General features: G+C 42.5%; 1 long non-coding RNA gene and 1 other non-coding gene across 2 annotated transcripts; one reads left to right on the forward strand and one right to left on the reverse strand.

The window, feature by feature from the left end:
• The first annotated feature begins 7,647 nt into the window (after positions 1–7,647).
• On the forward strand, positions 7,648–12,203 carry LOC122216841. The gene is made up of 4 exons (XR_006201151.1): positions 7,648–7,804; positions 10,063–10,105; positions 10,770–10,907; positions 12,043–12,203. It is a non-coding gene; the product is annotated as an uncharacterized LOC122216841 (long non-coding RNA).
• A 44,800-nt stretch (positions 12,204–57,003) lies between these two features.
• Positions 57,004–57,110, reverse strand: LOC122218734. The gene has a single exon (XR_006202067.1). It is a non-coding gene; the product is annotated as a U6 spliceosomal RNA (small nuclear RNA).
• Positions 57,111–72,089: the final 14,979 nt, after the last annotated feature.

A 72,089-nucleotide genomic window follows, 5' to 3' on the forward strand; every position in this document is an offset into this window, starting at 1 on the left:
AGAAGTGAGAAGTGACAATTCATAGCTAAAAGAAACAATAACCCTTAGACCTCTGAGTGCTTTCTACTTCTTCAGTAATCGACTGGAGGTCACATAGTGTTTGGGTATAGGAGTGCTATCCATCCCCTGAAGGTAGTATAGTCCCAGAGCACACAATGATAATTAACAAAATGATTGAGTCATTCAATTGGCTTACATTCAGAACAACACTGAATCTGTAAGAAAGGTTAGATATTAAAGCAAGATGAAAAACAGAGTGCATCTTTCTCTACCCAAAAGGTCCAAAAAAAAAAATCTTAAAACATTCAAAGAACGCATTAAAAAGAGAGAGAGAGAAAAAAATAAGAAGCCCAGCCAGAAAGCTTCAAACTTTGAGGAAATTCGTGAATGATTAAAAGCAGATGGGATCCTGTTAATTGAGGAAACCCTAATCCAAAACACATGCAGGAGAAGGCAGCTATGGAGTCCAGGAGAACTTCTGGCAGAATTTCCAGCGCAGAGTCAAGGGAAAAGGAGAGAAATAACTGAGTCGATAAGTAATTTGGCAACTGAACAACGGAGGAGGGTGGACCTCTCCTACTTCCCCTTCTCGTGCCGAGTGACAGCAGCCACAGAGTGTAGCCCCGGTGACTGCAGGGCCGGCCAGGCAGAGTGGAGGACCTGGGCCACCGCCCCTGGTGAGATCTGAGAAGCGCATCCGATGTCCAAGCTGTCAAATAGGCAGGCGCATACTTGGTTGTGGGACTCAGGGGAAAGGTAGGGACTGGAGAGGCCAGCCTGGACTCATGGGACCTGGATGGTATTTGAAGCCATGAGACTACACGAGATTACCTGGAGAAAGAATGCATAGAAGGAAGAGCTCCAGGACATCTCGACAGATGGAGGACAGGTTTTATCTACGTGACACTGAAACAATCAGTTAGTGGAATTAGTTCATGGTTGGGGAAAAAAGGGCATTGGAGGTTATGTAGAAGGGGGCTTTGCCTACCTAGAGCAGAACTGAGACACATTCTAGTCCGCCTGCCGAATCCAGGGCCATTAGGGTTCCTGGGAGATCTTTGAGGGGAGGCTGCCTTGCTTCTCTTTACATATCTGAGCTGCCACACAACAGGTGCTTGATCAGTGTCTATTTAATGAACACATTTTTACATTTATAAATAAACTTCCATAGCTTGGGGAGAATTTGGACCAAATTTCTCATTGTTGTTGAGCATTTTCTCCACCCACCTCATATGCTTGCTCTCCATTCTTCTCCCTTTGCAGGTCTACAAATGTCTACAAATATATCTTTTGGATTTAAAGACTTTTAAGTAAAAAGGGACATCCTTCCTTTTTACCTGTCCCAATATTAAATTGGCATTTTGTCATTTTATTTCTAGTTTTCCAGCTGGGACTAATTTCACTTTTCCATCAAGACCTTTATGCAGAAAATATTGAATGAGGAAATATTCCCTCCGCAGGGAATACCTCCAAGGACAGTAATGGAAGATGATTATCTGACAACAAGAGCAGTGACCACACGGTTCAGCTACTGTTTCCCAAATGAAGATTGGACCTTCATGATGATCTCTGAGTGTGATTTCATTAAAGGAACCAGCGGGTTCCTTGTACTGTTTAACTGGAACGGTAACAATACTCATATCCTCTTGGAATTCTAATGTCCATCTAGATCCCAGTGGAGCAGAGTACCTGTTCACTGATGTTCTCTAGAGTTGATAGGAGCACCCATCATTGCAAAGAGGAAGAGGGAAACAGACAAGGGATAGACGCGCAAGGAAAAAAGATGTGTTGTGCGATATTTCCATGGCCATAAATATAGCTCCACCTTATAATTTTTTATGACTTCAGAGATTCCCATTTTACAAATGTGTAACAACTTCCTTCACCCAATCTACATTCTTGGACGTCGATTTTTTTCCGCTCGTAAACATCTGTTGTGGACGGTTTTGAACCCCTGTCTGATTATTTCTTGAGATAAATTCTTAGAAGAGAGATTAGTAGATTACAGGATATTCACTGTAGAGGATTTTTGACATGTACTGCCAAAGTGCTCTTCCGAAATGTTGTACCAACAGATCCTCTCATTATCAGTGACCCCTTTTCCCACTCCATTGCTAACTTAGAGCATTAACGTTCTTTGAAATCTTTGTCAATTATTTGGGTGAAAAAACCAATTATTGTGGTTAAAATTTACTTTTCTTTGCTTACATTTTTTACATTTTTATTCAGGTCCAATTTATCAAGCTGTTAAAGATGCAACAAGAAAAATGCAACCTAGGACTGCTTCTTTTCTCCAGGGTATCTTGTATGGTGGTAGATTTTGTTCAACAGGCTCCAACCAAGGGTCTTAGGACCCACGCATCTGGGCAGTCACGCAGCAAGACACAGAAGAGACTGAGAAATCTGAGCCTGTGTGTCCCAACCCTTTGCTTCTTACCCTGAAACCGTGGTCTTTCACAAGACAGCAGAATAGTGTCTTAAGGCTGAGGAAATATACCTCTTTTAAACAGAGTTCACCTAATGATGAAAGACCTTTGCTATTGGAATGTATTGGAGAAAAACCAACTTTTTTCTTTGAGAAAACAACTTTTCTGCAGGGTAGCAGAAAGCAGAGTAACGAGAATGGGATATTGCCAACTTCACCACTTTATGAAAAGCAATGTCGACGGCAAGAAGCCCTCTGCTTTCTGGGCCAAAGATCAATCAAGAGCCTACTCTTCACATATCCCCTCTAACAATTTAGTAGGAAACTTTATAACGCTGACCTAATTAAAAGGTTTCTTTGGTAGTGCCTGCAGTTTGGGTTAGTGGTTTGTTCTCGCTCTCTCTGTTATTGATGCAAAGCCGTGCGAGCTTCGGTTTTCCCACTGTTATGCACCAGGCTTGCCTAGGTCAGTAACACACTGGGTTGCAGGCTTTTAGGGTTTTAGAGGACTACAAATGGTAGCCTATCATGGCCACAAGATCATAAAGTGGCATTTTGTCCCACAATGAAGGGCTTGGGTTTTCTCTGTAAAAACAAATTGTTGTATTGCAGATGGGCCATCTTTTCTTTAAAAAGGAGAAAAGACCTACTTCCAATTCAAGCAGGATATCACGTGTTGCAGAGGAGCGAATGCTTTTTGGAACAAATGGCTTGTACAGGGCAAAGGAAGCGGGCAAAATGCTGATGAAGTTCAGAAACAAACCTAGTGAAGGGTGGAAAAAGTCTGGCGTGGTATTCGAGCCATAACGAAGCACTTAGCTTATGACAAGAATGCACTTCAGCCACCCGTGTTCAATGGAGATGTGGACACCCCAGCCCAGAACTGGCCTCAGTGAATGCCCTCGTGTCTGGGCCTCCAACAACCCAGCAGGGACAGCCCCTCGGGGGAAAGGACAGAACCTGTGTCTTAGAGCCAGGAGGGACCTCAAAATGTGCCTAGTACAAACGCCTCGTAGGTTAATAGCCAGCCCAGAGGAGATCCACAGGACACCCAGCTGGACCTGAGATGCTGTCCCTCCACCCATGCCAGGTGCCGCTCAAGTCCCTCTCCTATCAGCTGCCCCTCTGTAGGAGAGGGAAGAATTCTCCATACATGCTAACATATATTTACAGATGGAACAGAGGATGTCTGGGATTCCCAAGGATGCGAAAACCTTGGCGGGGACACAGATGAAACCAAGTTGGCTATGGGTTGGTCATCATTCAAGCTGATAATGGCTACGTGGAGATTATTATACTGTTCTCCTTTCACCTGTGTTTTAAAATTTTCATAAGAGGGGCGTCTGGGTGGCTCCGTCTGTTAAGCATCCGACTTCAGCTCAGGTCATGATCTCGCGGCTCGTGAGTTCAAGCCCCGCGTCAGGCTCTGTGCTGACAGCTCAGAGCCGGGAGCCGGCCTCAGAATCTGTGTCTCCCTCTCTCTCTGCCCCTGCCCTGCTCATGCTCTGTCTCGGTCTCTCAAAAAATAAATAAATGTTAATAAATAAATAAAATTTTCATAAGAAAATGTTTCAAATTTTTTTTAATGTTTATTTTTGAGGGGGAGAGAGAGAGAGAGAGAGAGAGAGAGAGAGACAGAGCATGGGTGGGGGAGGGGCAGAGAGAGGGACACACAGAATCTGAAGCAGGCTCCAGGCTCTGAGCTGTCAGCACAGAGCCTGATGCGGGGCTTGAACCCATGAACTGTGAGATCATGACCTGAGCTGAAGTTGGACGCTTAATCAACCGAGCCACCAGGCACCCCAAGAAAATACTTTTTAAAAATCATGAGACAAGAAAGAAAGAAAGAAAGAGAAATCATCTCTAAAACTCAGGGTGTGAGGAGCTAGGAGGTTCCTGCAGAGCATTGGTCCGGTGTCCTGCACATGGCTTTTGTTCAAGAACTACGGACGACAGTGATAATGATCAGAAAAATGACATGTGGAAAAAAAAGTGGTACAGAGAAACTCAGTAGATGTGAGGGCAGTCCAAGACTTTATCCTCTAATAAAGTACTTCAGCTGATTCACACGTAGGTGGCCCAAGGACCACAGTTTGAGAAATTCTTCACTCATGACTTATGCGACATAGCCTGATTTCTAGCTTCCAATTGGGCTAATTTCCTTTATTCAAGCAAGGCCACTCTAACAGTAGGATGTGGGCAATTAACTCAATTTACCTCAATAGCCCAAAGGACCTGAAAAGTGTGATGAGAGGTAAGTGCTTCTAAATGCTACACACACAGTTATTCTACTCCCTGAAAATTTATTGGCAGAACAGCCTTCTGTAGTTCTTAAAAAGCCTTACATATCAGACTAAAGAAGAACCACTGGCTAGCAACCATTTTATTAGGAGATTTAGTGGGAAAACTGTTAATTATTAAGGGAAAAAATAGGAATATATTGAAAGTTCTTAGCATTCATGAAGGTATTTGATTTAAAGAATGTTTTATTTTATACCTTATCATTTGGGGTGCCTGGGTGGCTCAGTCGGTGAAGTGTCTGACGCTTGACTCTGGCTCCGGTCATGATCTCACGGTTCGTGGGATCGAGCCCTGCATCAGGCTCCATGCTGACAGTACAGAGCCTCCTTGGGATTCTCTCTCTCCCTCTCTCTGTGCCCCTCCCCTGCTTTCTCTCTCAAAATAAGTAAACATTAAAGAATAAAATAAAACTTATCATTTATTAGAACAAAATATTAATATGCTAGCATTTCTTTGGCAGGTCTAGGGAGCCAGGTCAGGTTCTGGGGAAAAGAGAAACCAACCGTATTCCTCTCTTATTTGCTTGATGCTGCATAAAGAAAAGCTTGAAGGAAGTAGTGAAAATAGTTAACTACAGATAGGGTAACCATATTATTTTTTGTCTAAATGGGATATTTTTGAGAGGGAAAGGAATCACCATTAATATTTATATCAACACAGTTGGTACAGTTTGGGACTGTCCTAGACAAACCAGTCTGCATGGTCACCCCACCTAGAATGGGTGGGGACGGGGCATGGGGAACAGAGTAAAAACTTCACAAAGTACTCCTTGTTATATTGCTTTGACTTTAGAATCATGCATATATATTACCTATTGGAAACAATGAGAAATAAAATTTAGAAAATATCTGTGAATACCACAGTCATGGTAAAATGGACTACTGGATTTTAATGGTCTGTATGGTGGAGAAGCATTTAATGATATATCAACTCCCTATTGGCAGTGTTTGAAGACAAGATTGGAGCATGCATGAATACAACCACATCCTCACGGGTGAATTTTCCAATGAAGAGTGGAAGATAGTCAGCCTTCATTTATTCAGCCATCCATTCGTCATCCATTCAGCTTTCCACAAATATTAATCAAGCACCTTTTACGTGCTAAGTGCTGAGGTAGGATAGATACTGACCTCCTTCCTCATGGAACTTTGCATCCAGAGGAGGCTACAGATAGTACACAGGTCATAAGAAAAGCATGACAAAGTTTGGTGGCCAGGAAAACAGCAATGCTGTGGGCACATGAGCTTCCCTGAGGACATCCCTGAACAGCTGAATGAGTGAAAGAATGAAGGAATGAAGACAGTAGCATAAAATGACCTCTTTTATCTTCCAAATCTGCAATTTGCTTGTTGTATGACACATGGAGCTACTAATATTTTGGAAGAACAAAAATGAATAAACTCAAATTATTCTGACTAGTTGACAAGAGGGTTTGATGATATAGAATATTCCAGAGTTCTGGGTACCAGTTCTTGCACTGGCTTGCTGTGAGACTCTAGGGAAGGTAATAAGACTGTCTAAACTTTAGAAAATATGCAGTAATGGTGTTTGGCAAATTGCTATCTGTGACACTTCTAGATCCATAATTCTCTGTCCAATATTTCTCTGTCTATATTTCACTCTACTTCAATAGCAGGCATTTAATTTTCCCCTCTCAGGACCTTTGCACATGCTATTCCCTCTGCTTGGAATGGCCTTGTTCTTCACACGGCCAGCTCCTCTTCATCTTTAGGTCTCAATTTCCCCTTTTCAAAGAGGCCTTCCCTGCTCTCTCTGGCACAGTTAAGTGCCCTTGTTATTTCCTGTTTCCTTCACAGTTCATATCATGCTGTGATAAGAAATTGTAAGTCTTATAAATTGTAAGTTTTGTAAAGCAGGAATGGTGTCTGTCTTGCATCCCTAGGGCCTAGCACCTGGGAAGTAGTAGGTTCTCAGGGAATATGTTGAATGAATTGGTAAAAACAAAAACAAGAAGAAAGTCCTTTCATTTGGTCATATTCTGAGAGGTGGCTTACACTGCCTCATCAGCTTGCCATTTCCAGCTTCAACGCAGCTGTGTCTTATCCAGACTCACTTGACACAGCAACCCTGTGTCACCGCACACATTTGGGGGTCATGGGTTTGCCTCCATTAGTGTTGCTGCAACACTTAAGTGATTGCAGACTGTGGTGCAGGTCTTGGAGGCAGTTAATCCTGGTTCCAAATCTGGATATTTCTGAGACGTAGCTCCCACAGGACACTAGCTTTTCTGTCTGCATATAATTTTTGCAAAACCGATAATTATTTATAGCAGTTTACACAACTGACATGTAATTCAGCTGGGACTAAAGTAGCAAAGTTGACAAGAAGCCTGCCAATTATGTATTATTTTGGGCCCCTCGGCATAAATCTGTTCTCGAAGAGAGACCGAAAATTATCTTCCCCTGGGCCTCTTCCTTTCCGTGACATTTTTTTTTTTTCCATTTCTGCTTTTACATTGAACTTAAGAAGCTACAGCTAGCTTAATTTAGTAGTTACCACTGAGGGCCTGTCGCCGTCCTCAACCACTGACTCATCTCTCCATTCATTTTATCAATGACATCAGCCCAGGCTAGAAATAAATGCCGAGGAAAAGCCAGCTGAGGAGAATGTACCTACAAAGTTTTTCACTGGGCTCTGAAAATGAATAGTTGTTTTGAAAATGTTTTCATGGTCACCAATGAATCTAATCCAATTCTCCCCTCTTGCCCTCCGCGGAGGCCTAGCTCTCTGAGAATGCCACAGAACGATGGAACGTGAGAGGGAAGATTCTAGAATCTAGACTGATTGTGAGGGCAGAGCCAGTCTTCTTTCCTAACGAATTGGGTATAGTTTGTGAGAGAAAGGGAAGAGTCAGGAATGGCTCGACGAGGCGGGGCCTGAGCAAGTACAGGGGTGGGGTTCCTGGCAACTAAAATGTGAAAAAGTGGGATTTGAGGGGGAAGATCAAGAGCTCAGCTTGAAACAAGTTTGAGATGCTTGTTAGACACCCAAGTGGAGAGGCCAGAGTGCCTGCCGTAGGACAACCCCGCCTTCGTCAGCATGTCACTACCACCAGGGGTATCCTTGCTCCTTTCAAAAGAATCATGGTGTTTGCCTCCCTTTCTCCCACTTATTCCTGCCTCCAGGAGTTCTTTGGCATTTTTCCTCATTCTCAGAGTGTCCTCTCAACTCACTTCTTCCTGTCTGAATTCAAGCCACCCTTCAGTTTCCATTTTTCATTCAACAAACATTTACCCTGAGCCAGCTGGGTAAGGTCCCCATGCCTCGTGGGAGCCTTTCCCTTCATCCGCACTGCCTCCTCTGATCTCAACCACACGCTGAGCCCCTGCTGCCTGGAGCCCTCCTTCTGACTTCCAGTCATATACAGCCCTGGTTGTCATTTAACAACTTGGGGTGAATATCCTGCCGTCTGCATTGAGTGCTTGGTGCACGATCAATGACTGCTTGTGGGGCTGTATTCACAAGTCTGGTTGAGTCGTTTGGTCTGCAGAGCCTCTCTCTCTGGATGCACCTCCAGACCCAACCCAAACTGCCCCTACCTACGGGTCTCCCTGGAACAAGAAGTAGGAGAGGAAAGAGAAGAGGGAAGAGAGGGTCTAAGTTGTCAATATTGGACTCTTGGCTTTCATCTAATGGACTACAAGCCCTTGACTCTTCTCCAGCACGTAGCCCTACCCACCCTGAGCCAAGTTAATTAGCACTTCTGTGAGAAGGAGGCTGCATGGTGTCCCATAAACAGCATGGGCTTTGCTCTCAAGCTGACTTGGGCTTGAATTCTGGCTCAACTACCTGCTAGCTGGCAACATTAAGCAAACCACTTAGCTTCTGTCACCCTCATCTTACTCACTTCTGTAATAACATACCTTCAAGGCTTTTGTGAGAATTAGTATATATATAGATATATAGATATGTAGATCTATCTATCTATCTATCTATCTACCTATCTATCGAGAGAACTGCCCAGAAAATAAGTGCCATCTTCCCTGAAAGGGCCCACCGGCACCTTCTCTGATTCCTGTGCTGGACCATGCCAATTCTAATAGGATCAGTTCTTTGCCTGCTGGTTTTGGCCAATTCCAGAGGGCAACGTATTACCTAACGACTTTCAGAAGTGAGTCCAGCTTGAGGTACATGCCCTACAAGGGTGGACAGTTGATGTGTCCCCAGGAGAACTAGGGATGAGAGAGAGTGCTTATGGAGAAATTAGAAGTTATGGGGATTCCATGTAAACATTCATTTTCTTCTCTTGGATCTTGACAACTTCCCTCACTCCTAATTTGTTTGGTTTTTAAAATTTTTTCTTAATGTTTATTTTTGAGAGAGAGAGACAGACAGACAGACAGACAAAGTGCAAGTGGGAGAGGGGCATAGAGAGAGGGAGACACAGAATCTGAGGTAGGCTCCAGGCTCTGAGCCATCAGCACAGAGGCTGACACAGGGCTCAAACCCATGAACCACGAGATCATGCCCTGAGTTGATGTCGGACGCTTAACCAACTGAGCCACCCAGGAGTCCCTCCTCACTCCTAGTTTGATATGACTTGATCCCAATAATTTTAGGGGCATGGATAGTGACAGGAATTTTAGCCTTTCCCTACTGCTCTAAGAGCGTGAGTGTGATTGGACATAGGTGAAGTGTTGCTGGAAGGACTGGCCACCAAGCTTCTGCAACAGTAAAGTGAGTCACAAGGCTCAGTCTACAAAGGCCAAATCAGAGGACTCTCTCCACAACTCAGACAAGAATATCTGAATAGCTGAGAAAGAAGGAAGGGACTGTGGACTTAAACTATAGGGGAACCATTCTCTGCAACTTCTTCAATGCACTCACAGAGGCATGATTCCATTTAACATTTATCCCTCTCTGGGGTGTAGAGTCCCCCAGGTCATAGAGGAGGACATTGCTCAGAGCAACTACAAGGATAGAGTCTTGCTCAGAACCCAGGTCTTCTGATCCCAAGACCAGTATTCTTTCCCCTCCTCTATCCTGCTAGACATAGGTCTCAATTCCTCTCTTCCCGCACAATGAGTGAGCATACCTGAAAATCATCTCACTGATTAAATCCCACATTTTATGCCCTGCTTGACTTTTTAAGAGGACGACAGACTACATTTTTTAAGTGCCCACTTTCCTATGATTTGTGCAGCACTTGAAGTTTGGCCATGGAAGAATCTTTGTGAGGGCTATGACTTTCCTTTGCTTGAGTTGGCCAATATGCAGCCACCAAATCCGAGTAAATACAACTGCTTTCTTCAAACAAGCAGGAGCAAATCAGAACCTCATTTCTTTACCCTTTCTTTCATTTGTTTTTTTTTCAGGTACAACGGTGAAAAGTCTCCTGCTCTGCAGAACTGCTAACAGGTACATATTTAATAGGAAAGGGCACTGGGCTGGAAGTCAAGGCAACATTCTGCCTGGTCAGCAGCCCTCACCTTTGTCCCTGCACCATCCCCTATAAACACCCCAGATCTGCAGGCTCAACTCAGTCTGACATCTAAGGCCAGTCCTGTCCACATCTCAGTGGGTTGAGCCCAACACTGACATCCTTTTCTGGCCCCTGCCTTGAATGCTCTTGCTTTACTCTCTAAAATGAACCTCATCTTTCACCTGATTATTGAGTTCCTCCACTATTACTTAAACTTGAATATCCATGTTTATCTCTTGCCAACCATATCAGTCGCTGTGGGGCTGAGTTTCTGAGTTTCTAGTGCCAGAGGCTGTCCCAGAGATAGACACCTGTTCCTGAAAATGGTCCAGTTCCTGGGACCTGCTCCCTGCCACCAGGGCACCACTTGCCTGCAGGATCTCTCAACATCATTTCCTCCCAGCTTGTCCTTGGGTTCCAACAGCTGTTGGTTACACCACCTCTTTCTGTAGCCACAACCTTCACAGACCTCATTGTTTCCCAGACTGTACCTGCTTTTAGCAAAGGTCTCTCAACGTGTTCTGTTCAGGTGTCTGTCCCATTTAGGTAGGTATGCTTAGTCCCAGGTTCTGATCCTCATGGTTTGTCCCATCTGACCAGTAACCAGGTCATGCAAGCCACATCCAAGACAGAGGCGTACAGAGAAATGTTTCCAGTCTTGGCTCTTCTACTAATTAGCTGAGTGGCCCCAGGCAAGTCAAGTGACCTCCCTGAGCCTCCTCTCTTAACCTCAGAATGGTAAATACTAAAGGTGCTAAATGTATGGGGGAGGGGGGTGTGGAACTTTGGTAGATCATCTGGAATTTGAGCACTGTGTGAGCTCCACATTTATACAGTTGGTTTATACAATGAATAAGATGGAACACCACTGTTCTCAATATACAAACTGACACACCAGTGATGGTTAACTTTATATGTCAACTTGACTAGGCTTAGCGATGCTCCGATGGCAGGTTTCTGGGTGTGTCTACAAGTGTGACTCCAGATGACATTAGCATTTGAGTGGGCAGATTCGGTAAAGAAGATTGCCCTCAGTAATGGGCATCATCCAATCTGCTGGGAGCTCTAATGGAACAAAAAGGTGGAAGAACGGCAGATAGGCTCTATTCCTCTCTCTCCCTCTCTCTCTCCCTCTCTCTCTCCCTCTCTCTCTCTCTCTCTCTCTCACGCACGTGCGCTCTCTTGTTGAGCTGGGAACATCCATCTTCTCCTGCCCTCAGACATTGGTGTTCTTGGTTCTTGGGCCTTTGGACTCAGACTGAGATTTACTCAAATGGCCCCCAGTTCTCAGGCCAACTTTTTGGCCTCCATAACCACACAAGCCAATTCCTATAACAAATCTGTCTCTGTCTCTCTGTGTGGCTCTGTCTATCTCTGAGAGTGTTCTACATATGCTTGCAATTCTGGTGTGTCTAGAACAAAGCAAAGAAGCTTGGTTGCCATAGGCTGCCAGCCAAGACAATCTCCAGGGAGTCTGAGGCCCAAGAGAAGCGATACAGCTATGTGGGGTGGGTTCTCATTACTCTCTGCCCCTGACCCGGTCTTGCCTCGGACTCATTTTCAACAAGGTGCTCCAGGCAGCCAAAATCAATTGATCGCAAGATAAAACTTATTTTTCTCCTTCCCTGGAGCAAATCCCACTGTGTATAACCATTGCCCAAAATATATTAACTCACATCAAGTTCCATGCACACTAGAGATACTGTGGAAGAGGGGGCTGGCACTGAAGGACAAGGAACTGACTGACAGTGGCCTGGGGAGAGAATAAGAGGTACTCTTGCCTTTTGTTCAGCTCTCTCCCCAGGGTTGTGTGCTTCTAGGAGCTTCGAGCCTTTTCAGGCTTGACTGACATGTCCCTCTGTTACTTGCACAGCCACATACTGTGTTCTGGATGAAAAGGACAAGTCCCCGACACAACTGTGGTTGAACAAAACTCTATCCTGGACGCATTTCAGAGCAAGGAGAGGCGATTCCTCATGAGTGCATCTAAATGACCTATTCTGGGCATTCCCAAAATAAAGTCTTTTGAATTGATTTCACTCCTTATACCTGGATAATTTTATAAATTTTATAGACCAGAAGGAGACATAATTTCTTATCTTAAAAACTAACAAAGTATGTTTGTTTATAAATATGTATATCAGTTTCTTTAACCAGCTATCATATTTGTTATTTGTTCTCTGAATCGAAAAAGCTGAGTTTATTTTTCAAAATAAACAACAGCAACAACATAATCCTGCCCATGCCACCAGGGAGCTTGTGGAGGGCTTGGCAGATGGAGGTGCTGGCAGAGTGGGGAGGGCTTCCTGCCTGCTTGCTCACATTAAGTCCTTAGGTCTGTCCTGCCTTAGATGACGTGTGCTAGAAAGAAAACATTCCCATCATTCATAACAATCTTGTAAGTTAGTTTAGACAAGTGTTATTTTGCAAATGAGGAAATTAGGGCCCAGGGAGGTTAAAGGGCCTGTCCAAGATCTCATGATTGGTTATGATTGGAAACAGAGTGCTATCCCCTGACTTTTTCTGCAGTTTTCACTGGGACCCATAGCCATGACAGCTCTGCTCTGATATGGCTTGTGACTCTTTTCCCCTTTCCATCTCCAGAGATACGTTTCCACGCATGGAACATCAATACACACAAGTGAAACTTCTTGATCACCAGCCAGCCTCAAATGAAACTGTTGTCCTCACTAAGTGATTCTCTAAGGAAACAGATACAGGGCCACAGTCACAGATAATGCAGGAGGGACATAAGGAGAGTGTTGGAAGAGGTCACTGAGAGAACGTGACCACTGGTTGATGGATGAGCTGAACCTAGGTAATCAGAGGCCTGTCACCCCCTCCCCTGGCATGTTCTGCTTGCCTTCCTCATGCCAGAAACTTCCCCAAGAACATAGCCTTGATGTGGTCTTGAAACCATCTGGATGGTAGTGTTGACTGAACCCACTTAAGGCCTCTCTAGAAACTTTTAAGATCTGGTAGCTGGGTGTGGAGATCTACTCTTCCTGTGGCCACCCAAGATAGGCCACGTAAATAAGTTCCCTTGCTTATTAAATCTACCACCTGCCAATCAGGAGTGTTCCACCCCTTTCTCTGGTCTTTCCTTTTCCTGAATGCACGGGGGCTAGTTTGTGAAGAGGCACAATTTGCAACTTTATTTGGATGCCCACAGTGATCACTCTGGAAGTTTTCTTACGTGCTGCTCCATGCCGAGCCACATGAACAAATCAATGAATGTTTGTCCATCTCTGGGTCCCGGTCGGTAAGATGGGCCAAGAATAAGAACACTCACCTCACAGGGTCATCATGAGGGGGAATTGAGACCATTGTTGTGTAAACACTGGATTTCTATAACAATGTCGCCATTATTATCATCAGGGAGGTGGAGTGTGGAATATGGAAATAACAGATGGTTTCTGCTTCCTCTTTGAGAGATTGCAATCGAGGAGGGATATACACTATGTTCACAAGTCAACTGCATTCCTGAAGAACTACATCATTCAAAACTCACGTAATCCAAGGATGATTTTTTTATAATCACAAAATGGGCCAGGAGATAGGTTCTCATCTCTAATAGTAGCATAATTTTGCTTTAATGATGCTCTTTTAAAAAGCCCTAGCAATATCCCTTTTATTTTGTGGTCTTTCCCTAAAATTAACAGCACCAAGGGTCACGGCCACTGCCAGGCCTTCTGCATCTATCGCATCTGACTTGATTTCATAGTAAGTCACAGCACGTTTTCAGGATTGCTACTTTATAGAAGTTTAGATGGTACTATCATAGGCTAGAAAAGATATCAAACTATGGGAGCAATGCATGTTAAAATAACAGCACTGGTGTCAACAAAATCACTCACAAAAGCCTCTGCCCGAGATTCACACCATGGTTTCCCATGATAATGACCAAGGCCTATGCGGGTTTCTGTTTACGGCTAATGTAAGCGGCCACCAGACAAGGGACTAAATGTGGTTTAAATTTCACTGAGTTGGTGCTCTGGCTCTGTTATGCCATTCCAGACGAATCATACAAATTTGGAGGAACTTTGCACTATTTTAAATGTTGGTATTTTATTGCTATTTTACATAGCATTATTCAAAATTTACATAATTCAAGTATACATGAAATGGGAGTGCATGGTTTGAATAAGGGCAAATAACATTTAAGGGGCCTCTAAGCCCTGAGAATAAAGGTGGGAATGACTTGATGTAGAGGGAGGCCATTCCCTTAATTGGGGAATACTTTTTGAAGAATGAACATTTTGAATACATTGAATAAAAATACATTTTGAACATGTCTGAATAGAAAATAATTTGGAATGTGTTGAATAGAAGACATAGCCTAATTACTATAATATGCCAATTCTTTTTGTACCACTGGAAATTGCCCAGTTTCAGAATCAATAGTTGTTTTTCTGATGGCTGCACTTTTGAAGGAAGCTGGGATCCTTCCTATTTTCAAAGCCTTTGTATCCCTCAGCAGCATGATAAGCACCCAGGGGCAGGGAAGGAAGCCACCCTCAAAGGTTAAGTTCTGCCCAAAATTCCTGGAATGGTGGTGGGGACAGGGGCAGAATTTCCAAACTCTACTTTGCCAAACACAGGGCACGGATCATACAATATTTCTCAATAACCAAAAGTAACCACCAATATCTACTTGAAAGAAGCTTAAGTGGGAGTTCTATCTTTGGTTGCCAAAGGATACATTAAGTCCTTTTTGGTGTTTGTTTGAATAACAGAATAGATAGTTTAGGTTGCTTAGGAGAACACAATGCATATTTTTATCCTGAATGAATTTTTATCCACAATGAATTTTTGTCCTGAATTACCCTTGCTTTAAAACAATAACAAACAAGGGCGCCTGGGTGGCTCAGTCGGTTAAGCGTCCGACTTCAGCTCAGGTCATGATCTCGCGGTTCGTGAGTTCGAGCACCATGTGGGGCTCTGGGCTGATAGCCTAGAGCCTGCTTCCGATTCTGTGTCTCTTTCTCTCTCTGCCCCTCCTCCGTTCATGCTCTGTCTCTCTGTCTCAAAAATTTATTTTTTTAAAAAAAATTATTTTTAAAAAATAAAAAATAAAAAAATAATAAAAATAAAACAGTAACAAACAGTAACCAAACTTCCTTCTTTGCTTGAGTTAGCACACTAATCGGTTAATCAACAACTATTTATTAAGTTCCTGCAATGGGAACTTTGACTTCCCTGTTTAATAACACTTGATGAATTCTCATATCCTGTGAAAGAATAACCCTATCGTCTTAAAACCTGCTTATTTTTCCATTTCATCTTTGGACTAGCCAAAGGTGTTTGGGATTATTGTGCATTTTTGCTCCCCCCCCCACGAAGAAATGGATTATTCAATCCTATGTTTCTTTCCAGTTCTAAATTCTACAACCTTAGGTCAAGAAAGGAAAACTACGTTTCCATGTTATAGAAGACAAACCCACGCGTTAAGATCACCTACCTACCTAGTGCAGTAGTTCCCAAATCTGGATGTGCATCAAAACCACATGGGGGGCATAGAGACATGTAATCAAATGGTAGTCAGTGTACCTCAACCCAAAGAATTTCACTTGGGAACTACTGACCTCATTTTACAGGCAAGGGAATTGAAGGCACACGCTTTGCTGCAGAGCTAAGCCAACAACCACAAGCCTCCTCCCAGCTTGCAGCCCTGTTTCAGATCCGCTCAAGCCTCTATTACATTCAATAACCTCCAGGATTAAAGAGATAAGTATCTCTCGAAGAAATCTTAAATGGATTTTTAGACATATCAATTTTATTTCTTTCCCTTAGATCTCCTCTCTCTAGGAATATACGGGGTCTCAAGTTCCTTGAGGGCAAGAACCTTTCTTAAAAGTGACTGAGCGCACATAATCCTATACTGGGTGCAACTGAAAACAAACCACAAATACTCCATTTCACCCCATTAGTTCAAATTGATCATTGTCAAATCAATCATTCAGCATTCACTGAAGGCTCACTAGGTGCATGGCTCTATGCTAGGCTCTCGGCGGATAGAGGATTCAATTAAAAAATTTTTAAAAAGTGGTCCAAAGAAACTTGCAGTCTAATTGAAGAGAGGGCACCAAAACACAGAGAAAGGTAATTAAACCAATTTATGGAATAAGTTCTCCTCTAGGGTGTGTTAGGGCCGGTTGACTGCTGTAACACACAAAACCCCCACTTGTGTAATATAAATTTCTGGTATGTGGGCAGCTTTCCTTCAGCAGGTGATGCAAGAACATGGTATGAGCTATCTGTTGGTAGAGATTTAAAATAGAATCTTAAAGCAAGATTGCTTTATGGTCCTCTCACTGAATCACATTATAAGGTGAGTCTTCTGCTTGGCATTCTCTTCAAGCATTTGGGGACTCAGGGCTGAGTGTCCCATCCAACCTTCATAACTCGCAGGACCTCACCACAGGGTTCTGGGCATGAACTTCCTCTTGGGTCTTCTCATCCTCTACTTTTATTTTCCCTTTACTCTGATGCCTTGCCTTTTTCCTTCCCTTCCCTTCCCTTCCCTTCCCTTCCCTTCCCTTCCCTTCCCCCTCCCTCTCTTTTCTTTTCTTTCTTTTCTTTTCTTTTCTTTTCTTTTCTTTTCTTTTCTTTCTTTTTTTTAGAGAGAGAGTGCAAGTAGGGGAGAGGGACAAAGGGAGAGAGACAGAACCTTAAGCAGGCCCCATGCTCAATGTGGAGCCCAACATGGGGCTCGATCGTTCAACCCTGGGATCATGACCTGAACCAAAATCAAGAGTTGGATGCTCAACTGGCTAAGCCACCCTTCTTTCTTTCTTCTTCTTTTTTAAAAATCTTACTGGGATGCCTGGGTGGCTCAGTTGGTTAAGCATCTGATTTCAGCTCAGGTCATGATCTCACAGTTTGTCAGGCGCTGTGCTGATGGCTCAGAGCATGGAGCCTGCTTCAGTCTCCCTTTCTCTCTGCCCACCCCCCTCTAAAAAAATAAACACTTTAAAAATTTAAATAAAATAAAATAAATAAAATCCTACTAATGTATACATTTTGGAAAGTTAAATATATAAATTTATTAAGTGAAACCAAACCCAAAAATATAACTGCTGTTATGTCCCTTCAAAGCCTTTTCTGAGGAAGTACAAATGCATAAATAAATACATGGAAATAAAATACACTGCCATTACACTAGAATAAGAAATAAAAGGCATCAAAATTGGCAAGGAAGAAGTAAAACTTTCACTATTTTTAGATGACTTGATACTCTATATAGAATACCCTAAAGACTCCACCAAAAACTTACTAGAATTGATAAGTGAATTCAGTAAGGTCGCAGGACACAAAATCCATGTACAGAAATCTGTTGCATTCCTGTACAATAATGAAGGGGCAGAAAGTGAAATTAAGAAAACAATCCCATTTACAATTGTACCAACAAGAATAAAATACCTAAGAATAAACTTAACCAAAAAGGTGAAAGACTTATACTCTGAAAGCTATAAAATGTTGATCAAAGACATTGAAGATGACACAAAGAAATGGAAAGATATCCCATGCTCATGGATTGGAATAACAAATATTTTTAAAATGTCCATACTACCCAAAGCAACCTACAGATTTAATGCAATCTCTATCAAAATACCAACAGCATTTTTTAGAGAATTATAACAAATAATATTAAAATTTGTATGGAACTCCCAAAGACCCTGAATAGCCAAAGTAACCTTGGAAAAGAAGAACAAAACTGGAGGTATCACATTCCCAGATTTCAGGATATACTGCAAAGCTGTAGAAATCAAAACAGTAATCAAAAGTAGACACATAGGGATGCCTGGCTGGCTCAGTCAGTAGAGCCTGCAACTCCTCATCTCAGGCTTGTGAGTTCAAGCCCCATGTTAGGTATGGAGCCTAGTTAAAAAAAAAAAAAAAAAGAAAAAGACACATAGGTCAGTAGAACAGACTAGAAAATAAACCCATGATTATATGGTCAATTAATCTATGACAAGGGAGGCAAGAATATGCAATAAGAAAAAGACAGTCTCTTCAACAAATGGTGTTGGGGAAATTGGACAGCTACAGGCAAAAGAATGAAATTGGATCGCTTTCTTACACCACACACAAAAGTAAACTCAAAATGGATTAAAGATCTGTGAGACCTGAAACCATAAAAATCCTAGAATAGAGCACAGGGAGTAACTTCTTTGACACTGGCTGTAGCAACTTTATTCTAGATAGGTCTCCTCAGGCAAGAGAAACAAAAGCAAAACTAAACTACTGGGACTTCATCAAAATTAAAAGCTTCTGCACAGCAAAGGAAACCATCAGCAAAACAAAAAGGCAACTTACTGAATGGGAGAAGATATTTGCAAATGAGGTATTTGCTAAGGGGCTAGTATCCAAAATATGTAAGTAACTTATATAACTTAACACCAAAAAACCTGCAGACGATCCAATTAAAAAACGGGCAGAAGACACGAACAGACATTTCCCCCAAGAAGACATCCAGATGGCCAATAGGTACATGAAAAGATGTTCCACATCACTCATCATCAGGGAGATGCAAATCAAAACCACGATGAGATACCACCTTACGCCTGTCAGGATGGCTAAAATAAAAAACACAAGAAACAACTAGGGTTGGCAAAGATGTAGAGAAAAAGGAACCCTCTTGCATTGTTGGTAGGAATGCACACTAGTGCAGCCACTGTGGAAAACAGGATGGAAAACAGTTCCTCAAAAAATTAAAAATAGAATCACCATATAACCCAGTAATTCCACTACTGGTATTTACACAAAGAATACATAAACACTAACTTGAAAAGATACACACACACACACACAGACACACACACACACACACACACACACACACAATGGAATATTACTCAGCCATAAAAAAGAATGAAACCTTGCCATTCACAATGTGGATGGAGCTAGAGGGTTTAACGCTAAGTGAAATAAGTCAGAGAGACAAAAACCATATGATTTCACTCATGTGTGGAATTTAAGAAACAAAACAAACAAAATACAAAGAGACAAACAACAACACCAGACTCTTAGAGAACAAATTGGTGGTTACCAGAGAGTCGGTGGGGGGTGGGGGGGGGAGAATGGGTGAAATAGGTGAAGGGGGATTAAGAGTACACTTATTGTGATGAGTACAGAGTAATCACCATATTGTACACCTGAACCTAATATAACACTGTAAGTTATACTGGAATTAACATTTTTTTAAAAAGGAGAAAATGTGCTGCCATTGAATTCAAAGAGAAGAATACAGCAACTTCGCCAGCCTCTTTGCTGTGTGATGTTTTTTAATCCAAAAGAACCAGTAGGTCAACACAGAATGTTAGGTTCTCTTGCTAGACTGTGTACTGATAGGCTCCTTCCCATGTGTGCAGCCCGTGGAACCAGAGGGGACAGAGGTCTTGAAAGGGCTCTCCTTTGTGGCCAAGCAATGGGATCCAGTCTTACCAACAGAACAGCTTTTAACCCAAACAAACAACAATGAAAGTCTTTTTGTGTGGGGGATAGGGAGAGAGAGAGCGATAATTGAGGAAAGCTTTTTTTTTTTTTTTTAAGGAGAGCTCATTTTTAAAGATCATGTAATAATAGAAAATTTTTTCACCGCGAGTTTATGTACAGCCATTCTTACCAATGTCATAACTAGATGCCATCCTCCCTGCTTCCTGGCAGTAGGCTGGGCAGAGGGTTTAGGGAGCAGGTATTTTCTGAGGATTCTTTTTGGTTCTTCCACAGCCCCCCCATGATCCTGACATAAGCTACCACTCAAGGCCAAGTGTAAGAATGTGACACTGGGTAATTCCTCTGGTCAGATAGGTTAGTGCTGGACAGGCCACATGAGAAAACAGAATATATATGTACTATGTACATGTATATATTATATATGCACACACACAGATGTGTATTCAGCTTTCACACACACATATGGGTGCTTTTTCTGATTCCGAAATATATGCTTATTGTAAACTTAAAAGTTAATGAAAAATTTAGAAGAAGAAAAAAAATCATTCCTAACCCCCATTGCCCAGAGTCAAACTACTTTTTTTTTTTTCAAGTTTATTTTGAGAGGCAGGGAGAAAAAGTGAGCGTGAGCGGGGGAGAGGCAGAGAGAGAGAATCCCAAGCAGGCGCACGCTGTCAGTGTGCTGAGACTGATGCGGGACTCGAACTCATGAACCCTGAGAACATAAACTGAGCCAAAATCAAGAGTCAGCCACTTAACCAACTGAGCCACCCAGGCACCCCTCAAACTACATTTTTATACATCTCTATCCTTTCTTTTTTAAGTTTATTTATTTATTTTGACAGAGAGAGGAAGAGAGAGAGAGAGCGCATGAGCAGGAGCTGGGCAGAGAGAGAGAGAGAGAGAGAGAGAGAGAGAGAGAGAGAGAGAGAGAGAGAGAAAGACTCCCAAGCAGGCTCAGCATTGCCAGTCTGGAGCCCGATGTGGGGCCCGAACTCATGAACCATGAGATCATGACCTGAGCTGAAACCAAGACCCAGATGTTTAACTGACTGAGCCACCCAGACACCCCTACATCTCTATCCTTCATGTATATGTATATGTGTGTGATTTATATCTCACATAACTGGGTTTATACTATATATCCTGTTTTCTAGTCTGCTTTTTGGATTCAACATTATATCATGAGATTTTGTCCATCCCACTGAAAAATCTTTACGGATATTATCAGTAAAAGCTGATATGAATGGACCATGATTTCCCCAATCATTTCCTATTACTGAACGTTTCAGTTGTTCCCTGTTCGGGTAGAGCAGAAGGGAGAGTCATGTTTCGAATGTGTCGGTTGCCAAGCTTCTGCAGCGTAACCTAAAAGAAAGCATGTGGCTGGATGCCCTGCTCTGATCCCCTTGGGGAGCTTCGAGGGATGGGTCTGCCTTCAAATACTGTGAGTCAGTGGCTCTGTGTTTGGTTGGAACCTGATTTTCAAGAATGTTGTTTCTTACCGTCTCTAGATAGGGCTATGCTGTTTTGCTGGAGCAGGAGGCTCCCTCATTCCACATGTCTTGTGTTTAGGAAGAGTGTACATCCTCATTTACCTGAACGGTCCCAGTGGATGCCAGTTATCCCTGTGCAATTGGTAACAGCATCCCTTCTCACGCTTAAAAGTGTTTGCGTTTGGAAAACGCATGATAGGATCCGACACCCCACCTGCTTTGCTCCTCTAACTTCCTGCCCTGGAGGCATGTGAGATGGCAATGTGCTCCCGTCCACTGTGGGAACATGGTTTCCATAGAGACTAGGAAGGGCAGCAGGGCCTCTTGGGTCTCCCTAAAACTGTACCCCAAGGACGTTATGCCCATGGGGCACATAGACTTTCCATCTTCCACACATCAGATAGCATGTGATAGAAGCATCTCTACTAAAGTTGATGTGGAAACTGATCTGGATCTTATATTTTTTGCATATTGCATGGGATTATATTAAGTCCGGAGTACAAATATGTATCTATTTTATTTGTGTTTTCCTAACACAGCATGATGTGCACAATGGCTATTAGATTAATGCTATGGGGTCACCGTCTTTAACATTGACATCGAAAAACCTGAATACAACTTGTGATGGTTCGATGCAGAAAATGTTCCTGCCGGACAGAGCTAACAGAAGGGACAGTTGAACCAGATTGTTGACAATGGCTGCATTTTGAATGTAAGCACGGAAGTGGAATATTTTGTTATTTTTTGCCTGAATAATCTCAACCTGGCATTCACTTTTTAAAAAACAGAAATAGTTCTATTTTTAGCTGATATGAAAGTATCACCAATAACTCCGTCCTCCAAAATAAGCACGGTAAACATTTTGGTTCGTATCTTTCCAGACTATATACTATAAATGCAATTACCAAACAGATGTGAGACGGGAACCCCTCCCCCCCCACCTCTTCTGGGGGCTGGGGAGGGGCAGCATTCTCTCTTTCCAACAAGTAGTTGGAAAGCCGGCCACACTTTCTCTCTTGCCGGATGTTCCCTATGCCCGTGTTGCAGTGTGGGACCCTGAGCTACGGTCCCCTCCAGCTGGAGTCTGGGAGGAGGTGCTGGGTGGGGGTAGAGGGCTAGGACAAGCCTCCTTTCCCCCTGCCGCCTGACCTTTTCCATTTCCACTAGAGTGGCAAAAAGGAATTACAGTGACTTGCCCACCAATGTTCACAGCGGCATTATTCACAACAGACAAAAGGTGGAAACAGCCCTAGTGTCCATCAACAGAGGAATGAAGAAACAAAATGTGGTCTGTACCTTCAGTGGAATACTACTGATCCTTAATAAGAATGAAGTGCTGATACATGCTAGACCATGGAGGAACCTTGAAGACATTATGCTAAGCGAAAGAAGCCAGACCCAAGAGGACAAATACTATACGATTCTATTTATATGAGGTACCTGAAATCGGCAAATTCGCCGAGACAGACAGTAGAATAGAGGCCCCCAGGGGTGAGGGAAGGGGGAGTCGGGAGTTATTGTTTAGCAGGTACGGAATTTCTGCTTGGGATAGTGAAATAGTTCTGGAAATGGATAGTGGTGATGATGGCACAATATTGTGAATGTACTTCAAGCCACTAAATTCTGGGGGGCGCCTGGGTGGCTCAGTCGGTTGAGCGTCCGACTTCGGCTCAGGTCATGATCTCACGGTTTGTGAGTTCGAGCCCCGAGTCGGGCTCTGTGCTGACAGCTCGGAGCCTGGAGCCTGCTTCAGATTCTGTGTCTCCCTCTCTCTCTGCCCCTTCCCTGCTCATACTCTGTCTCTCTCTGTCTCTCAAGAATGAATAAACATTAAAAAAAAAATTTTTTTTTAAAAAAAGCCACTAAATTCTGCACTTAAAGGGAGTAACATGGCATATTTTATGTTATATCTATTTCACTCTAAAAATTTACTTGAGAAAAGAGAATTACAATGTAAGACAGTAAGTGTTAAGGTCCTACCTAAAGACAGGCTTCCTTGTGGCCCTCAGGACTTCATCTACTGTGGGGAGGCACCTGCTAGCCCTCCAAACCAGGCCCATCTCTTCCATCACTACACTTTGCCTTATCCTCAGAGAAGCTGCCCAAAGGATATTGCTTCTTTCTGTGGCTAAAGTTTGAATTAGCTGATTTTGATAAAAATTAAACACACTTCTGCTCTCTGCCCCATCTGCCCCTTTGTCCATCCAAATAAACAAAAACAGAACATAATATTAGCAGTAAGGCACATGACAGGTCAAACCCAGACTCACCAACCAGGAGGAAGGCCTCCATCAACCCCTGACCATTTCTATCACCCAAATCACTGCCACCAGAATGCTGCCTTCATAGGCTCGGCCCGACAGAATTTGTCCTTTACATTTACCTCGCTGGGTTATCAGGTCATTTCTTTGGGAAAATGAAGTTGTGTTTCTGTTCCTATGTGGGTTTGAACAAACAGCCCAAGGGGAGAAATAAATTATCCTCAAAGGAGGGAAATTGTACATCCTCTGTCAAGCACCTTGAGGACAGACTGCCTTCTGTGGACAACCTGTAACTCCCAATAAGTAGTAAGACACATAAGGAGCAATCAAGTGGACAGATTCCTGCCAACAGGCCACACATGTTTGCTGCCCTTTGGTCTTATCATAGTGTCACAAAGCATGACTTGCCTCCACCCAGGTAAGGAACAGGCTTAACATAGTTAAAGAATCTTCTGGGAACCAACAGTGGCCATGATTGGCAAGAGGAAAGAGCACAGCGGGCCTGATTCCTTCCCAGAATTTCTCATCAACCAAGCTGTGGCTTCCTTGGTGTGTGTAGCTGGCATAAGACCCTGCCCACAGCAGGTCTGGCTAAACTACAGACAGTTTCTAGGAAGCCCCGGGAACAGTCATCGTGTTGATTTCTCAGATCCCCAGGCCAATGCCAACGTGGGGCCTCTCCTCTCTGGCTTCTGACACTAGAATGACAGCCAGGGCCCGGAGGCTGGCCAGAGGAATAGGCAGTGAATGCAGGTGATATAAGCCCATTCACACTGAGCCCATTTGGCAAGCACGTCAGGGTCCATTCCATCCCACCTTTGGGGCGCCTGGGTGGCTCAGTCGGTTAAGCGTCCGACTTCGGCTCAGGTCATGATCTCACAGTTCATGAGTTCGAGCCCCACGTCGGGCTCTGTGCTGACAGCTCAGAGCCTGGAGCCTGCTTCAGATTCTGTGTCTCCCTCTCTCTCTGCCCCTCCCCCGCTCATGCTCTGTCTCTCTCTCTCTCCTTCAAAAATAAGTAAAAGCATTAAAAAAAAAAAAAAAGACCCCCCCACCTTTGATTTGGGCTTAAGAGAGAGCATGGTTTTCATCTGTGTTTCAGCATTGTATCTTTCATAATGACTGGGTTCCCAGATGCTGGTGTCCCAGTGAAGTTGCCCTAATGTCTTAAAAATGTCTTCCTCACTCTAGAGAAGATGAAGACTGTGGTTATAGGAACAGGAAATGTATCAAATGGAAGAGCTACCAGGCATATCCCTGAGAACTGAACAGTGGCATTTCATGGACTAGGTCAATAGTGGCTATAGAACTTAGTCGGTTTCATTTCTTAGAACTGTGCATATGTGTGTGCACGTGTGTGTATACATGCATGTGCGCATGCGTGAGTGTGTAAGGTGCAGCCTGCAAAGATGACTTCTTTCTGCCCCGAGTACCTCAGCTTATCAGTTTACTCGGGGCCACAAGACTATAAGTAGATGGACAGGTGGCAAATTGGATTAAGGGGATGCCTGAGCGATGTTTGTCATTTGAGCAGGAGGCAGATTTCGTGTTTGCTAAACTCTCTTCCAGGGCAGTCTTAGGTAATGGGGGTGTAGGAGTATACCTAGAAGGGCTGAAGGAGAAGTTCTACAGAGAGAGACTGAGCACCGCTGCCATGGGGAATGGAAAGCTGGGAGGAGAGGGTAGGTTTAAGAAGACTTTTGAGGGGCTTTAGTGATTTATGCCCAGAAACTCATATGCCCAGAAACTTCCATGAGAAGCCCACGTGTGTTACACAGTAACAAGGACAGAAACAAGGAGATAGGGGCTATCTCTGACACAGGGAGTCAGGAAAGACTCCACTCAAGAAGCAAATTCCAACTTTATCTCGAAGGATGGGAGGGAATTTTCTAGAAAGAAAGAGATGGGTGGGGAAGTAGGTCTCAAAAGCAAGCCCATGGACAGATGCTGGTGATTCATTTTTCACTGTGTCTCAGGGGAAACGAGAAAAATAAGGGCAAGGTTGTAAGTCTTTCAGAAAGCTAGATTTATGGAATTTGAAGGAACTTTGGTAGGAGACGATGTCCTTTCTACCTTGGGAGTATTGTCAATTTTCTTTCTTTTATGAAATCAAGGTGCTAATAGTTGGTATTATCATAAGACATAGTCTCTCTTGCTTGGCCCAATACAAACAACACACACATTTCCCACATTAAAAAAAAATGAACTGAAATCCCAAGGCCTGACTGAGGGCAGTGCATTCTAGGCTAAGGGAGCAGAGGACGCGAAGACCATCCTGCCAGGACAGGCCAGGGTATATGTGGAGAACAGAGAGGAACCGTGTGTGATGAGGATGGGGATAGAGCAGTGGTGTAGGGTTAGATGGGGGAGGGTCTTTCATAGGGAGCTCAGAATTTATCCTTGAGGAAACAGGAACCAGCAGGGGTTTATAAGTTGAAGAGGGAGCTGATTAATTTTCTAGAGAGAGGGGCAGGGAGAGAGAGAGAAAGAGAGAGAGAGAGAGAGAGAGAGAGAGAGAGAGAATCCCAAGCAGGCTCCACGCTCAGTGTGGAGCCCAATGCACCAATGCAGGGCTCAATCCCATGACCCTGGGATCATGACCTGAGCTGAAATCAAGAGTTTGATGCTCAACTGACTGAGCCACCTAGGCGTCCCTAAATTTGATTTTTTTTTAGGAGGGTTAATTTGGGTTCCAGTAAAACAGATAAACTGAGGAAAAGAGAGATGAGACAAGAAGACCAATGAGGTAATATTCCACGGATAAGATGAGGAGATTTTGACCAGTAGCAGTAGGAATGCGGAAACAGAACAAGATACCAGAGACTGTTCTAAGATAGCATTGGCCTCAAAGACCTTTGGTGGAAGGCTGTAAGGAATCCTTTAGGGAACTATCAACTAACAGAAACAACCAGCAAATTCAAGCTTACCTCCACAAGCTCCTTAACAATTGTATCCACCTCATCATGTCACTGGGAGAGGTCAGTGAATGATAAGCTGTTACTTGGAACACAGAGGGAGAAACTGGATTTTAGTTTAGTCTTATCAAAAAGCCTCAGCCAGCCCTTGAGGAGCTCTGAAGCCGGGAGAACCTTTCAGAGTTGTCCTGAGTTGGGGTAGAGTGACTAGGTCTTTATACCCTGAGATGGATCAGTTGCTGGATATGGGCTGCCGCTGGGAAGGCAGTATGCCTCACGCAAAGTGGCTTACTTCAGCCAAAAGCAACTCCTGGAGAAGGGCTGAAAATGGCAGCTGTCTGCAGGCGAACACCCAGCAGCGGGAGAAGTGAGTCCTCCACTCTGAAATGGAGAACTAGATAGGACCACAGAGCATCCACCATGATCCAGCCACCAAAGCTCATTTTACATATGCATGGAAAACATAGTAGAAGTGATCAGTGCATGATAATTTCAAGTATTTAGGTCACTTCCTCACTTTCAAAGCAGAAACAAAAATAAATACAGAATCAGAGAATACAGAATCCTAGAAGCTGGGAGGCATTTTAGGGTTTATCTCCTCCGATTGCACTCTTTACCCATGAAGCAAATTAAACAACAGAGAGGTTTAATGACTGACCCAGGTCACGGCATGAGTCTAGATTTAAACTCAGGTCACTGAACGTCAGTGGCCCTGCCACCATATCACAATAAACCACATTATAACAGGAATGGCGAGTAGATTTCATCTTTTATGCCAACGCTAGTGAATTGGTAGTGTCTGCTGAGATGAATATGTTGGGAAGGATGTTCAAACTAGAGCCTCAGTAGAATAATCTTCCCAGAGACCTATTCTGGGACTCCTCTTATGGGTCCATGACCTAGAGACGAACACAAAAATGACAAGCAAGTTAAAAATGAGATTTATAAAGGAAAATAGACTATTATCCTACAAGAGAAAATGCCAGACTTGGTTTATTTAGAGCTTTAAGGTATCTAGCTGGATTTCTTTATTTCCTCAGATGATGCTTCCTTGAGTTATATTTCCTCTTTCCTCATTTGCAAAGTGAGGGCGTTGGGCCATGTAATAATGGAGGCTTCTTTCAGCTATCCCTCAAGGGCATCCAGAAATCTCTGTTGAGGAGGTGAATGTTCTTGGGACAACTGAGAAGGCTGATGGCATTTCCAGCTCATCCTACATGACTGCATGAAGGTGAACCAGAGCATATATCCTCATTCCTCATAGTGATCAGAGGCTAGGGCTCCAGAGTCAAAGCTCATAGGAATTAAACTTTAAAAAAATTTATTTTTTAATTGTAGTAAAATAGGCATACCGTGTAAGTTAGCATTTTAACCATTTTTAAGTGTACAATTCAGTGGCCAGAAGAACATTCGCAATGTTGCTCAACTGTGTCCCGAATGGTTTCATCAGCCCATGCTGGAACTCTGTGTGCATTAAATATTGACCCCCCCCCCATCCTTCCTCCCCCTCATCTCCAGTAACCTCTGTTCTACTTTCTGTGCCCATGAATTTGCCTATTCTAGGCACCTTATTTAAGTGGAATCACATAATATTTGTACTTTTGTGCCTGGCTTATTTCACTTAGGATAATGTTTTCAAGGTTCACCTACATTGTAGCATGTATAAGTTCATTCCTCTTTCAAGCTGAATACCGTCCTATTGTACGTCTATGCCACATTTTCTTTATTTTGTTTGGTGTAAATAATGCTGCTGGGGGCATAATACTTTTGCACCTAGTTCATGCCTAAAACCTTAGAATCCTGACATCACTGGAGATCATCTATTGCTCATGTTAGAGATGAAGAAACAAAGGCCCAGAAAGACCAACCCTTCACTCACGACAGCCTGAAGAGGAGGCACAGACACCACAAGACAGAAAACTTGAATTCACTGCTTGGCAGAATCACGGTAAAATCAGTGTACCACTTTTTACAGTCTTTGTTCAGTGTATTTGTGGGAGATGAGGGAGGTACGATCTTAAAATAATGTCTTACTTTATTAGATATCCACTTCTTAAACCAAGCGGTCCAGTTATCTATTGTTTTATAATAAACCACGCTAAATTTAGCAGCGCACTGTTTTGTGATGCTCACAAATTCTTTGGGTCTGGAATTTAGACAGACTGGGGATTGTCTCTCTCTGCTCCACAATAGCTCGTGTCTCAGCTGGAGAGACTCACGTAGCCAGGAGCAGCTTGAACAGCTGGCCGCTAGAATCATCTGGAGATATCTGTACTCATATGCCCAAGGTCTGAGCTGGAATGCCTCAAAGGCCGGCTCAGTTAGACTGTTGATTAAGTGCATCTACATCTGACCCCTCCATGTGTATTGAGCCTCCTCACCGCATGATGGGATCAGGGCAATTGTACATCTTACGTGGTAGCTCAAGGCTCTAAAAATGAGTATTCCAGTCAACAAGGCAGAAACAGCATGACTTCTTATGAGCTAGCCTTGGCAGTCACATATCACTTTCACTGTTCCCGGCTGGTCACTCACAAGCCTGCTCATTTTCAAGGAAGGGGCACAAACCCCACCTTTCATGGGGAAAGTGTCAAAGAATGTGTGGTCTTGATTTAAAACCATTGCACCTGGTGAATGTTGCCCCCTTCAAAGTGGACACCAACTGAATTCTGTCTCCTTCAAAGTGGTCCCATTGAGATACCTTCTAATATCCCAATGCTGCCATCTTTGCTTATGGCTTTCTAAGGTGCCCTTTTGGAAACCCATCCAGACTCCACTGAGCATCCTTTTGACTTACTGGTCGTGGTGAATCTTCAAAGGTAGATTCGATTTGGGGGAAACACAGGGATGGAGGTGGATGGATAACTGAACATTTATCAAACATTTTAGTGGCCTACAAGTATGTGCTGGGCACACATCAGTACGTAGTTCGATTTTTAGTTAAAAACAAACTAACAGACTTGAAGTCTGACAAAAAAACCCTAAACAGATTGACTGTCTTTTATGTCTAGCAATTGCTTGTGAAGGTCCAAAGGAACACATTTAGCACCATTTATATTTGGGGCAATAGTTTCCTTCTATCCCCCACATCTTCCAAGGAAAAGCCATGGATAGGTAAATTCTGGTGTGTTTACTAAAAATATCATCTCCATGATTTTTTAAATCATATTTTCAAGGAGGTAACAGGTTCATTGGACAAGATCCATGACTCCATATGCTTTCTTCTAAATTCACCCAAGTGGTGGAGCTGTGTAAGGGAAAGAAGGAATACATATTCTACTTACACACATGGCACCAGATCAGTTTTGGTCTTATGCTGATGGCTCTGTGAGCTTATTGAACATGGCCTTGGGCCTTCATGTTTTAGATATGAATGTTGTCAAGGAAGTCTTAAGCATAGAAAGCAGTATTTCTACAGACCTTGGCTCTGGTGTCCTTGCCTCCTGTCTATTTGGAGCTTTGTCCTAGAGGGTTGTTAAGTTGCCAAGGCAACCAGCGGTCCTCTGTGAAATGTTCCCAGCGTTTCCCATGAATACACAGACAGTTTGTGTCTGTAGTATATCATCTGACTTTTTTACATAGCCCAGAGTAGAAACTTAATGGTGCTCAGGTTGGAGAAGGTAATTTCTACCTCACAAACTAAGTGATAGCTTTGAGTCCAGCTTTGTAGGCTGAGCACAGAGGGATAGTAAACCCCACACTTCCTCCCACGAAAGTGACTGAAATGTTTGTGTTTTTCAAGAGAGCCCAAACTGTCTCATATTTTGTATATAACTTGCCCAAAGACCCAGCTCTGTGAGAGGCCTTTTTAATTTGGGAGTCTCTTCAACTACACCCACTAGGACCCCTATTTCTTTCTCTCTCTTAAAGGTCATAGAGTGGCCCAATTAGAGTTCTGAGTATTAGTCCCAAATAAAATAGGGGTCACCAAAAACAAATAAGTGGAAGAGTCAAGATGTACGCTTTTCTAAGATGGTGATCTGACCAGCATGTTAGCCTGGGCCCTTGATCTGTCATGGTGCCTCTAGAAAAATGTGTATCACTGTGATAAGAGTATTGGGCTAAGAATTAGAGTCCTGGTCTTCCCTTATGGCATGGCATTCTCATCTGAACCTCAAGGCACACCATCAACAGGATGGGAGTCATAACATTGACTTCACAAGATGGCTTTCAAAGTCCTTTATAATAATTGATGCATTCTACAGGTATTTTTTAAAACTTTACAGGCAGAGGAGCACCTGGGTGGCTCAGTCAGTTAAGCGTCCGACTTCAGCTCAGGTCATGATCTCACGGTTCATGGGTTCAAGCCCCACATCAGGCTCTGTGCTGACAGCTCAGAGCCTGGAGCCTACTTCAGATTCTGTGTCTCCCTCTCTCTCTGCCCCTCCCTGGCTCACACTCTGTCTCTGTGTCTCTCTCAAAAATAAATAAACATTAAAAAATAATAATAAATAAAACTTTATAGGTGAAGGAATAGGTGAAGTAGGTGATGGGGGTTAAGGAGTATACCTATCGTGATGAACACTGGGTAATGTATGGAATTGTTGAATCACTACATTGTACGCCTGAAACTAATGTAACACTATATGTTAACTATACTGGAATTAAAATAAAATAAAATAAAGTTAAATTAAAATCTTTTAAGATTATTCATTTTAAGGACAGTATTAACCAAATGTTTCAAGTAAAAAAAACCAAAAATCCTAAAAATTATTTTTACAACTTAAGCCTTTAAAGGAACAAGATGGCTTTGATTCTTGTAGGTCTTGAACAACCTATCATCTGAATATCAGAATCGGAATATCAGAATCAGAAACTTAAATACAGAGACTGATGGGGCACCTGGGTGGCTCAGTCGGTTGAGCGGCCAACTTCAGCTCAGGTCATGATCTCACTGCCCGTGAGTTCGAGGCCCGCATCGGGCTCTGTGCTGACAGCTCGGAGCCTGGAGCCTGTTTCGGATTCTGTGTCTCCCTCTCTCTGACCCTCCCCTGTTCATGCTCTGTCTCTCCCTGTCTCAAAAATAAATAAAACGTTAAAAAATAAATAAATACAGAGACTGATTCATAGGAATTAATTGTATCTGAGGTTTACTTATTATGTGGGGCAACCCAGGAATTGGTTCAGACTTTATCCTGGAAAAAGTAAACCAGGTTACATACACCTTTAAACATTGGACACAGAGCACAAACAGAGGCAAGGCATATGTGCAAAGAAGATTGGTTAAATAATCTGATGTCTGTTTATTTTGAGTCAGGTGGATCTATAACGGTCTGGAATGTCTCAAGCAAATTACTTTCTTTATTTAAAAAAAAAAGCCTTGGGGTGCCTGGGTGGCTCAGTCGGTTGAGCGTCTGACTTCGGCTCAGGTCATGATCTCGCGGTCTGTGAGTTCGAGCCCCGTGTCGGGCTCTGTGCTGACGGCTCAGAGCCTGGAGCCTGCTTCGGATTCTGTGTCTCCCTCTCTCTCTGACCCTCCCCCGCTCATGCTCTGTCTCTCTCTCTCGGTCAAAAATAAATAAAACATTAAAAAATATTTTTAAAAATTAAAAAAAAAAGCCTTATGTAAGAAAACAAATAAAACCAGCCTATTTAAGCCCACCTGGGAAATACAAATACCTTCTTAAGTCAAAAGAATCATATCTGTTCCATAAATATAGAATAGAAAGTTAAATTAAAAACATTTTTAAATTAAATTTACTTATTATGCAATGTTACCATGTACATTTGCCCTGGAGGGTGAGGTGAGGTGAGGTGAATAGGTCATTTGACCTGAGTTCAAGTTTTGAACTTTGATCCCCAGGGGGGATCAGTTGTGTGCACTTTGGCCAGTTACTTAACCCTTCAGAGCTTTAGATCCTCTTATTCCTAAAAAATAGCTTTAACTGTAGTTATATGAGACTGTAATTACAAGGATTCTAGACACCAATTCACCACTAGCAAATTTCAGGACCTTAGGCCAGCCATTTAACCTTTTGGTACTTTAGTTTCTCGATCTGTGCCGTAGGGTAATAACGCCTATACTACCCATATTGTACAAGGATGCTAGTAAATATAATTACGCAGGAGATACGAAGTAGTAGACAGGCTCTGATGCTCAAGGGAGCATTAACGCTGCCAGCCTAACACACAGCATGAGACCACTTGCTCTCCCACAGTCCCAGAGGCCCAGGTCGCAATTGCCCCTCCCCCTTTTCTCAACACCTCTATCCTATCCTCACTCCCAGCTGTTCACATTGCCTCCTATTTCACCGAGAATATCCAGGTGGTCAGAAAATAACTTCTGCCACCAGAGCTACCCCTCTAGCATTTGCACCCACATGCTCTGTTGCTGTGCACGCTCTTACCTACAACCAGTTTCTGGGTTCATTGATTTTTTTTTCCCCCAGAGTGTTCATTTTCTATTTTGATGTCTCCTCTAATTTGAAACATTTCTTCTTTCTACTTAGTTTGGGTTTATTTGCTCTTCTTTAAGGTAGAAGCTTACACCCACATCTTACATTTTTATGAAATTTATGAAATTTATTGTCAAATTGGTTTCCATATAACACCCAGTGCTCATCCCAAAAGGTGCCCTCCTCAATACCCATCACCCACCCTCCCCTCCCTACCACCCCCATCAACCCTCAGTTTGTTCTCAGTTTTTAAGAGTCTCTTATGCTTTGGCTCTCTCCCACTCTAACCTCTTTTTTTTTAGACCTTTCTTCATTCCTAATATAAGCATTAAATGATACACTTCCTTCTAAATACTACTTTATCTACATGTCACAAATTTAAATACGAATATGTAGTGCTTTGATTATCATTCAGCTCAAAATATTAAAAAAATTGTCCTTGTAATTCCTTTTCTCTTTTTGGCCCTTAAGTTATTTAAAATGAGTTGTTTGATTTCCAAATATTTAGGGATGTCCTATATATCTTTTCATTGCCAATTTCTAATTTCAATCCAGAGATCTGGTCAGTATAATTTCAATTCTTTTAAACTTCTTGAGACTTGTTTTATGGCCCAGATTACGGTCTACCTAGTAAAATTCCATGCACACTTGAATATATTTTCTGCTGTTGCTTGGGAAGAGTAGTTTATAAATGTCAATTAAGACAAGTTGGTTAATAGAGTTTTTCAAATCTTCTATGGCCTTACTGAAAGGAGTGTTGAAGTTTCTGACCAGAACTGAGGATTTGTTTTTTTTATCTTTTCGATTCTATCAGGTTTTGCTTCATATGTTTTGAAACTCTATTATTAGAAGCCTACACATTTAGGATTATGTATTGTCTTCTTGATAAACTAGCTTATCTATCAGTATGAGATACTTGTCCTAAGGTTATCAGGAGAGGGGTGTTGAAGTTTCTGACTATTACTGAGGATTCGTTTCTTTATGTTTCAGTTTCATCAGAGTTTGCTTCATCTATTTTGAAATGCTGTTATTAGATATCTTCACACTTAAGATTATGTAGTATCTTCTTGAGTCTTAGTTATCATGAGGAGATATTTCTCTTTGTCTTTGGCAATATTCTTTATCCTGAAGTCTACTTTCTAGGATATTTATATAGCCATTTTAGTTTCTCTATGATTAGCACTTTCTTACCCTTTTGTACCCTTTTACTTTTAACCTATCTACATCTGTATTTTAAAAAATGCATTTTTTTTTTTTTGAGAGAGTGCAAGTGGAGGAGGGGCAGAGTGAGAGTGAGAGAGAGAATCTTAAGCAGGCTCCATGCCCAGCATGGAGCCCAATGTGAGACTTGATCCTGTTACTGTGAACTCATGACCTGAGCCAAAATCGAGAGTCAGGCACTCAACCAACTGAGCCACCCAGACACCCCTAAAATGCATTTCTTATAGATAACAGATAGCTTGATCTTGCTCTTTTTTTTTTAATCTCTGTCTTTTTATTGGAGTGCTCAGACCATTTACATTTACTGTAATTATCAGTATGATTGAGTTTGAATCTATCATCTTGATATTTGTTTTCTATTTGTTTCATCTGATTTTTGTTTTCCTTCTTCCAGATTAATTTTGTACTTTTACTATTTTATCTACTTTATTGGCAATTCATTATACCTACTTGGGTTTTTTAAATTGTTCTAGGGTTTACAATAGTATGATACCACTTTATATATAATGAAGGAAATTTATAATAATGTATTTCCATTTTCCCTTTCCCATCCTTTGTCAGGCATTTTATTTCTACATATGTTATAAATCTAGTAATACATTATTATTCTGTTTTAAGCAATTATACTTTAATAAAAGTTTTAAAACTAGAAGAAAGTCTTTTATAATTTCTTACATGTTTACCATTTCTCGCGCTCTTTTTTTAAAAATGTTTTTTTAATGTTTATTTATCTTTGAGAGAGAGAGACAGCATGAGCAGGGGAGGGGCAGACAGAGAAGAAGACACAGAATCCAAAGTAGGCTCTAGGCTCCAAGCTGACAGTGGAGAGGCTGACATGGGGCTTGAACCCATGAACCATGAGATCCTGATCTGAGCTGAAGTTGGATGGTTGACTGACTGAGACACCCAGGTGCTCCTCTGGTATGCTTTTTTCCTTTCTACAGCACCAGTTTTCATATGTTATCCCTTTCCTTTAGCCTAAAGGATACCTTTTAATATTTATTGCAGTATAAGCCTTCTGTCAACAAATCTCCTCAGCTTTTCCTTATCTGTTTCTGTTTTATTTTATTTTTTTTAATGTTTATTTATTTTTGAGACAGAGAGAGACAGAGCATGAGCAGGGAAGGGGCAGAGAGAGAGGGAGACACAAAATGTGAAGCAGGCTCCAGGCTCTGAGCTGTCAGCACAGAGCCCGACGCAGGGCTCGAACTCACAGACTGTGAGATCATGATCTGAGCCGAAGTCAGATGCTTAACCGACTGAGCCACCCAGGCACCCCTGTCTGTTTGTGTTTTAACTTTGCCTGGTCTTTGAATATTTTCTCTGGATATAGAATTCAAAGTTGACAAGCTTTTCTTTCAGCACCTTTAAAAAAAAATTTTTTTAACATTTATTCATTTTTTTTCAATATATGAAATTTATTGTCAAATTGGTTTCCATATAACACCCAGTGCTCATCCCAAAAGGTGTCCTCCTCAATACCCATCACCCACCCTCCCCTCCCTCCCACCCCTCATCAACCCTCAGTTTGTTCTCAGTTTTTAACAGTCTCTTATGCTTTGGCTCTCTCCCACTTTAACCTCTTTTTTTTTTTTTTCCTTCCCCTCCCCCATGGGTTTCTGTTAAGTTTCTCAGGATCCACATAAGAGTGAAACCATATGATATCTGTCTTTCTCTGTATGGCTTATTTCACTTAGCATCACACTCTCCAGTTCCATCCAGGTTGCTGCAAATGGCCAGATTTCATTCTTTCTCATTGCCAAGTAGTATTCCATTGGATATATAAACCACAATTTCTTTATCCATTCATCAGTTGATGGACATTTAGGCTCTTTCCACAATTTGGCTATTGTTGAGAGTGCTGCTATAAACATTGGGGTACAAGTGCCCCTATGCATCAGTACTCCTGTATCCCTTGGGTAAATTCCTAGCAGTGCTACTGCTGGGTCATAGGGTAGGTCTATTTTTAATTTTCTGAGGAACCTCCACACTGCTTTCCAGAGCGGCTGCACCAGTTTGCATTCCCGCCAACAGTGCAAGAGGGTTCCCGTTTCTCCACAACCTCTCCAGCATCTATAGTCTCCTGATTTGTTCATTTTGGCCACTCTGACTGGCGTGAGGTGATATCTGAGTGTGGTTTTGATGTGTATTTCCCTGATGAGGAGCGACGTTGAACATCTTTTCATGTGCCTGTTGGCCATCCGGATGTCTTCTTTAGAGAAGTGTCTATTCATGTTTTCTGCCCATTTCTTCACTGGATTATTTGTTTTTCAGGTGTGGAGTTTGGTGAGCTCTTTATAGATTTTGGATACTAGCCCTTTGTCCGATAGGTCATTTGCAAATATCTTTTCCCATTCCGTTGGTTGCCTTTTAGTTTTGTTGGTTGTTTCCTTTGCTGTGCAGAAGCTTTTTATCTTCATAAGGTCCCAGTAATTCACTTTTGCTTTTAATTCCCTTGCCTTTGGGGATGTGTTGAGTAAGAGATTGCTACGGCTGAGGTCAGAGAGGTCTTTTCCTGCTTTCTCCTCTAGGGTTTGGATGGTTTCCTGTCTCACATTCAGGTCCTTTATCCATTTTGAGTTTGTTTTTGTGAATGGTGTGAGAAAGTGGTCTAGTTTCAACCTTCTGCATGTTGCTGTCCAGTTCTCCCAGCACCATTTGTTAAAGAGACTGTCTTTTCTCCATTGGATATTCTTTCCTGCTTTGTCAAAGATGAGTTGGCCATACGTTTGTGGGTCTAGTTCTGGGGTTTCTATTCTATTCCATTGGTCTATGTGTCTGTTTTTGTGCCAATACCATGCTGTCTTGATGATGACAGCTTTGTAGTAGAGGCTAAAGTCTGGGATTGTGATGCCTCCTGCTTTGGTCTTCTTCTTCAAAATTACTTTGGCTATTCGGGGCCTTTTGTGGTTCCATATGAATTTTAGGATTGCTTGTTCTAGTTGCGAGAAGAATGCTGGTGCAATTTTGATTGGGATTGCATTGAATGTGTAGATAGCTTTGGGTAGTATTGACATTTTGACAATATTTATTCTTCCAATCCATGAGCAGGGAATGTCTTTCCATTTCTTTATATCTTCTTCAATTACCTTCATAAGCTTTCTATAGTTTTCAGCATACAGATATTTTACATCTTTGGTTAGATTTATTCCTAGGTATTTTATGCTTCTTGGTCCAATTGTGAATGGGATCAGTTTCTTTATTTGTCTTTCTGGTGCTTCATTGTTAGTGTATAAGAATGCAACTGATTTCTGTACATTGATTTTGTATCCTGCAACTTTGCTGAATTCATGTATCAGTTCTAGCAGACTTTTGGTGGAGTCTATCGGATTTTCCATGTATAATATCATGTCATCTGCAAAAAGCGAAAGTTTGACTTCATCTTTGCCAATTTTGATGCCTTTGATTTCCTTTTGTTGTCTGATTGCTGATGCTAGAACTTCCAACACTATGTTAAACAACAGCGATGAGAGTGGGCATCCCTGTCGTGTTCCTGATCTCAGGGAAAAAGCTCTCAGTTTTTCCCCATTGAGGATGATGTTAGCTGTGGGCTTTTCATAAATGGCTTTTATGATCTTTAGGTATGTTCCTTCTATCCCGACTTTCTCAAGGGTTTTTATTAAGAAAGGGTGCTGGATTTTGTCAAAGGCCTTTTCTGCATCGATTGACAGGATCATATGGTTCTTCTCTTTTTTTTTATTAATGTGATGTATCACGTTGATTGATTTGCGAATGTTGAACCAGCCCTGCATCCCAGGAATGAATCCCACTTGATCATGGTGAATAATTCTTTTTATATGCTGTTGAATTCGATTTGCTAAGAATTCTTCTTATTGAGAATTTTTGCATCCATATTCATCAGGGATTTTGGCCTGTAGTTCTCTTTTTTTTACTGGGTCTCTGGTTTAGGAATCAAAGTAATACTGGCTTCATAGAATGAGTCTGGAAGTTTTCCTTCCCTTTCTATTTCTTGGAATAGCTTGAGAAGGATAGGTATTGTCTCTGCTTTAAACGTCTGGTAGAACTCCCCTGGGAAGCCATCTGGTCCTGGACTCTTATTTGTTGGGAGATTTTTGATAACCGATTCAATTTCTTCGCTGGTTATGGGTCTGTTCAAGCTTTCTATTTCCTCTTGATTGAGTTTTGGAAGAGTGTGGGTGTTTAGGAACTTGTCCATTTCTTCCAGGTTGTCCAATTTGTTGGCATATAATTTTTCATAGTATTCCCTGATAATTGTTTGTATCTCTGAGGGATTGGTTGTAATCATTCCATTTTCATTCATGATTTTATCTATTTGGGTCATCTCCCTTTTCTTTTTGAGAAGCCTGGCTAGAGGTTTGTCAATTTTGTTTATTTTTTCAAAAAACCAACTCTTGGTTTCGTTGATCTGCTCTACAGTTTTTTTAGATTCTATATTGTTTATTTCTGCTCTGATCTTTATTATTTCTCTTCTTCTGCTGGGTTTAGGCTGCCTTTGCTGTTCTGCTTCTATTTCCTTTAGGTGTGCTGTTAGATTTTGTATTTGGGATTTTTCTTGTTTCTTGAGATAGGCCTGGATTGCAATGTATTTTCCTCTCAGGACTGCCTTCGCTGCATCCCAAAGCGTTTGGATTGTTGTATTTTCATTTTCGTTTGTTTCCATATATGTTTTAATTTCTTCTCTAATTGCCTGGTTGACCCACTCATTCGTTAGTAGGGTGTTCTTTAACCTCCATGCTTTTGGAGGTTTTCCAGACTTTTTCCTGTGGTTGATTTCAAGCTTCATAGCATTGTGGTCTGAAAGTATGCATGGTATAATTTCAATTCTTGTAAACTTATGAAGGGCTGCTTTGTGACCCAGTATATGATCTATCTTGGAGAACGTTCCATGTGCACTCGAGAAGAAAGTATATTCTGTTGCTTTGGGATGCAGAGTTCTAAATGTATCTGTCAAGTCCATCTGATCCAATGTGTCATTCAGGGCCCTTGTTTCTTTATTGACTGTGTGTCTAGATGATCTATCCATTTCTGTAAGTGGGGTGTTAAAGTCCCCTGCAATTACCACATTCTTATCAATAAGGTTGCTTATGTTTATGAGTAATTGTTTTATATATTTGGGGGCTCCGGTATTCGGTGCATAAACATTTATAATTGTTAGCTCTTCCTGATGGATAGACCCTGTAATTATTGTATAATGCCCTTCTTCATCTCTTGTTACCACCTTTAATTTAAAGTCTAGTTTGTCTGATATTTCTTTTGGCTTCCCGTAGCATGATAAATAGTTCTCCATCCCCTCACTCTCAATCTAAAGGTGTCCTTAGATCTAAAATGAGTCTCTTGTAGACAGCAAATAGATGGGTCTTGTTTTTTTATCCATTGTTACCCTATGTCTTTTGGTTGGCGCATTTAATCCATTTACATTCAGTGTTATTATAGAAAGATACGGGTTTAGAGTCATTGTGATGTCTGTATGTTTTATGCTTGTAGTGATGTCTCTGGTACTTTGTCTCACAGGATCCCCCTTAGGATCTCTTGTAGGGCTGGTTTAGTGGTGACAAATTCCTTCAGTTTTTGTTTGTTTGGGAAGACCTTTATCTCTCCTTCTATTCTAAATGACAGACTTGCTGGATAAAGGATTCTCGGCTGCATATTTTTTCTGTTTAGCACACTGAAGATATCGTGCCAATCCTTTCTGGCCTGCCAAATTTCAAAAGAGAGATCAGTCACGAGTCTTATAGGTCTCCCTTTATATGTGAGGGCACGTTTATCCCTTGCTGCTTTCAGAATTTTCTCTTTATCCTTGTATTTTGCCAGTTTCACTATGATATGTCGTGCAGAAGATCGATTCAAGTTACGTCTGAAGGGAGTTCTCTGTGCCTCTTGGATTTCAATGCCTTTTTCCTTCCCCAGGTCAGGGAAGTTCTCAGCTATTATTTCTTCAAGTACCCCTTCAGCACCTTTCCCTCTCTCTTCCTCCTCTGGGATACCAATTATGCGTATATTATTTCTTTTTAGTGTATCACTTAGTTCTCTAATTTTCCCCTCATACTCCTGGATTTTTTTTATCTCTCTTTCTCTCAGCTTCCTCTTTTTCCATAACTTTATCTTCTAGTTCACCTATTCTCTCCTCGGCCTCTTCAATCCGAGCTGTCGTCGTTTCCATTTTGTTTTGCATTTCGTTTAAAGCGTTTTTCAGCTCCTCGTGACTGTTCTTAGTCCCTTGATCTCTGTAGCAAGAGATTCTCTGCTGTCCTCTATACTGTTTTTCAAGCCCAGCGATTAATTTTATGACTATTATTCTAAATTCACTTTCTATTATTTCAATCCTTTTTGATCAGTTCATTAGCTGTTGTTATTTCCTGGAGATTCTTCTGAGGGGAATTCTTCCGTTTGGTCATTTTGGATAAGTCCCTGGAGTGGTGAGAACCTGCAGGGCACTTCCCCTGTGCTGTGGTGTATAACTGGAGTTAGTGGGCGGGGCCGCAGTCCGACCCGATGTCTGCCCCCAGCCCACTGCTGGGGCCCCAGTCAGACTGGTGTGTGCCTTCTCTTCCCCTCTCCTACGGGCGGGATTCACTGTGGGGTGGTGTGGCCCGTCTGGGCTACTCGCACACTGCCAGGCTTGTGTTGCTGGGGATCTGGCGTATTAGCTGGGGTGGGTAGGCAAGGTGCACGGGGGGTGGAGGGGCAGGCTTAGCTCGCTTCTCCTTAGGTAATCCACTTCAGGAGGAGCCCTGTGGCAGCGGGAGGGAGTCAGATCCGCTGCCAGAGGGTTGGCTCCGCAGAAGCACAGAGTTGGGTGTTTGCGCGGAGGGAGCAAGTTCCCTGGCAGGAACTGGTTCCCTTTGGGATTTTGGCTGGGGGGATGGGCGAGGGAGATGGCACTGGCGAGCGCCTTTGTTCCCCACCAAACTGAGCTCTGTCGTCCGGGGGCTCAACAGCTCTCCCTCCCTTTGTCCTCCAGCCTTCCCGCTTTCCGAGCAGAGCTGTTAACTTATGACCTCCCAGACGCTAAGTCACGCTTGCTGTCGGAACACAGTCCGTCCGGCCCCTCCACTTTTGCCCGCCAGACTCGGGGGCTCTGCTTGGCCGGCGGGCCGCCCCTCCACCCCGGCTCCCTCCCGCCAGTCTGTGGAGCGCGCACCGCCTCGCAGCCCTTCCTACCCTCTTCCGTGGGCCTCTCGTCTGCGCTTGGCTCCGGAGACTCCATTCTGCTAATCCTCTGGCGGTTTTCTGGGTTCTTTAGGCAGGTGTAGGTGGAATCTAAGTGATCGGCAGGACGCACGGTGAGCCCAGCGTCCTCCTACGCCGCCATCTTCCCTGATTCTCTCATTTATTCATTTTTGAGAGACAGAGCACGAACAGGGGAGGGGCAGAGAGAGAGGGAGACACAGAATCCAAAGCAGGCTCCAGGCTCTGAGCTGTCAGCACAGAGCCCAACGTGGGGCTCAAACCTACGAACCACGAGATCATGACCTGAGCCAAAATCGTACGCTTAACCAACTGAGCCACCCAGGAACCCCTCTTTCAGCACCTTTAAGATATCATTCCATTGTCCTCTGATTTAGGTTGTTCCCGATAAGAAATTTGTTGAGTTATTATGTCTATTCTTCCGCATGCAACGTGTCTTTTTCTCTGGCTATTTTTATACTTTTCTCTTTATCAGGTATTTTCTATATTTAATTATGATGTGCCTTGGCCTGATTTTCTTTTTATTTACCCTGTTAGGGGTTAATTGAGCTCTTCAGGTCTGTGGGCTTATAGTTTGTATTAAATTCAGAAATATTTCAGGAACTATTTCTTCAAATATTTTTGCACCTCTCTTTTTTCTGGGACTCCTGCTTGATATTGTCATACAGTCATTGAGGTTCTGTTCATTTCTTTTTTTTCCAGAATTAATTAATTAATTAATTTTTCTGTGCTCCTATTTAGATAGCTTCTATTGCTGTCTTAAGTTAATTAATCTTTCTTTTTATATAGTCTAATCTTCTATGAAGTCCACCCAGTGAATTTTTAATTCAAAATATTATATATTTTTACCTCTAGAAACTATAGTTATTTTAAAAATGTATCTTTTATTTTTCACCATATTCATATTTTTCTTTAATTCTTGAACTGCTATAGTAGCTATTTTAATGTTCTTGTCTGCTAACTCCATCATTTCTGTCATTTCTTCATCCTGATTGTATCAATTTATTTTTCTTAAGGTTATGGATCACATTTTTCTACTTCTTCACATATCTAGTAATTTTTTATTGAGTTTTCTTTGTGTTGAGAGTCTAGATTTTGGGGTTTTTTTAATTATTATTTCTTTATTTTCAAGTTAGTTAACATATGGTGTAGTCCTGGCTTCAGGAGTAGAACCCAGTGATTCATCTCTTACATATGACACCCAGTCCTCCTCCTGAAAACTACTCTCCTTAATGCCCATCACCCATTTAACCCATCCCCATCAACTCTCAGTTTGTTCTCTGTATTTAAGAATTTCTTATGGTTTGCCTCCCTCTCTTTTTTTATTTTTCCTTCCCTTCCCCTGTGTTCATCTGTTAAGTTTCTCAAATTCCACATATGAGTGAAAACATATGATTTCTGTCTTTCTCTGACTTATTTTGCTTGGCATAATACACTCTAGTTCCATCCATGTTGTTGCAAATGGCAAGATCTCATTCTTTTTCATCTCTGAGTAGTATTTCATTGTGTTTATATATATGTGTGTGTGTGTGTGTGTGTGTGTGTGTGTGTGTGTGTGTATCACATCTTCTTAACCCATTCATCAGGTGGCAAAAAAACACATGGAAAGATGCTCAACATCGCTCATCATAAGGGAAATACAAATATACAAAACCACAGTGAGATACCACTTCACACAGGTCAGAATGGCTGTAATTAACTCAGGAACAAGAGATGTTGGGAAGGATGTGGATGGAGAAAGGGGAACCCTACTGCACTGTTAATAGGAATGAAAACTGGCCCAGCCAATCTGGAAAACAGTATGGAGTTTCCTCAAAAAATTAAAAATAGAACTACCCTATAACCCAGAAATTGCACTACTAGGAATTTATCCAAAAGATACGAAAATGCTCATTTGAAGAGGCACGTGCACCCCAATGTTTATAGCAGCACTATAAACAATGGCCAACTTGCTGTCTTTAAAAAAACACTGTTGAAGTTTATTTTGACAGGCAGTTAAGTTTTTTGTTTGATCCTTTTACATCACACATTTAAGACATGCTAGAACAAGTCTAGAGTAGCTTTTCCTCTAGACTAATTAGTGACTGATAGTTAACCCTTACTATTAATGTATGATGCTTCTGGTGCCTCTGTTGAGTGCTCTGAGTGTTCAGTGAGGGGTTTCCATTGTAACTGGTCAGAATTCAAACATCTCCCAGCCCTGAATGAAATCTGAGAATTCTATTCATTGTTCCCTCATAGTTATTCTGTGTCCAGTGCTGTGGAGGTTTACACTGCGCATCCACAGGTCAGTATTCAGCCACCAAAGAGTCACCAGAATCCCTGCGCAGATTTATAAAGCCCTTTACCTTTACAGTGTCCTTCTCTCTGGTAGTCCATCCTGCAAATTGTTCCAGATGCCTTGGCCTCTTCAAACTCCGATCTCTATTTCCTCAACTCAGCAAAACTGCCTCCCCCTGCTTGAATTCTTCCCCCTTGTCATGCACACCAGAAAGTGTCACCAGGCAGAAAGTCTAGGTAATTTTAGGTTCGCTTACCTACTTCCCTTGTTTCATTCTTCCCTTGTGTTTTAGGTCTTCGTGGAAATTCCAGTACCAATTACTCCTTCATGGCAAGAAACTGAAGTCTTCTATGTAACTACCTAAAGCTAAAACCTCCTTTTGTGGACCCCATCTTTTTCACCTACTGGAGGATGCCTTCCCCGTCTGCCCCGCGTTACCAAATTTTTGTTCTCTACTGAATCATTCCCACCACACAAACATGTAGTTTTCATTTTTCCCTTTCCCATCCTTTGTCAGACATTTTATTTCTACATATGTTAGAAATATAGCAATACATTCTTATTTTTGTTTTGAGCAACTAAACAACCACAAAAACCAACAAAAAACTTTTCCACCCTACTTCCCCTGCCAACTATCACCCCATTAAGCTGCTCCCCTGTGTAGCAAAACACCTGTAAAATAGCTTTCTGTAATTGCAGCACTTAATTCCTGTTCTCTCTCTCTTAGGCCAATTCCAAGCGGGCTTTCACCCCCTGCACATCTGCTCTCATCAAGGTCAATCATAACCACCATTCGTGTTGTTAAATCCAATGCCCTACATTTGGTCTTCATCTTCCACTGGATCCAAGATCTCTAAGCAATATTTGTCCCAGTAGGTCACTCCGTCTTCCTTGATTTATTTTTTCCACCTGGCTTCCAGGGCCTGCACTCTCTTGGTTTCTTTTTCACCCCTCACTCATCACTCCTTTTTTAAATCTCCTTTTTAGGTTGGTCCTTCTCTCCCCAGCTTCTAAACACAAGAACGCCCAAGAATCTTGGCTGTCCTTTTTCCCCTATGTACTCTCATTTCTTTGGTGATCTCACATAATCCCATGGTTTTAAATACCACGTATTCATCCCATGCGGACACCATACACGTTTCTATCTCCAGTGCAGACCTCTCTCCTAAATGCCAAACACGAATACATCCACTTGGATGGCTAAGAGGAATTTCAAAGCTAGCATATTTAACACTGCCTCCACCTTCCGTATTCCCCATCTCAAGTGGCGGCAGATCCATATTCCAATTGCTAGACTGAAAATATTCTTGACTGCTTTACCTCACACACATCACATATCCATTAAGAAATCATGCTGGTTCTACCTTCAGAACAAGCCCAGAATCCACACACTTCTCACCATCTTCCTTGCTACCGCTCTGGTTCCGGCTACCACCACCTCTCTCCTGAATTACTGCTATGTCCTCCTAATAGGTATCCCTGCATCTACCCTTCAGTTTGCTACCGAACCCGTTTACACTTACTTCCAACAGAAGTTAGACCATGTCACTTCTCTGTTCATATTTCTCCAGTGGCTCCCCATTTCATGCAGAGGAAAGACTAAAGTTCTTACATAGGAGCCTATAAGGCCCTATGTGATCAGTTCCCATTACCTCCCTGACTTCATTCCCTGCCATTAATACCCTCACACCCTTCTCCTTGGTCACACCGGTCTTACTGTCCCTAGAACATGCCCCCTCCTTGCTACAATGTAAGTTCTATGAGGCAGGGGTCTTTGTATGCTCTGTTCTCTGTTGTACCCCAAACATACAAGAGAGCCTGGCACAACAGTAGATTCTGCCATAAGTATTTGTTGAACGAACGATCACATAACCACCAGGCGTCCCCTGAAAACAGTGAGAGAAGGTGAACTCTCTCACCCCTTTGGCTCCGGAAGAGGGTAAACTGCTGCCTGCTGGCCAACATCAAACCCACTACTTGTTTTTGTAAATTAAGGTGCATTCAAACCATGGCCCAAAACATCAGTTTGCGTGTTATCTGTGGCTGCTTTCCCCACACACCAGACCAGCAGAGTTGAGTAGCTGCCTCAGAAAATGTATGGTCCACAAGGCCAAAACTATTTACTGTCTTGTTCTTGATGGGAAAATTTTGCTGATCCCTGATCTAGAATTAAGAAAGGAAGAACTCAGCTATTCCTCGCCTCCCACAAAAATCTAACCACCAAACCCAAAGAATGAAACACACTCAGATTTGGGGCGGGTGACCCAGTCCCCCAGTACCATGCAAAGATGATGCGAGCACTGCAGTCTGGGGGGAAGAGTGAGCTTAGAAATGCTCCTATCCTATGCACAGGTGGTATTCTGTCTGTGGAGGCAGCAAAAAGTAGCCATGTCTGCCCACACACATCACCAATGGGAAGATTAAGGAAGTTAGCTCTATTTTTTACATCTACATCAATTAATCTCTCATGAGTTGAAAAATTTCCCCTAACTGCCTATTCTTAATCATGTTAGCACAGAAGGGTCATTTATATCATATTCTGTGACCAAATGACGCATTCCATTTCCTTAAAATAGAGTCAGCTCTCATCTGTCTTGAAGACAGGGCTTCTCTGAACACTGACTGACACAGTGGGTGAGCTGGGGGTTCAGCAGGTGCTCCTTCGGGATGCTAAAAACCTGACTTGAAAGAGGCGAGGGGTGGGCTGTGGGACCCCCTCCAAAATGAGCCTGGGGTGGGCAAACCTGGGTGGAGGGCTTTCCTAGGACGTTGTCATGGCGCTCAGGATGACTCAGGGTTGGGATTGCTTCGGACCTGTCTCAAATCCCAGCCTCCCTAGGGATTCCTTGGAATTGGAAGGACTCTGTATAAAGGAGCCAACTGAGAGCCATGTAGTCTAGATTCATACCTCTGGTACTTGCTGGAATGAGACCAACCTCCTGGGCGCCTGGTGACCCTGGACCCACAAATGTGGAACTCGGCTGCCTTTGCCCTAGTCCCGGGGGGAATATATTCCTATTTCTCCAGTTCACAGGCAGAACTCTCCCTCTGGTTACGATTCCCATCGGCTCCTCCCTCAAAGAGAAAGAAAGAAAACTCTCTCATGTGAAGAAGAGAAGGCTGCAAAGCATTCATCCGTCAAATGGTCCCCCAAAGATGGTACCCAACCATCACTTCGTAAAACAAAACAAAACCCACTAGACTTCAGTGCAAGGCAAGGACCATAATTTAGAGATAAATTCCACCTGATAGCCACTGAAAATGCCAGAATAAAAACTGATCTGAGGAATATTCAAAAGTGCTTGCATACCAGAGAAGAAAAACAAACCTTGGTTAACAGTCAACCACGGCAACTGATTTCTAAGTTCGGGTCCCTCTGGGTGTCATGGAATCCCTATTCTTTGGAGAATGTTAAGACCAGGATGGTTCTGCTGGAACTTTGGCATATAACTCTGGCATACAGCTGGGTTGTAGAAACCTCTAAGCTTTCCTCTGACTCCATGCTTCCAGGAATGACTAAAGTAAAAGGAAATTCAAAGAGGAAAAAGAGGCAGAGGGCTATGGTAGATCTCTAGTTCCGAGTACCCCATGTCCTGCCCTGGAGCTTCTATCTCCCCAGGGTACAAATCAAGATGGGGCTTCTTAAGGTGGATATTGCTGTTGTTAATATCAGTACTTCCCAGGAGACTTCATCTGCTAACAGAATGGTGGGAGCATGAGAAGATTCAGCAGAACATTTCAAAGCACCTTGGACTAGACCTTTGCTACATAGATGTCTCTTTTCCTTAGCGTGGATGAAAGCAGAGGACGGGGGGAAACAACTCAGTGGATGACCTTTCTTTGCTGCATTACCTGCAAGTTAAGAAGAGAATAATCCTGGAGGCTCTGGTCTAACCACTTCTCAGGCTCCTCCATGAGATAGTAAGAATTCGCAATAATCTACTAACGGATAAACAGGAAAGTTATTTGTTGCAAGCTTGGACTTAATATGTGTTAAGTAATAGAGTTAACAACCTTTACAGAGTAGGTCACCAAGCACTGCCTGGGAGGACGGAGAAGACACCACAAGGGAGTGCTCACAGGGACACACAGATACAATATTTTTAAAATAATTTGTCATGTTTATTTATTTTGAGAGAGGGAGGGAGAGAGAGTGTGCACATGAGCAGGGGAAGGGCAGAGAGAGAGAGAGAGAGAGAGAGAGAGAGAGAGAGAAAATCCAAAGCAGGCTCCATCCTGTCAGCGTGAAACCCGACACAGGGCTCGAACCCACGGACCGTGAGATCATGACCTGAGCTGAAATCAAGAGTCTGATGTCTAACTGATGGAGCCACCCGGGCACCGCAGATATTCTATGTTTAAATAAGGTGTTGAGGTGCCAGTTACCTTGACCTCAGGAAAAATACTCATGCATAAAGTCACATTGAATTTGGACAGGAAAACTAGGATCATCGTACGATTACTTGAATACAACCCATCACCTTCTATGCCACAAGGCAGGGCTGATACAACCTGTGCTGTCTATGGGGATGCCTCCCGCCTCCTGGGAAGGTCACTTCCCCCCAGAGGAGACCACTATGGTAATATTCAATATGAGTATATTTTAAGGAACTCTGCCCTCCCCTAAAAACATCTCTACCTGCAGCCACACCCTGCTTCCATGCCCCCACAGAGGCATCCCTCCCAGGCCAGGTGCCAGAACCTTCTCTGGAAAAATGCAGCCCCTTCCCTTTGGGGCTGAACCATCTCCTGGTAAGTACTGCTATTAATAACAATGGAAATAGCCAGCCTCTTCCCTACTTTCCACAGGAGTCCCAGTCTCCTGTGCCTCAGGAGTCTGGCAAACTCTATGGTCTTGGGCTGTGGCCACCTGTCGGTCTGGCTTCTGCTGGCCGTGAGAGAGCTGGGAATACCACTCACGTTCTGGGAGAGGAGGAGGAAGAGGGTGGAGCCTGCAGAGCGCTTATTTCCAGATCAGTCTCTCCACCAACAACCAGCAAGCAAACAGCTGGTATGCTCTGAAATTCACCTCATTACCCTAAGTGCCACCTTTCTCTGAAAGCCGACCATGAGCAATGAGGAAGGTATATTCCTCTAATTAATATGATTTGTACCTACCGTGCCCCTCTCAACTTCAAAACACACTCCCTTCCGATTATCGGAGAATTCCTCTGTCCCCTGTGAGGTGACGGTGAGAGCATGGTGCTTACCCCACCACACAGGACTTTCTGTCTGGGTCTGGCGTCTCCCGACAGCTCCTGGGCTGTCCTGTGTCTCAGGCTGACCTACGGAACACACAGCTGCCTGACTTTTGAGAAGGTCACACTGCCCTCTTGGGTCCAGCCTCTCTCAGGCCCATCCTGAGGTCCCTCTCATGGAAGGCTGTCCAGCACTGCCAGTCTTCTCCAGAACAAGTCTACATACAGCAACACGTGTGCTGCCCCAGATGCGGGCGAAGGGCAAGGAAGGGCTGGCAGCCACCTTGAACTACAGAACAGAGGAGGCCGCTCTCACCTCCTCATCCGGGATGGAATGTGCTTATCCCTTCTCACACTCAGGAGAAGTGACGAGAACCTTGTACCTTTGAGCTACAAGAAATTTCTGACTTTGGGCACCTGGGTGGTTCAGTTGGTTGAGCGTCCAACTCTTGAATTCAGCTCAGCTCACTATCCCAGTGTCATGGAATCGAGCCCTGCGTGGGGCTCTACACGGAGCTTGGAGTCTGCTTAAGATTCTCTCTCTCCCCAGCTCTATGTCTCTAAATAATAAGAATAAGAATAAGAATAAGAATAAGAATAAGAATAAGAATAAGAATAAGAATAAGAATAAAAAATGTAAGGGGGCCTGGGTGGCTCAAGCGTCCAACTTTGGCTCAGGTCATGATCTTGTAGTTCATGGGTTTGAGCCCTGCATTGGGATCTGTGCTGACAGCTCAGAGCCTGGAGCCTGCTTTGGATTCTGTGTCTCCCTCTCTCTCTGCCCCTTCCCCATTCGCACTCTCTGTATCAAAAATAAATAAACATTAAAAAAAATTTTTTTTAATTTAAGGGGTGACTGCATGACTCAGTCGGTTGTGCATCCAACGTCGGCTCAGGTCATGACCTCACGGTCTGAGTTCGAGCCCCACATCAGGTTCTCTGCCGTCAGCACAGAGCCAGCTTCGGATCCTCTGTCTCCCTCTCTCTGCCTCTCCCGGCTCACACTCTCTTTCTCTCTCTCTCAAAATTAAATAAACGTGAGAGAAAAAAAGAAAGAAACAAAGAAAAGAAAAGAAACCTCCAACTTTTATGAATGAGGAGACCAAAGCCCGTGGCTGAGGTCAGAAGGCTGAACTTGGCGTCTTGACTCTCATTCCATACTCTTCCCACTGCATTAAACTGCCTCAAGCTTTATAATTATAGCCAGTTAATCTCTTCATTCTATACTCTTCAGGCTCCCAGAGTACCCCAAACTGCAAGAGGGAGCAAAGCTTCCAAGTGGTGCTTTGGAGGGGGAGGGGGAGAGAGGCAAGGTGGATTTCTTCTGGGCCAGGGCCGACTGTCTACAGCTTTTCTTCCAGAGTCACCATCGCTGAGCCTGGCCTCAGCTCCTGGAGCACCTCACACCCACCACCCTGACCCGCAGGCCTGGGAGCCTCTCCAGGGCATTGGCTGCTGTCCCAGCAGGAACTGGGGCTTCACAGCTGGGCAAGAAAATTCCTCAGTATTAAGAACTCTTCTTAGTGATGTCTTACGCCTGCTTCCTGGGGAATGACCTGCGTGCCCTTGGGTTTCTACAAAGCTTTCAGTTCCTCGTTCCTTGTTTGAACATGTGACCTATGACCTTTCATTGACCTGGCCATGTGTTTCCTGGACTCCCCATGGCCCAGCAGACAGCACCTTTGACCTGCTGACTCCTCTGATCTTCTGTATGGCTCTGTCCTCACTCTGGAAACTCATGCTGTGACTGCGGCTTCTGGGTCCTTCTCCAGGCCTGCTCCTCACCTGTGCCTCCATCCATCACAGCTTCCCCTGTGCCGCCAAGTCTGTGACACCTAGCTGATCTCTACCCGGGTTTAAACCAGCTTGACCTCAGACACGTAGGAACAAGGTTGCTATTTTGGCTTCAATTATGTCACTTTACAGTCCTGTGGAGATCGCTTACACAAAACATGACATGTGCGGTGTGAACTTCCCAGACAAATATGCTAGGAAGCATTTGAGGTTTTTACAAAAAAGACTGGAAAACACTGAACAGCTGTATTTGGCAGGGACATTCAAAGTACTTCAGCCCGCCATCTCCCAAAGTGAGTTCTAAGGGAAAATCGAGGGGAAACGTATATTCCATGTATTATTCAAGGAAACAGAGTTCAGTGGTCAAACGAACTTGGAAAACATGGCACACGACAGCTCTTCCACAGGGATTAAAAACATATGTTAGCACATCGACGGCTCTGGCGAGTCCTCTTTCAAAGAAACCTCTTGAATTTGGTTTAACTCAAATTAATTACAACAAAAAACACTTTTGCTTCTTCAGTGCGTATTAATCCTGCACCTCACTGTTGGGCAGAATCCATGCCAGGAAATGTGACTGAAGGAAGAGATGCAGACGTGACGAGGTTCCAGAACTTGCCCAAGGTCACATAGTCAGGACCAGCCAGAGCTGTGTCCAGGTCAAGACTTCCAGAGCCCCATTCGGGTACTCTTTCCACTAAACCCTGTTGATTCCTTTTTTTTTTTTTTGCAAATGGATTCCTCTGGAAAATCCTTAAAACATCAAGCATTCTCAGTGCCCTTGAAATGAAATGCAGGGAACCCAGTTGTATTCACGTAGTGCTTCTGGAATATACATTTTGCACGAAGGGAGAAGAAAACTTGCTGTCTTAATTTAATTGATGGGGACTAGATGAACTTTTAAATTCAGCGTAGAAACTAGTTGACAACAGTGGGTATCCATCACTGAAAACAGCAGATAACTGTCTCCATGATTTCCACCCACAGCAACTTCTTAAAGGCGTTACGCTGGGTAAAAAAATTAATCTCCAAAGGTCACATGCTTTATGATTCAATTTGTATAACACTCTCAAAATGACAAAATTATAGAGATGGGGAATAGATGAGTGGTTGCCATGGCTAAGGAATGGGGGGAGGGAGCAGGAATAGGGATGACCAGAGAGGAGAAGCACTAAGGAGATCCGTGTGGGGGCGGGATAGTTCTGTATATTGGCTGAGGTGGTGGTTACAGGCATCTGAGCATGTGACAAAATGGCCGACATGGTATCAGTGTCAATTTCCTGCTCCTGATCTTGTACTATGATTACGCAAGATGTAACCATTGGAGGGAACTGGTTGGCGGGGACCGGAGTTGGGGGCACTACTTGGTCCGCTATCTTTGCCGCTTCCCGTGACTCTAAATGATTTCAAAGTGAAAAGTTTATTCACACCTATATTTACACACACACGTGTGTAAACACATATACGGTCCACACGGTAACGTGAATCTCAAATACATTATTATGCTAAGTGAAAGAAGGTAGGCGCAAAAGGCTGCATTCTGGATGACTTCATATATATGGCATTCTGGAAAAGACAAAATTTAGGGACGGAGAACAGATTGGTGGTTCCCAGGGATTACACGTGAGGCCCCGCAAGGGAGTTTGGGACGACAGAACTGCTCTCCATCCTGCTTGGTGTAAGGTCACATGAAGCTGTACCTGTGTTAAAACTCAGGGAAATGTGTATCAACAAAGAGGGAATTTACCATATGTAAATTTAAAAAGAAAGATTAAAAAACAGGTTGTCAGTAGAACAGAAGAATCTCGCCTCTATTCCAAAAGCTGTTGTGATTACTTTTGCATAAATTACACATTTGGTCTTCACAATATAAATACCAATTGCGGCTCTAGTCAAAGGGGAAGACGTTCCCTGAGATCATGTGATTAAGGACAGGATTATTTTTACATTTAATCTCTTCGATGTTTTGGATTATGGCAATACAAATGAGAAGCTTTGCTGGCACTTGGTTTCTTGACCAGCCAGCTCGAATTACAGCCAGGCGGTTACCAAAGTTTGAATGAATTATACCATGAAATTAAAGTCTGAACAGAGTATGGGAAAGCTAACTTGAAACCGAAATAGGGTTTTGGCAAAAAAAAACAGAAAGAAAGAAAAAGACAAAGCTCGGGAATCAATTGCACTACTTGAATTCATTTCCTGTTCCCTTAGAAACGTTCTCAAGCAGCACTCAGAGCAACTCAGGTGTGCACTCTGTAACAAGTTGTTGGTTCTTGGCCTCAGTTGGACTTTTGAAATGTAATGTTTGTTTTCCATCCCAACCCACCCAACTCTGAGAGCCTCTGTTAGCAGGTTTATTTATTCACTCATTAACTTCTGTTGAATGCTTTCTCCCCTGGGTATATCAACAATGGGAGAAGACCAGAATTTATGCAACCACAAGCAGAGATCAGTGGGGGCAGGTGCCTAAAAGGTCACACCCACTTTGAATTTCAAGCCACCACTCTTCTCGCTCAATATTTTCTTTATTTATTTTTGGCTCGTTTCCACATCAGAAGGTTTAAACTCTCAAGTTGTCAACAAACTGCTTTTAAGAAAAAACAGCTCGGGGCGCCTGGGTGCCTCAGTCAGTTGAGTGAGGGACTTCGGCGCGGGTTATAATCTCACGGTTCTTGAGTTGGAGCCCCGCATCCAGCTCTGTGCTGATGACTCAGAACCTGGAGCCTGCTTTGGATTCTGTGTCTCCCTCTCTCTCTGTCCCTCCCCTGCTCACACTCTGCCTCTCTCTCTCTCTCATTCTCACTCTCTCAAAACTAAATAAGCAATCTGTCAATATGTTGTATTAAAAAATAAAAAAATAAACATTAAAAAATTTTAAAAAAGAAGGAGAAAAACCAGCTCATCTTTTCACGTCCATTTAACTGTTCAGTCATCTTTTCCTAGCTTTCAAAATTTCCTTCTCAGCATCATTACTTAGAAACATTACAAATTGACATCGCAGGGGCACCTCAGTGGCTCAGCCGGTTAGGCGTCTGACTTCAGCTCAGGTCATGATCTCACAGTTTGGGAGTTCAAGCCCCAGGTTGGGCTCTGTGGTGATGGCTCAGAGCCTGGAGCCTGCTTCGGATTCTGTGTCTCCCTCTCTCTGCCCCTCCCTTGCTTCCTCTTTGGCTCTCTCTCTCTCAAAAATGAATATACATTTTAAAAATTAAAAAAAAAAACAACTGACATTGCAAGTGACAGCTGTTTATCATCAATTGTTTAATCATCAATAAAGATGGAATCTCAGATCTGGTCTGTGTCTTCTCCCACCACTGGGGAAATGCTGCTTCCCCTCTGTCTGGGTCCATCACCACACTGGTGCTGAGATTCCCTTCCCACTTAAAAATGGAACTTTCTGGGGCACCTGGGTGGCTCAGTCGGTTAAGCGTCTGACTTCGGCTCAGGTCACGATCTCGCGGTCTGTGAGTTCGAGCCCCGCGTCGGGCTCTGGGCTGATGGCTCAGAGCCTGGAGCCTGCTTCCGATTCTGTGTCTCCCTCTCTCTCTGCCCCTGCCCCGTTCATGCTCTGTCTCTCTCTGTCTCAAAAATAAATAAAACGTTAAAAAAAAATTTTTTTTAATAAAAAAAGAAATGGAACTTTCTGGGGCTCCTGAGTGGCCCAGTCGCTTACGCGTCTGACTCTTGATCTCATCCCAGGTCATGATCTCACAGTTCATGGGTTCAAGCCCCGTGTCAGGTTCTGCGTTGGCCATGCAGAGACTGCCTTGTATTCTCTGTCCCCTTCTTCCTCTGCCCCTACCCCACTCATGCGTTTGTGCTCACTCTCTCTCTCTCAAAATAAATAAATAAACATTTAAAAAAATGGAACTTTCTGGCTCTGAGCTCAAAGTGCCTCAGATGATATCGGTTGGAATCATGCTATGAAATATTTATCACTTGGTTTTATTTGCCACTTCAGAGAGGCACATTGTGTGGGCCTTTCGGTGTTTGTTTATATTTTTCACTTTAATTTTTATTAAGTAATACAGAATTTTTAAGTGTTTTCAACTGTTTAAAGAGCCAAACAGTTCCATAATGTTTGTTGTGACAGGTTCCCACACTACCTCTTCTCCAGAAGATCTACTTTTAAGTGTCTGAGCTGATGCTTTATTTATTTTTTAATGTTTACTTATTTATTTTGAGAGAGAGAGAGAGAGACAGACAGAGAGGGAGAGAGAGAATCCCAAGCAGGCTCTGTGCTGTCAGTGCAGAACCCAACACAGGGCTCAATCTCACAAACTGTGAGATCATGACGTGGGCCAAGATCAAGAGTGGGTCACTCAATCACCTGAGCCACTCAGGCACCCGTGAGCTGATGCTTTAGGTACTGACCTCTCCACCTCTAAATAAAATGCCTGTGTTGCTTTTAAAGGGTCAGGAAGCGCCACTGTAAGACAGGACTGGAGGAGCCCAGTCCCAAATTTGTTACTTTCACATACTGGTTATTTCGAGCTGTAGGCAAATACGGGGAGAGGCTTTCTCTGAACTCCCCTCATCTGCCTAAAGACAGATCCTCTGAATGAAACTCCGTTGTCATAAATCCCCTCCTGTGAGTGTCATTAACGAGGGAGAACTGACTCTTGTCATAGGAAAGGAGCCTAGACGTCAACCCCGCACCCAGACTAACTTTGTCACAAACTACCACACCACCCATCTATTCTTCCAGGGGCCCATTCATCTATCCTAAAAAGCATTTCCTCCCCCACTAAGAGGCCTACATTCCCCTCCCCTATCCCTATAAAGATGGCATTTAAGTTGGAATTTTTTTAATTAAAAATGTTTTTTTAACGTTTATTATTTCTGAGAGAGAGAAAGAGTGTGAGCAGGAGAGGGACAGAGAGAGAGGGAATCCGAAGCAGGACCCAGGCTCTGAGCTGTCAGCACAGAGCCAGACGCAGGGCTTGAGCCCATGAACAGCGAGACCATGACCTGAGCTGTAGCTGGACATTTTTTTTTCAAGTTCTGAATTAGATTTATTTTTTTTTAACATATGAAATTTATTGTCAAATTGGTTTCCATACAACACCCAGTGCTCATCCCAAAAGATGCCCTCTTCAATACACATCAGCCACGCCCCCCTCCCTCCCACCCCCCATCAACCCCCAGCTTGTTCTCAGTTTTTAAGAGTCTCTTATGTTTTGGCTGTCTCCCACTCTAACCTCTTTTTTTTTCCCCTTCCCCTCCCTCCTGGTCTTCTGTTAAGTTTCTCAGGATCCACATAAGAGTGAAACCATATGGTATCTGTCTTTCTCTGTATGGCTTATTTCACTTAGCATCACACTCTCCAGTTCCATCCACGTTGCTACAAAAGGCCATATTTCATTTTTTCTCATTGCCACGTAGTATTCCATTGTGTATATAAACCACAATTTCTTTATCCATTCATCAGTTGATGGACATTTAGGCTCTTTCCATAATTTGGCTATTGTTGAGAGTGCTGCTATAAACATTGGGGTACAAGTGCCCCATGCATCAGTACTCCTGTATCCCTTGGGTAAATTCCTAGCAGTGCTACTGCTGGGTCATAGGGTAGGTCTATTTTTAATTTTTTGAGGAACCTCTGCACTGTTTTCCAGAGTGGCTGCACCAATTTGCATTCCCGCCAACAGTGCAAGAGGGTTCCCGTTTCCTCACATCCTCTCCAGCATCTATAGTCTCCTGATTTGTTCATTTTGGCCACTCTGACTGGCGTGAGGTGATATCTGAGTGTGGTTTTGATTTGTATTTCCCTGATGAGGAGCGACGTTGAGCATCTTTTCATGTGCCTGTTGGCCATCCGGATGTCTTCTTTAGAGAAGTGTCTATTCATGTTTTCTGCCCATTTCTTCACTGGATTATTTGTTTTTTGGGTGTGGAGTTTGGTGAGCTCTTTATAGATTTTGGATACTAGCCCTTTGTCCGATAGGTCATTTGCAAATATCTTTTCCCATTCCGTTGGTTGCCTTTTAGTTTTGTTGGTTGTTTCCTTTGCTGTGCAGAAGATTTTTATCTTCATGAGGTCCCAATAGTTCATTTTTGCTTTTAATTCCCTTGCCTTTGGGGATGTGTCAAGTAAGAAATTGCTGCGGCTGAGGTCAGAGAGGTCTTTTCCTGCTTTCTCCTCTAGGGTTTGGATGGTTTCCTGTCTCACATTCAGGTCCTTTATCCATTTTGAGTTTGTTTTTGTGAATGGTGTGAGAAAGTGGTCTAGTTTCAACCTTCTGCATGTTGCTGTCCAGTTCCCCCAGCACCATTTGTTAAAGAGACTGTCTTTTCTCCATTGGATATTCTTTCCTGCTTTGTCAAAGATGAGTTGGCCATACGTTTGTGGGTCTAGTTCTGGGGTTTCTATTCTATTCCATTGGTCTATGTGTCTGTTTTTGTGCCAATACCATGCTGTCTTGATGACTACAGCTTTGTAGTAGAGGCTAAAGTCTGGGATTGTGATGCCTCCTGCTTTGGTCTTCTTCAAAATTACTTTGGCTATTCGGGGCCTTTTGTGGTTCCACATGAATTTTAGGATTGCTTGTTCTAGCTTCGAGAAGAATGCTGGTGCAATTTTGATTGGGATTGTATTGAATGTGTAGATAGCTTTGGGTAGTATTGACATTTTGACAATATTTAAAAATATGGAACGCTTCACAAATTTGTGTCTCATCCTTGTGCAGGGGCCATGCTAATCTTCTCTGTATCGTTCCAATTTTAGTATATGTGCTGCCGAAGTGAGCACTGAAGTCAGACATTTAACCAGCTGAGTCACCCAGGCGCCCCTAAGTTGGAATTCTTAAGTGGTTGTAGGAGTTACTTATTTGTCTTTGGGTGTTTCCCATGTATACATGAGGTATGCATGCGAATCAACTCCTGTTTTTGTCTTGTTAATCTTTTATTCCAGTGGCCTCAGCTGAGAAATCAGAAGAGAAGGAAACTTACTTTTCCTCCTGTACAGTTTCCTTGATTTTTCACTTATAGGCTTTAGCTACTGGCTTACCACTTCGCAAGTTAGGGATTTGGCTCTCTTCCCCTTTCCCCATGAAACACATGCACACCCTTCCCATCCCTTTATCCTTCCAATACAGTTACATCATTAATTTTCCTTAGATCTTTATTCAGTAAATGTAATTCATAGCATTACGACCATGTAAATGCTACCCTGAACTAAGCCACGTAGTAAACTATAACGACTTTTGCTATCCTGAACAACTTTTTTTAATTCCCTGGATAGTAAGTGTATTAGTAGTAGATGCACTTACCACAGATTCAAACACAAAGTCTCCTGCAATGATATACACATCTTCTCAAGACACTTAGAGCATCCCACATTTTATCAATCTGATCCTCTTGAAGAAACACTTCCCAGATTCTCTGCCATGTTCCAGTCTGGACTGTTTTGTTCTCAACAACTGGGGTGGAGCTGTCATCCTGAGGATTCCCTTCATTTCTCTTGAGTCGGATCTCCCGTTTCTTCTGTCTTGAGTCTTCGTTCTTGGTTTGTTCCCTTGTTGTGGTGAAACATACCCTTCAGTCGCTCCCTGATAAACACATGGGAAATACACTTTTTGAAACATTGCCTTTCTAAAATGTCTTTCTTCAGCCCTCATATGCAACTGCTCTTTTGTCATTCTAAGATAGAAGTGGTTTGGGGGCACCTGGGTGGCTCAGTCAGTTAAGCGTCTGACTTCAGCTCAGGTTATGATCTCACGGTTCGGTTCGTGAGTTCCAGCCCCACGTCGGGCTCTGTGCTGACGGACAGCTCAGAGCCTGGTGCCTGCTTTGGATTCTGTCTCTGTCTCTCTGCCCCTATCCTACTCGCTCTCTGTCTGTCTCCCTCCCAAATATAAAAAATCAAACACACAAAAAAATGTTAAGGTAGAAGTGTTATTCCTCCAAGGGTTGAAGGCGTCACTTTCTCATCTTCTAGCCTCTGGTATTACTGTTGAGAAAACTGATGACATTTTATTTTGATCCCCTTATCTTTTTGGCAGTTCACTTTTTCTGTTCTCTTTTCCTGAAACTCCTGTTACTTAGATATTACGTCTTGTGGATCCATCCCCCGATTTTTTTACTTTTTCTCTTTTACATCATTTGCTCTACTGTTGAGGAGAGTTCTTCAATTTTATCCTCCAATTTGTTACATTTTTCAAAACTTCCATTATGTTTCTGAATGTCTAGAGGTCCCTTTTCTTCAAAAGTTCTGTTTCTACGTCATTCTTTTGCTGTCTCAAGGTTGAAATATTTCTTCTTGCCTCACTGAAGATACTACTGATGGGTTTTTGTTTTAAGTTTCTTCTCTTTGAATGTGTCTGCTATTTCTCATGTTGCTTTGTAAATGTTGGTTTGTCTTGGTCTGAATCTCTCACATTAGGGTTTCCGCACCTGTAAATCTTGATCATTTGCTCATGAGAGTGAATTTGTGGCTGGGGCTTTTCAACAGTGAACTTCACCCGAGGGTCATCATTTTCCCAATGAAAACTCATCATCGGTATGTGTAAGACTCTCTTCTTGGGCTGCTCAGATTCTCCAGGGGAACTTTCCAGTCTCCTACCTTAAAGACAATGGCCTGGTTTCCAGCATTCTGGGAGCCCAGGAGATGGGGAGGACTGGGGTCCCAGAAGCCAGTAAGACTGTAGTTACTCCAGCTCCCAGTTCCTAGCACAGCATCCACCTCCATCTCTGCCTACTGTCTTCCAACCCAGGGACCTTCTGTTTTCCTGTGCAGAAAAAAAAAAAAAAAATCTTCTAATTCTGTGAGTGTGGAGGAGGCCAAGTGTCTGACTGCACAAATTGGAGAAGGTGGTCTGGGGATTAAAATGTTCTTTCAAAAGCTTCCAACAAGGGGTTCCTGGGTGGCTCATTTGGTTCAGTGCCAGACTCTTGATCTCAGCTCAGGTCTTGGTCTCAGGATTGTGAGTTCAAATCCCACGCTGGGTTCCATGCTGGATGTGAAGCCTACTTCAAAAACAACAACAACAACAACAACAACAAAACTTCCAACAAATCCTCTTTCTTTAAACCCCTCCCTTGACCCCCATTGCCAGAGGTACTCAGTGTCACCAATTCATAGCCTTTGTAGATTTGTGGGTCAATCCACTTTCCTCACTGATGATCTAGGATTCAGCTGTCTCAGCTCTGCTAAATCAGCACTTGTTTATTTGCTTTCCAGATTCCAAAAGTTTGCTGTGATTTTCTCCTCTCCCATTTTCCCTTTGCCAGTAAAAATCTCTTCTATTGTAGTTTCAGAGAGACTTCCGGAGAAAAGGATATTAGATATTGCGGTCCTTACCTGGAAACCACCGTGTAACTCATGTTAGTTGCTTACGAAAACAAAACGATGGGGCCCGTGGGTGGCTCAGTCGGTTGAGCGTCAGACTCGGCTCAGGTCATGATCTCACAGTTCGTGGGTTTGAGCCTCGCATCGGGTTCTGTGCTGACAGCTCAGAGCCTGGAGCCCGCTTCGGATTCTGTGTCTCCCTCTCTCTCTGCCCCTCCCCTGCTTTCTCTCTCTCTCTCTCTCTCTCTCGCTCTCTCTCAAAAGTAAATAAATATAAAAGGAAACAAAACAAAACACAAAAATAACAAGAATGATACAGAGCCCTGATGCAGGAAAAAAATGTTCTGTTGATGTTGGGATATAAACTGAATCCTATTAAAAACTTTAAAAGCAGTCAAGATAAACCTTCTGACCTTGAACCAGTGAAACTTTCTTTGAACCTAGGGAGCAAGTCCGCTAATTAAAATAAATGTATAAGGCATCTTGGTATGTAGTCTCCTACCCCTATGGTGTTTGTTAGGCAGTTCCCCAATGCTGAGTCTCTTCCTTATAATTCTCCCTGATGTTAAGTTATCCCTCTCCTTTGCTTCCTGGCTCTCAATAGCCGTGTGTCAGTCTCAATAACTCGGGCTCGACTATGTAGCAGGTTCAAGGATACCTTCCCTTAAACTTAGCCCAGAGCCGGTCCTTAATTGCCACTCCTTAGCTCTCTTTTCTCTGGGCCCAGTTACATTCTAGAGCCAAGGATATTTCAAACATAAGGAACACCAAGTCTTACAAGTATGATGGAATGAGCTGAGGCCTCCCTCGCGACCCACCCACCCTCACGGCTCAGGCATCTGCAGCGAAATTAATCCCAGGAAGGAGGCAAGTGCTCCTTTGGCACCATTATGCCACAGCTTTTATTTTTACGAGAAGCAGAATCAAATTATGTTCATAGGGAGGAACATGAATGCTTCACTGAAGACTAGAGTGTTGAGGGGTGCCCCGGTGGCTCAGTCGGTTGAGCGTCCGACTCTTGATTTTGGCTCAGGTCGTGATTCCAGGGCTGTGGGATCGAGCCCCATGTCAGCCTCTGCACTGAACATTGTGCCTGACTGAGATTCTCTCTCTTTCTCTCTCTCTCCCCCTTTTCCCCTCTTATGTTCTTTCTCTGTCTCACACATACACACAAAAGACTAGAGTGTTGATATTTGGAGGAAGTTTTTGCATATGTTGGTAAAGTGTGTTTTCCAGTTGATAAATTAAGGAGGAAACCAGCCTCAGCCATTGTAAGTGGAAAGAAGACTATGGGAGCCCAATTTTCTGCTACTTCCACCAGTTATGGGACTGGGGCACCCATATGCTTTTACTGCCAGCAGACGCCTGCACAGAGGATAATTCTCACTAATATCTAGCCAAATCCTGTGATGGCGGAGTATACAAGTCGCGAGGTGACAGTGGGTAGCATGCCGCTTTACTTTGTGCAGAGGAGCGGAACTTTCCAGGGAGGAAGGTCTAAGGATGCTGTTTGAGGAAGGCCGAAAGAAGAGAACATGGAGGAGAAAGAGGATGTTCAAGTGAGAGAGAGTTAAGGAAAGAAGGAATATTCACAAGGACACCCCCTTCCAACATGGAATCCTGAGAATAGAATGAGGGGATGAATTAGCTCGCACCTCCAGTCTCCCTCAAGTGAAATAATGACTTAGGTCTTCATCAAGGTGCAGTATGGGCTCGATCACAGCATGTGAGTTCCCTTGAGGAGGACAGGATCCCCTCCTGCTCACCTCTCAAGGCACCAGCCACTACCAGGTAGAGAAAGCAACAGACAGCTTCTAAAGCCTGACAGATACAAGATCAATTCACGTTAATCCCCTCTACCCACATACACCCACCCAGGAGACAGGGCTGGACTGGGGGATAGAAGGAAAAGTACTTGGAATTGGAGGATAACTTTGTTCGCTTTCTTCCTTCCTCACTAAAGATTCCATCCATTCCATAATACAAAGTCCTTTGGATATCCTGGTGACTCTGTTTAGTCCTGAATCCACGACAGAAGCCCTGCCTTCTGATGTTCGGGGTAAGGCTGGAGGCATCCTGGCTACCAAGACAGAGTCTTGCATTTGCATTTATACTCTTACCTAAAATATCTAGAGTCCTTTTCCGTATGTTCTTTCATCTGATTTTCATCACAACACGAAGTTGTTAAGCATTCTAGCAGGAAATCCACAGCTCGGTGCAGAGGAGCAAAGTCTCCTGTGTCATCCACTCTGGGGGTCAGAGTTATTAGTCACTAGTCAAATTAATCGGAAACGTATCCTGCTGCCATTGGCTGCAGTCCAGGAGATACTCAAAGGGGACAGGCAGGAAGTGACCCAAGAGCTCTTGCTCTGTCAGGTAGAAGAAATGTAAATCAACACCCTCTCTAGAGCAACCCGGTAGACAGAAAAGAACACAGATGCTGGAGAGAGCCTTTACATTAGAGACAGAAGACATTCCTGGGATATGTTACATACTCCATCGAATGAATCAACCCTCCATAGACATAACATAGGGCAGTTAACTTTTCTTGAAATGCATCCTGAGGACTTTCCATATTCCTCAAGCTGCAAACACTAACACGGAACACAATTACCCCTGTGAAATGTACAGGAGGAGTCCACACAATGGACACAAATAAATCAGACTTACTCCTGTACATTGGTCTCGTAATACCCCCCCCAAAAAATTCAGCAGCTAAGTTACTACATTCATAAAACTTTGGTGTTGTTCTTAAACAGTGAGAAACACAAACATTAAATCCTCAGACGTCAAGCGTTGGCTGGAGTAAAGGTCTGTACTCATGGCAATAATGAACCTCCTGCTGAACAAAGAGAAGCATAATCTGACAATATTCTCATGTGCTGATGAAGAACCACAGTGTAGAATGACATGGGGTAAATGGTATCACAAAGACCTATGACCAGCCCCTGGGGAAAGCCTGAAAGTGGGAATCAAGCCATGATTTCACATCCGTCAGGAAAGCTGGGAGGAATGGGGTTGAAGGAAAAGCTTTGGGTCACTGGTATTCTATAAACTGACTTAGTGAGAGGCTAAAGATCTGCGAAGATTGGAATGAGAGAATATTCTGTTGAGAAATTACAGGTAAGGAAGAATATGAAATGAAGAGGTTTGGGGGGGGGGTTAGCAGGATTGAAAGACAGCTTTGGGGGAGGCAGGGAGTGGAGAAGGACAGAAGGAGGGGAGCTGGGTAACAGAGCCACCCTGTACCACAGCCCAGCGCACAGTAAGACAAACTATACCAACTATTGTGGCAGGAGCCAAGATGGCGGACCAGCATGGAAGTTTTTTGTGTGTCTCACATCCATGAAATACAGCCAGACCCACACTAAACCATCCTACACACCTAGAAAACTGATTGGAGGATTAACACAACAACCTGCACAACCTGAACCACAGAATTCAGCAGAAAGAGAAAAAATTCATTTTTATTTTCAATTTTTATTAAAAATATTTTTCTTTAATTTTTATTACTATATTTTTTACTTTGTGTAAATTTTTTCAAATTCTATTTTACTTCCATCATTTTAGTTTAGTCTGCTTTAGTGTATTCACCTTTTCAAATTTTCAAACAATTTCCTTTTTTTCGTTCTCTTTTTTTCTCTTTTTCATTCCTTTTTTTTTTGAATGCAGAAAGAGAAAAACTTTTTACTTTCAATTTCTATTAAAAATATTTTTATTTAATTTTTTAAATATATTTTTTACTTTTATGTAAATTTTTTCAAATTCTATTTTACTTGCATCATTTTATTTAATCTACTACAGTGTATTCACTTTTTCAAATTTTCAAATGATTTCTTTTTTCTTTTTTTTAATCTTTTTTCTCTTTTTCATTTCTTTTTTTTCTTGAATACAGAAAAAGAAAAAAATTCATATTTATTTTTGATTTTCATTAAAAATATTTTTAATTTTTTCTACTATATTCTTTACTTTTGAGTATATTTTTTCAAATTCTATTTTACCCCCATCATCTCATTTTAGTCTACTTCAGTGTATTCATTTTTTCAAATTCTCAAACGATTTCCTTTGTGTGTGTGTGTGTGTTTAATTTTTAATTTTAATATTTTTTAATTTCAATTTTTCTACCTCATTAATTCCTTTTCTCCCTTCAAAATGACAAAACGAAGGAATTCACCCCAAAAGAAAGAGCACGAAGAAACGACAGCCAAGGATTTAACCAACACAGAGACAAGCAGGATGTCTGAACCAGAATTTAGAATCACGATAATGAGAATACTAGCAGGAGTCGAAAATAAATTAGAATCCCTTTCTGCAGAGATAAAAGAAGTAAAAAATAGCCAGAATGAAATTTAAAATGCTATAACTAAGCTACAATCATGAAAGAATGCAGCGGTGGCAAGGATGGATGAGGCAGAACATAGAATTAGCGATATAGAGGACAAACTTATAGAGAATAACGAAGCAGGAAAAAAAGAGGGAGATTAAGGCAAAAGAGCACGATTTAAGAATTAGAGAAATCAGTGACTCATTAAGAAGGAACAACATCAGAATCATAGGGGTCCAAGAAGAGGAAGAGAGAGAAATAGGGGTAGAAGGGTTATGTGAGCAAATCATAGCAGAAAACTTTCCTAACCTGGGGAAAGACAAGGACATCAAAATCCAGGAAGCACAGAGGACCCCCATTAGATTCAACAAAAACTTACCATCAACAAGGCATATCATAGTTAAATTCACAAAATACTCAGGCAAGGAGAGAACCATGAAAGCAGCAAGGGAAAAGAAGTCCCTAACCTACAAAAGAAGACAGATCAGGTTTGCAGCAGACCTATCCACAGAATCTTTGCAGGCCAGAAAGGAGTGGCAGAATATATTCAGTGTGCTGAATCAGAAAAATATGCAGCCAAGAGTTCTTTATCCAGCAAGGCTGTCATTCAAAATAGGAGAGATAAAAAGTTTCCCAGACAAACAAAAATTAAGAGTTTGTGACCACTAAACCAGCCCTGCAAGAAATTTTAAGGGGGTAAAAGATGAAGAAGAAGAAAAAAAAAATACATATATATATATACACACACACACCAAAAGCAACAAAGATTAGAAAGGACCAGAGAACACCACCAGAAACTCCAACTCTACAAGCATAATGGCAATGAATTCATATCTTTCAGTACTCACTCTAAACGTCAATGGACTCAATGCTCCAATCAAAAGACATAGGGTAACAGAATGGATAAGAAAACAAGATCCCTCTATATGCTGTTTACAAGAGACCCACTTTAGACCTAATGACACCTTCAGATTGAAAGTAAGGGGATAGAGAATGATCTATCATACTAATGGTCAACAAAAGAAAGCCAGAGTAGCCATACTTATATCAGACAATCTAGACTTTAAAATAAAGACTGTAGGGGCGCCTGGGTGGCTCAGTTGGTTGTGTCCAACTTCGACTCAGGTCATGATCTCACGGTCCGTGAGTTCGAGTCCCGCATTGGGCTCTGTGCTGATGGCTCAGAGCCTGGAGCCTGGTTCAGATTCTGTGTCTCCCTCTCTCTGCCCCTCCCCCTTCATGCTCTCTCTCTCTCTCTCTCTCTCTCTCTCTCCCTGTCAAAAATAAACATTAAAAATTTTTTTTAAATAAAATACTGTATCAAGAGATACAGAAGGACATTATATCATAATCAAGGGATCTATAGACCAAGAAGACCTAACAATTGTAAACATTTATGTGCCAAATGTGGAAGCACCCAAATATATAAATCAATTAATCACAAACAGAAAGAAACTCATAGATAGTAATACCATAATAGTAGGAGACTTCAACACCCCACTCACAGCAATGGACAGATCACCTAATCAAAAAATCAACAAGGAAACAATGGCTTTGAATGACACACTGGACCAGATGGATTTACAGATATATTCTGAACATTTCATCCTAAAGCAGCAGAATATACATTCTTCTCCAGTGCACATGGAACGTTCTCCACAGTAGACCATATACTGGGACACAAATCAGCCCAACTACTGTGACCACACAGGCTATTTTCATGTGGGTCAGGACAATCATTTTTAAAAACAACCTTGAGATACAATTGTCATACCATAAACGATATGTATTTAAACTGTATAAATTTATTAGTTTTGGTCATATGCACATATCTGTGAAACTATCACCAAAATCAAGATAATAAGTATATCCATCACCCTCAAAATTTTTCTCCCCCACTTTTGTGGTCCAGTCACTCTCATCCCCAGACAACTGCTCATCTGCTTTCTATCACTATACATTAGTTTTCACCTGCTGGAATTTTATATAAGCGGAATCACACAATACATATACTTTCCTGTCTGGTTTCTTTCACTCAGAATAATTACTCCGAGATTCATCCATGTTGCTGCAAGTATCAATAGTTCGTTCCTTTTTAGTGCTGAGTACTATTTCACTGTATGGATATACCACAGTTTGTTTATCCATTCACATGTTGATGGGTATTTGGATTTCCAGTTTTTGGCTATTCCAGAGAAAGCTAGTGGGAACGTTGGAGCACAAATCCATATAAGACTTTGGGTGGGCATAGGCTTTTATTTCTCTTGGCTAAATACCTAGAGGTAGAATGACTTGATCAGATAATACGTATAAGTCCAACTTTTTAAGAAACTGCTAGACTATTTAATGAAGTGTCTATAACATTTTACATTCCCACCAGTAGCATATAAGAGTCTCCACTGCTCCATATCCTTGCCAACACCTAGTATGCTTTTAGTTTCAGCCATTATAACATGCTCAGTGGTATCTCATTGTGATCTTTAAAATTTTTTTTATTTTATTTTTTAGTTATTTTTGAGAGAGAGAGAAACAGAATGTGGGCGAGGGAGGGGCAGAGAGGAGGGAGACACAGAATCCGAAGCAGGCTCCAGGCTCTGGGCTGTCAGCACAGAGCCTGACACGGGGCCCGCACTCACGGACCTGACCGTGAGTACGTGAACTGAGCCACCCAGTCGCCCCTCTCCATGTGATCTTAATTTGCATTTCTATTGGTGACTGTTGATGGTGAGCATTTTCTCCTCATGGGCCTATTTGCCACCCATAGATCTTCTTTAAGTATCTTTCCAGATCTTTTGTTCATTTCTTTTTTTCCTGGATTGTTTATTTTCTTAGTATTGAGTTTTGAGGGTTTAAAATATATATATTCTGGATATAATTGCTCTGCTAGATAAATGATTCACAAATATTTTCTCCCAGTAGGTAGCTAATCTATTCATTCTTTTAACAGTGTCTTTTGAAGACCAGAAGTTTTAAATTTTGATGAATTTCAATTTATCAATTTTTTCCTTTATGGATTGTGCTTTTAGTATAATATCTAAAAAGTCTTTACATAGCCCAAAACCATAAAGGCTTTATTTTATATTTACTTCTAGAAGTTTTATGGTTTTAGGTTTTACATTTATAGCTATCATCTATTTTGAGTAAATTTTTGTATATAGTATGAGGCATGGGTCAAAATGTATTATTTTGCATGAAGATATCCAATTGAGCACCATTTGTTGAAAAAACTGTCATTTTTCCACTGAACCATCTTTGAACCTTTGTCAAAAAATCAGTTTTTGTGTGGGTCTGTTTCTGGTCTTTCTGTTCTGTTCCACAGACCTTTTTTCTCTCTTTACACCAATATGACAATTAATGTAGCTTTAAAATAAGTCTTGAAATCAGGTAGTGTTAGTTCGTCAACTTTTTTTCTTTTTCAAGGTTATTCTTTCTATACTAGCCCTTTGCATTTCCTTATGAATTTTAGAACCCATTTTTTTCAATTTGTACCAAAGAGTCTACTATGATTTTACTAGAATTATGTTGGATCTACAGATCAGTTTGGAGAACTGACATCTTTAAATGGATCTTTGGGCCCATAAACATAGTATATCATTTTATTTATTTAGGTCTTCTCTAATTTTACTCAGCATTGTTTTGTGGTTTTCAGTACACAGGTCTTTCATATCTTTTTTCAGATTTATTCCTAAATATTTCATATTTTTGATGCTATTGCTAATTTTTTTCTTGTTAAGTTTCCAATTGTTCATTACTGGCATATAGAAATATAAATGACTTTCGTATATTGATCATGTTTCCTGCAAAACTCATTTATTACTTCTAGTAGCCTTTTTGTGGATTCCATCAGATTTTCTACATGGATGATCATGTTGTCTGAGAATAAAGACCCCTCTACTTCTTCCATTCCAATCTGGAAGAATTTCTTTCTTTTTCTTGTCTTACTGCACCAATTAGGAACTTGAAGTGCAATGATAACAGAATAGAAAAAGAATAGAAATGGTGAGAATAGACTTACTTGACTTGTTCATGATCTCAGGAGGAAAGTATTCAGTCTTCTGACATTATGATGTTAGCTATAGGTTTTTCATAGATTCCTTTTATCAAGCTAAGGAAATTCCTTTTTATTTCTTGTGTGCTGAGAGTTTTTATCAGGAAAGGATGATGGATTTTGTCAAATCCTTTTACTGTATCTATTGAGATGATCATATGATTTTTCTTTTATAGTTTACTAACATGATGAATTATATTCATTAATTTCCAAACATTAAACTAACCTTTAATTCCAGAATAAACTCCATGTGGTCATAATGTATTGTTTTTTATCTATATTGTTGGATTTGATTGGCTTGTGGTTTTCATGTATCATCTTTGGCTGAGTTTAGTATCAGGGCATTCCTAGACTCAGGGAAAGAGTTGAGAAATATTTCCACCTTTACAAATTTCTGGAAGAGTTTAGACAGAACTGAAATAATTTTTTCCTTAAATGTGTCATAAGTTAATCAATGAAGCTCTTTAGGCTTGGAGTTGTCTTTGTGGGAAGGTTTTTAACTACAAATGCAATTGTTTAGTAAATATCAGGCTACCCAGGTTATCTATTTCTTATTGGGTGAGCTTTTGTAGTTTGTGTCTTTCAAAAAAATTGTTCATTTTGAGGGAGGGGAAAGTGGGTGATGGGCTGTTGGGATGAGCACTGGGTGCTGGATGGAAACCAATTTGACAATAAATTTCGTATTTAAAAAAATTGTTCAACTAAGTTGTTGAATTTATTAACATTAAGTCATATACAATATTCCCTCATTATCCTTATGATGTAGGGTTTCTCAACAGCACAGTATTGATATTTTGGAGTGGATAAGCCTTTGTTGAGGGGGCATGTTCTGTGCATTGTGGGATGTTTAGCAGCATCTCTGGTCTCTGCCCACTGGATGCCAGTAACATTCCCAAAGCTCCCCAGCTGTAACAATCAAAACTGTCTCCAGGCATTCACAAATACCCTTGGAGGGAAGAGGGGTTGAATAACCTCCAGTAGAGAATCATTTTTTTTCTTAAAAAAATTTTTTTTTAAGTTTATTGATTTTCAGAGAGAGAGAGAGAGAGAGGTAGAATGAGCAGGGGGAGGACCAGAAAGAGGGGAAAGGCTAGAGAGAGGGAGACAGAGGATCTGAAGCAGGCTCTGTGCTGACAGCAGAGAGCCTGATGCAGGGCTTGAACTCACAAACCATGAGATCATGACCTGAGCCGAAATCAAGAGTCGGATGCTTAACCGACTGAGCCACCCAGGTGACCCAAGAACCATTGTTTTAATATCTGTAGAATCTGTAGTGATAGATTCTTGATCTTAGTATTGGGAATTTGGGTTGTCTCTCTTTTTCCCCCCAATCTATCTAAAGATTCTTACATTTTACTGAAGGGAAAAGGAAGGAAGGAAGGAGGGAGGGAGCGAGGGAAGGAGACTGTTTTCAGCTGCTGACTTGGCTTCAATTCAATTTCATCCCAACTGGCATCAGGTTTTTAACATTAGGCACAGCCTCCACTAGGATCACCCTAAGTATCGCTCAGAGTGTACATAGCAGATAGATGAGCCCCAGATGGGCATGAACTTGGTTTGCATGTGGTCTGTCAGCAGCTCCACAATGATTTACACTCGCCTAGAAGTACTCCTCGGGCCATTTAGAGGCAATTTGTAAGTTAGAGCTTGTTTTGCCACTGTGGGCATTGCTGGTCTTGATTATTTCCTTCATGTCCTCCTACCCTTCTGTCCTTCCTTTCACAGAAATGAAGACGAGCCCATGGGTGGAGAGAAGAGAGGTCACAGATCTCCAGAAAAGCTCTACAGAACAGCCCACTTTGCACTTGGCCCTGGTTCTGGCACCGAGTAAATTCCCCCTTCACCTCCTCCCATGATCCTGAGCCCTCAAACTCTCCCTCCAGTCTCCTGCCACACTTCTTTTTCTTCCACCGTGGCTTTCCACAGTCCCCACAGGGTGGGATCCAGACTCAACGACCACATCGCAACCATACTGAATGGTGTACGATTTTATGTTGTCCCCAAACACTAACTTGCCTACTGTGTCTCTTACCCCCAGTTAACTATGAACTCATACTCTTGGGTAGGCGTCTTCTGGAAAAGGACTGGTGAAAACATTTGTACTTGAGTGACAGCATTTCAACGTGTCACCCCTCCTAGGGGTATTTGCAGTTAATGGAGATCACAGAAATTAGTGCCCCCCCCTTTTTTTTTAATCTTTCGTGATGCTAGAGCAGAAGTTGAAGATCTCTGCTATTGGAAACAGTCTTCACACACTCGGTGGACTTCTGGATTAGATTGTGATTCCCAGATGAAATTCTACTACACGGGAGAATATTATTTTCTCTATTCGAAGAAGCAAGAATCAGAAAATGGGCCGTGGAATGAGAAGGAGAGAGAATTTGAGGGGCAATCCTTGCCTTGAAGAGGAGGTGGAAGAGGAAAGTGAAGTTATAATGAAGCCAAAACTGTAAGATGCCCTCAAAGTGCTATGTTTTGTGGTCCTACATCCTTAACTCCAAGAAACAAAAACCGGAGCGCCTGGATGGCTCACTTGGTTAAGTATCTGACTTCAGCTCGGGCCATGATCTCATGGTTCATGGGTTCGAGCCCCACGTCGGGCTCTGAGCTGACATCTTGGAGCCTGGAGTGTGCATCGGATTCTGTGTGTGTGTCTTTCTGTCTCTGTCCCTTCCCTGCTTGTGCTCTCTCTCTCTCTCAAAAATAAATAAATAAACATTAAAAAGAAATCTTAATAGCAAAAGCAGGCATTTGTGACAGGCTGGTGGAGAAGTATTTTGCATGCAGCCCTGCAACCCCAAGGGCCCTCCTATTAAGACCTGGTGAGTAACTGCTTGGTGCACCCACGTGTTAGTCTGTTCCCGGGCAGAGCATCAGATTGGGTAGGTTCATGGACCATGGGTCCCATTTAGGGGATAAAGGCTCATTGTCAGGATGTTCAGGACTGTGAGGCAAGCTGCCTATCTAAGCATGGGGCATGTACCAACATTCCCAGAGCTCCAGAGTGGCAAAGAATTTGGGACTCTGTGGGCTGGATTTTCAACCTCCCTAATCATCTGTCCCTTAAATGAGAAGTGGGAGAATATATCACCAAGGATACAAAGCACTTAGTAAAATAACACACAGTAAGTATTGACTGCTAACATTTTGTACTAATGCAGCATCATCTGGGACTGAAATTTCAGGCCAAAGTGGTTTGCTTGACCTTTGTTCAACTGCCTTGTGTATGCTTCAAGAGCAAGCATTTTATTGGGTTAATGTGTCACCTTTCCATTTGAAATATAGAATTGTTCCAAATTGTCTGGGACATAGCCAGGCTTTCCTGGGCCCATCTTATCACGTGGTTGCCTCTGGCTTAGGGACCAATCAACGGTGGCTGGAGGGGCATGTCTGTGTCACACCACATATGTGACATTGGCCATGACAGCCGATGGAGCAAGTTCAGACCCCATCCCCGGGCAGGGTGACAGAGGAAGAAGCCAGGGATGTGGCAGGCATTGTGAGGCACTAGATGGAATTGAAAAGATCCACAAGACAAAAAAAGATGCCATTCCTAACCCAGAAGGTCCCACAGTCTAGCTGGAAAAAGCCAACTGGAAAATTCTTTCCTTACTTTCCTCCTTCAAAAAATATTTATTCGGTATTAATTTCTACCGAGTGTCAATTTCTGTACTATATTCTAGGGTACTAAAATGATCATGACGTAATTCCAATTCCTACTCTTTCTTTTTTTTTTTTAAAGTTTGTTTATTTATTTATTTATTTATTTATTTATTTTTTCAGTATATGAAGTTTATTGTCAAATTGGCTTCCATACAACACCCTTATTTATTTTGAGAGCGAAAGAGTCCCAAGCAGATTCCTCCCTGTCAGCACAGGGCCCAATGCAGAGCTCAAACCCATGAACTGTGAGATCATGACCCGAGCTGAAGTCAAGAGTCAGACACTTCATGGACTGAGCCCCCCAGGTGCCACCAATTCCTGCTCTTGACGAATTTACATTCCTCCAAAGGACACAGAAAGCACTGAGATCCATACAAAGTGCCAAGGGCTATTGTGGGGCAGAGTG

The sequence above is a fragment of the Panthera leo genome, chromosome B1 (assembly GCF_018350215.1).
Source record: "Panthera leo isolate Ple1 chromosome B1, P.leo_Ple1_pat1.1, whole genome shotgun sequence".
NCBI lineage: Eukaryota > Metazoa > Chordata > Mammalia > Carnivora > Felidae > Panthera > Panthera leo.